Source organism: Benincasa hispida, chromosome 6 (genome assembly GCF_027475165.1).
Source record: "Benincasa hispida cultivar pf3 chromosome 6, pf3_genome.v1.1, whole genome shotgun sequence".
In the NCBI taxonomy this organism is placed as follows: Eukaryota; Viridiplantae; Streptophyta; class Magnoliopsida; order Cucurbitales; family Cucurbitaceae; genus Benincasa; species Benincasa hispida.
This window is the reverse complement of record NC_143483.1, coordinates 5793023-5865111: the sequence shown is the minus strand read 5'-3', so window position 1 is coordinate 5865111 and position 72089 is coordinate 5793023. Positions and strand designations below refer to the sequence as shown.

General features: G+C 33.8%; 1 protein-coding gene and 1 non-coding gene across 6 annotated transcripts; both read right to left on the bottom strand.

The window, feature by feature from the left end:
• Positions 1 to 21581: 21581 nt before the first annotated feature.
• LOC120080667 (small nucleolar RNA R71) lies at positions 21582 to 21688 on the bottom strand. Its single transcript, XR_005482617.1, has one exon. It is a non-coding gene; the product is annotated as a small nucleolar RNA R71 (small nucleolar RNA).
• Positions 21689 to 40617: 18929 nt separating this feature from the next.
• Positions 40618 to 53328, bottom strand: STK (K-box region and MADS-box transcription factor family protein). 5 transcript variants are annotated; one of them, XM_090315073.1, is made up of 9 exons: positions 53206 to 53328; positions 52401 to 52607; positions 46209 to 46290; positions 44887 to 44948; positions 44590 to 44701; positions 43591 to 43632; positions 43416 to 43457; positions 41498 to 41658; positions 40618 to 40980 (listed from the first exon to the last, which is right to left on the bottom strand). In XM_090315073.1, exons 1-9 carry the CDS (start codon positions 53316 to 53318, stop codon positions 40977 to 40979), a joined length of 825 nt encoding a protein of 274 aa, XP_090171199.1. In that variant the 5' UTR covers positions 53319 to 53328; the 3' UTR covers positions 40618 to 40976. The 5 variants fall into 5 exon arrangements, with proteins under 5 accessions (XP_090171199.1, XP_038889601.1, XP_038889600.1 ...); XM_039033673.2 differs by lacking the exon at positions 53206 to 53328 and adding an exon at positions 53013 to 53116; XM_039033672.2 differs by lacking the exon at positions 53206 to 53328 and adding an exon at positions 53013 to 53108 and having other exon boundaries at positions 44590 to 44689.
• Positions 53329 to 72089: the final 18761 nt, after the last annotated feature.

Below are 72089 nucleotides of genomic sequence, written 5' to 3'. Positions count from 1 at the left end.
GAAAATCATGTGGTAAGCATCATTGGGGGCATTGTTTGATTGGTACAAGAACTTGCTTCAGGTGTAAGCAAGTGAGGCATACGATCGACTAATCCCTAGTGTTAGTATTGGAGGTGGTAAGGATCAACCCCCGAGCTCACAGTAGGGGAGTTCAAATAGACAACAACATTAGGGACAAGTTTATGCTACAACTCGACAAGAGACAGATACGTCAGACTTGGTGGTGACAGGTATATTTCCTATTTTGGGACATTATGCTCTTGTATTGTGAAGCATGCTAGTATAGAATTAGAGCTATTGCAATATATATTGTTAATTTCTACTCCATTTGGAGATGTTATTCGTGTGACTGAGAGGGTAAAAGCATGTCAGCTTGTAATAGTAGAACATATGTTAGATATGACCTTGTTAGTCCTAGATATGTTGGATTTCAATGTTATATTAGGCATGGATTGGTTGGCTGCCAACCATGCCATCATAAATTGTTTTCATAAAGATGTTATCTTTAACCACCTTTCAGAAGCTAGTTTTAAGTTCAGAGGAGCCAAGACTGAAGCTTTGCCTAGGGTAGTCTAAACTTTAAATGTAATGAAGATGGTTAGCCAGGGTGCTTCGGGCCTTTCAGCCAGTGTAATTGATACCAGAGACCCTAAAGTCACCTTGTCTTCTGAGCCAATCGTAAGGGAGTATCTAGCTATTTTTCTAGAGGATCTTCCCAGTCAGCCACCATACAGAGAGATAGACTTCACTATTGAGTTAGAACCAGGCATCGCTCCTATCTCTAAAGCTCCGTATAGAATGGATTTAGCATAACTGAAAGAGCTTAAGACCCAATTGCAAGAGTTTCTTAACAAGGGTTTCATACGTCCGAGTGTGTTACTATGGGGTGCGTCAATGTTGTTCGTGAAGAAAAAGGATGGTTCATTACGCCTATGCATAGACTACAGAGAGTTGAACAAGGTAACCATCAAGAACAAGTATCCTTTCCCCAGATTTGATGACTTGTTTGATCAGTTACAGGGAGCTATAGTTTTCTCCAAGATTGACCTCCATTCAGGTTACCACCAACTGAGGATAAAGGACAACGATATCCCTAAGACTGCATTCCGTTCTAGATATGGACATTACAATTGTAATTTCATTTGGGTTGACCAATGCTCCAATAGTGTTTATGGACTTGATGAATAGAGTGTTCAAGGATTTCCTTGACACTTTTGTGATAGTTTTCATCGACGATATCTTGGTTTATTCTAATACAGATATAAGGGATGAAGAGTATCTTTAAAATGTTTTAGAAACTCTTAGGGAGAATAATTCGTATACTAAGTTCTCTAAGTATGAATTCTGGCTTTGTCAAGTGTATTTTCTGGGGTATGTGGTGTCAAAAGATGAAGTTTCCATGGAACCAACAAAGATTAAGGTGGTTACCAATTGGCCTCGTCTCATGACAGTAAGTGAAGTGCGTAGTTTTCTGGGGTTAACTAGTCATTATCATTGGTTCATAAAGGATTTCTCTCGCATAGCCACTTCTTTGACTCAGGTGGCCAAAAAGGGAGCTTCTTTTACTTAGAGTAAAGCTTATGATGACAGTTTTCAGAATCTCAAGCAGAAGCTTGTAACTACCCCGATTCTTACAGTACCATATGGTTCGGGAAGTTTTGTGATTTACAGTGATACTTCTAAGAAAGGGTTGGGATGTGTGCTTATACAACATGATATGGTGGTTACTTCTGCCTCATACCAGTTAAAGAACCATAAAAGAAACTATCATACTTATGACTTAAGGCTAATGGTATGTAATAGATGGATAAGGCTGGGTACCTTATCCTGGTGACACTACGAATATGACCTGCTTTGTAGTTATTACAAATGTTGTAAAGTGCTACAAATGACATGTAAGCAGAGGTATCCTGTATAAAGAGTTTTTATAAGATCGGACCCCAAAATGGTTGATCTTTCTTTATAACACCATTACTAGAAGAGACTTATATTTCACCAAGATGACCATAGGTGACTTGACTTGAATCCTGATTGAGTTATGAACTTCTACCTATGAAAGCGGTCTTTTGATCTGTATGGGGTGAGAGTGACAAAACTTGCTGACTCAATAAGCCTACCATTTTAGAGATTCATTTGATTGGGGAGTTGGGAATGCAGCTACACAAGAAGGAATTCATTGTTTTTCTATTGTTAAGATAAATAGAGAAATTGCACCTTTAAGGGTTGATTTCGGGGTTTGAATAATGTGGCGTCACATTCATTCCTAGGTCGAGAGGGGTTCGGTTATAGTTGGACTATAACTAATTGTTCATTAAATGAATCAATGGCACTTAAAGAGTTAGATGTAAATATAGGAGTAAAACAGTAATTTTGACCCAGATATACTTACGAGCTATTTGTGAAGGGTCAACGTACCGTTGATTGGTTATATCCAATGGATACAAAAATATATTTATAGTACGAAGAGTGTAGCTATTGGTCTTTAGTGGAGTGACCAGTAGTTTTTGAAGATTGATTAATTTAATTAAAGAGTTTAATTAATTAAAATATCATTGGAACTTCAATCTATAGGTTCATAAAGTCCATTTGTTAGCTCAATTAGGCTTAATGAGAATCCAATTAATTTTGGATTAATTTGAGTTATTCAAATTAATTATATAAGATATAATTAATATAATGTATATGATACATTATAATATAAAGTTTTAATGAGACAAATAAGCATGTGCATATGATTCAAATATTAATTATATGAATATGATTCATATTAATACTATAGGTTATATGAGAGATCAACAAACTATAGGTTATATTAATGTGATATAATATAAACTGTAGGTTATATATTATAAATATTATAAGTGATATAACATATAATTTTATACATACATAATACACACACACACACATATTATTGTTAGTTAAAAATTCAAAATTCAAAATTTTGAATTTGATTTTTGAATTTTAAATAATTGGTAGGGAGTTAATAACCACCCTTCCCCCTCAATCTCTCATTTCTTTTTTTACAAGAGAAAGTCTCATGCTTTGAGAGCTTGATCTTCAACCTCCTGTAGTTCTCTCTGTAATTCTCCCATCAAAATCACTTCTCATTTTTTCCCAAAATTAATCTCACCGAAGTCCACAAACTCTCAGTCGATTCTCATCCTAGAGAATATCAACGATTCCTTGTGGTGGTGTTTCTTTGGGTTTGCTGCATTTTTGTGATTGTGAAACCAGGACAAAAAAAAGACAATTTGAGTTCGTGCAGTAGATCGAAGGATGAAGCGAGAAGACTGATTCTTCAAGGGTGAGTTCTTGAAATTCCCTCTTTCCTTTCTCTAATCATTGTGTATAGCATGCTTAATTGATCTTGTTTAATCCATTTTTCCATCATCTTCTTTATATTGTTCTGTAAAATGAAAAATGGGACACGATCTTTTTCGCTGCCGGTATTCACATATCCTTCAGATACATCCTGGCAGCACTAAGATGTATAAGAACTTGAAACAGTACTACTGATGGTTTGATATGAAAAGAGAGATAGCTGAGTCTGTCAGTAAATGTTTGGTGTGCCAACAGGTGAAAGCCTCAAGACAGAAGCCAGTAGGCTTGTTGCAGCCTTTGAGCGTACCAGAATGGAAGTGAGAGAATGTGTCTATAGTTTCATTGTGGGTTTGCCAAGAATAACAAAAGATTATTGAGTGATATGGGTTATATTGGATATGCTCACTAAGGTAGTGCATTTCATTCAGAGGAAATCCACATATTCGGTGAATAAATGGGCTCAATTGTACATGAAAGAGGTAGTGAGATTGCATGGGGTGCCAAGGTCGATTTTATTTGACAGAGACCCTCGTTTTACCTCTAATTTTTGGAATAGTCTCCAGGTAGCATGGGGGACTTGATTGGATTTTAGTAAGCTTCCACCCTCAGACTGATGGGAAAATGGAGCATTTAAACCAAACGTTGGAAGATATATTATACATTTGTGCATTGGAGTTTTCAGGGAGTTGGGATTCTCACTTGCATTTGATGAATTTTGCTTATAATAATAGTTATTAGGCCACTGTTGATATGTCACCATTTGAAGCATTGTGTGGGAAGAGTTGCAGGTCTCTCGTTTGCTAGAATGAAGTCGGTGAACGAATGTTAATAGGAATTGAGTTGGTGCAGGTTACTTATGAGGCAATATAGAAAATTAGAGCTCGGATGCAAACAACTCAGAGAAGATAGAAAATTTATGCCGATGTTAGGCATAAAGACTTGGAGTTTGAAGCAGGTGATAAGGTATTCCTGAAAGTGGCACCTATACAAGGTGTTCTAAGGTTTGGGAGAAAGGGGAAGCTAAGTCCACGTTTCGTTAGGACATTTGAGATCATGGAGCAAATAGACTCAGTTGCTTATCGGTTAGCCTTGCCACCTTCTCTTTCTATAGTTAACAATGTCTTTCATGTCTTGATGTTAAGGAAATATGTGAAGATCCATCTCATGTGGTAGACTTTGAGTCCATACAGTTGAATGAGAACCTATGTTATGAAGAGAGGCTAATTCGAATCCTTACAAGGGAAGTGAATGTTTTGCACGGTAGGGAGATAGCGATAACGAAAGGCTTATGGCAGAATCATCACATCATGGAAATGTGAGGATGAGATGACGACGCAATACCTAGAGTTCTTTCAGGATTAGAACTTTTGAAGACGAAAATTTCTAAAGGAGGGAAGAATGTGACGTCCCAAAATTTTAAGCTAATTTTACAATTTGATTATCTTGAGGTAATTGAGGCTTTTTTTTTTGAATTTTTTTAAGTTGGAATTTAATTTTTTTGGAGGAAGAAAAATACCATTTAAATTTAATTGGTAAAGGATTTTGGACACTTGAATTTAAGTTAATTTTTTTAGAATTAGTTGGTTGAGAGATTTAGGGAGATTTTGAAGGAAAAGGAAAAGGAGAATAAATATTATATATATTTATTGGGAGTTAGGGTTAAAGAAAATAATATATCTATTATTTAAGGCTCATCGAGAAGCATGCCATAGAAAAAAAGGAATTTCATCTTCTTCTTCCCCTTCCACTGCACGACACCCCATGGTTTTTCTTTAGTCGTCGCTTGCTTACTCAGACTGTCAATGCTACCACTCGCCTACTCAGCGCGCCACTGCCGGATTTGAAATCGTCGCTCGAGCCAGCGTCTGTGCCTGCCTAGCCATCGGTTTTGTTCGTCTATCGTGACTTGCCATCGTCGGCCATCATACAGTTTTATTTTGCTAGAACTTGGAATTTTGGGTAAGGTTTAAGGTTTTGATTGGATTTTCTTGAATGTGTTTCAATGCCCATTGGGTATTGGTCTAATTTAAGTCACTCCCATGATGTTTTGAACCTTAGATCGAGATTTCAAGGCATTTAGTGACACTATCCAGTAGCTTCAACAGTGCTTTTGGATGATTTCGACATACTTTGTGGGTAAGTGTTGTGGATTAGATGTGGGTTCATTTAATCTTGAATACCCACTAATGGTTGCATAATGGCTTAGGAGGTTGATCTTGGCGATTTTTGACACTTTTTGGTTTGGGCACCTTAATTTAAGGTTGGATTTGGGTTTGGACTAAACCTCATGTTGGGTAAGTGTTGTGGTCTGAGGGTTTTCTGTATGATTATAAGTTTTGAGATTTTTTCATAATTAGGAATTTATTTTGATTATAGTTTTTTTTTTATAGGGATTTAATTCAAAATCCAAGCTAAAGTAAAAGCAAGATTACTTCGCTTCTTATTTGGGCATAAAACTTGAGGTAAGTGATTTACTACCGGTTCGCCTTCGAGCCCCAAGTTGGTGTTAAGCTTATGAGTAGCTGAATGCATGTTTATTTTTAATGGAATGATTTGCTATGATTTTGAATGATGGATGAATTGTTGATGGTGATCTAAAAATGTATGGTTATGTTATTGAGTTTAGGATAACATGTTTATGGTTGGTGCGAAATCTAAATGTTGAATGTTGCACGATTGGACTGATGGTGACTGTTAGTGTTTTTATTAGGATGTGTACATCGCATGTTTGTGAACTTTTTGAAGGTTTGTGAAAACTATGCGGAAGCGTGATTGGATCCCAATTTTTAGTTTTTCACATAAACATAAAATTACAGAGGACGAAAACAATATGCATTTAAAAATTTACAGCATGCTTAAAGAAAGAAAAAAAAAAAAAAGGAATTGAGGGTTTAGAAAATACTAACCCTTGAAGTCATAAAATTTTTCATGTAACCCTCTCCGATCACGATCTCACAAATCTCCTTCAAACACGAATACCAAAATGCAGCAATGCCAAATCTCAATTTGGTTAGACACCACCACAATGAAAACTTATGTATTCTTTTTAGGGTTGAGAATCTACAATAGGAGTGGACTTCGTAATAATTTTGGGAGAGGGAGAGAATTATGAGAGGAAGAGAAATTACACAATGATTACTTGGAAGAGTAAAGATTGTTCTATGTAAAAATGAAGGGAAAAGAAGAAGAACATCTTTCAACCACCCTTATCCCACGATCAATTGAGAGAATTAAGGGGGAAGTTATTATAACACCTTCCCTTAAAATTCAAATTCAAATTCAAATTTAAAAACTAATTTTAATTTAATTAATATAATATAATTTTATACTAACTAACTTATCATATAATCAATATAACTCCCTCTCTCGTTCTCCAAAGATACTTGAGGATGGTTTTAACGGCAATTTAGTGATCTAATACTGGATTTGACTGATATCTAATGATTATCCACACTATATAGTAGATGTCAAGTCTAGTACACAACATCACATACATCAAGCTATCAATAGTTGATGCATAGGGATCTATCTCATATCCTTAACTTCTTGAGCTGTCTTTGGATACCATTCCTCAGACAAAGACACTCTATATCTGAAAGGTAGCAAGCCTCTCTTGAAGTTTTGCATCGAATATTTGACAAACATTTTATCGATGTATGATGCCTAAGTTTAGGCCAACTTTTTGTTCTTTTGATCCCTAAAGATCTAAATGCCTAGAACAAACCGCGCCTCTCCCAAATCTTTCATTTGTAATTGGGTCGTCAGCTAATGTTTAATTTCAGTCAACAGACCTATATCATTCCCAATGAATAGGATATCGTCTACGTATAACACTCGAAAAGTTATTGAATCGTTGATGATTTTCTTGTATACACAAGGTGTTGGTTGTATATCCTAAAACTCGTAGTTTGTAAGAATAAATATATTCTATTTTCAATAAAGATGTTATTGAGGTTTTGTTCAATAAAACTGTTATTGAATATGTAAATTGCACTAAATTCAATAAACTAAGATCCATGGTTATTACATGAGTACTTGGACTTTATGTGGAGACATAAGAGTGGATCAAGTTCGATTAGATAGCCAAAACGATCTATAAATATATGGATAAGGCTGGGTATCTTATTTTGGAAATACTATTGCATGTGGCCCACTTTGTATTTTGTAAAAATGATATGATCCTGAATCATAAATGTGGAGACATGCAAGTGAGGGTGTCTTATGCAAAGAGTTTGTATAAGACCGAACCAAGAAATACGTCACTTTTACTTTATAATGTTGTTTACTGTTTAAGACTTACTATTTCAAAGTGATTATCTAGATAACTTGACCTTAATCTTGAGCTAACTATAAACTTCTATTTATTTAGGATTATCCTTAGATTTGCATAGGTGGAGGTTGCCTCAACAACGCCGGCTCAATATTCTCCCCATTTCAGGGGTAACACCAGATGGATAGCTGAGGACATAGGGTACAAGACAGAATTCACTCCTACCCGCTTTTAGGGATAATAGAGAGGTTGTTCCCTTAAATGCTGACTTCGGGTCTTGAACAAGGGTCTCACCCTCTCATTGGCTCAAGAGGGACTCGGTTTGGTGATTAGATCACAAACCAATTATTCATTAGAGGATTGGTGGGACTTAAGGAACAAGAGGTAATCTCGGGGGTAAAATAGCTTTTGATCCAGTTGTTATTACGAACAACCTGTGAAGGGTTAACTCACTGATTATGGTTAAATCAAGTGGACAGAAATATATTTACAGTGAGTGGAGAGCAACTACTGGACTTTAATGGAGTGACCCAGTAGTTAACAAATGTTGATCGATTTGATTTATAGAGTTTACTTAATTAATCTCGGATTGTTAGAGCCCATGATTTGTAGGTCTATTAGATCCCCTTACTAGCTCACAAATGGACTAAACCTTATAATAACGTGATGAGAGAATTTGAAGAGTTTAAATTCGAATTAAGGGAATTGGTAATTATATATAATATAGTTATACGATATAATTAAACGTCTAATTAATGAATTAAATAAAATTGGAAAGTTGGAAAATATTTAAATATGATTTAAATATTAAATACATGAATAGGAATTCATGTTTTGGAATAGGTGTTATTTATTAATTTAATATTTAATATTAAATAATTGATTGATTAAATTGTTTAATTAAGTATTTAGAATTAATTTTATTTAAAATTAATACATTTTATTTAAATATTAATTAATGAATTAATATTTATAAATTGAAATTCTATTTAAATTTGAAAGTTGAAATTTCAAATTAATATGGTTTTTATAAAAAAAAATCATAATCTAGGGTTAAGTGGGTTTTCCCACTTCAATCACTATCTAATACACCTTCAATTCCACTAACTAGTTGAGGTATTTGGGGTAAAAAAGTTAGGCAATCTGATGGATGATGAGGTGAATTAAAAAACAAATTCACTTTGTTGAGATAGGGGTTCATACAATTCACATCTTGATGAAGAAAGAGTTTTTCATCTCCAAGACACCAAAGAACTCTCCAATCTCCAAAAATTCCTTAATGTAACTCTCATTTTGGATCCTACAATCCAAGCTAAGGGCCAAGAGAATAGTAGGGAAGATCAAGTGGTGGTCTATAAGCATTTAGAGTGAAGATTAAAGTTAGATTTGAAGATTGAAGAGTTCTTCAAAGGTATATCTTCAAAACCCTATTTTTAGTTTATGAACATGCTTGCTTAGTTACTAAAATTGATTGAATTAGAGTGCTTGATGATTCTGTTTGCTTCCGCGAATTACATGCTAACTTCATCAATGGCATCAGAGTATGATTTAAGCACTCAATTCGTGTTAATTTTAGTTTGGTGGGTGATTTTCATTGGTTGTGAAAATGAGAGCTGATATGGATAATTTCAATTTTGACATTTAAATTCTCTTCAATTAAGTGTTACTTGTTGTAATTGGCTCTTTATTTATGGACCTTAATTTGTGATTAAGTATCCATAATTTTTTTAGAGTCAATAGAGTTACAATTAGGTTGTAATAGAAGAAAGAAGCAAGGTAGGTCAATTGCAAAATTTCAAAATTGAAGCTTCTGTCAAACAACGTTGCAACGCTACCCTCACGGCATTGCAATGCTGTTCTTCAGCCAGCCCAGAAATGAAAGATATTTCCTGTGGCGTTGCAACGCTGGGATGAAGAGTTACGTTGTTGTTCATCCCAACCTAGTTCGCATGTGTGCCAAACATCCAGTCGTTCAACTAAATCGGTTTGATTGGTTAAAGTCTTGGAGGTTTGGTTCAGCATGATTTTGATCGCTTTAGCCCATTTTAAAGACTTGAGAGTCTAGTTCAAGTGGTTTGGGTCCAATTTAGGTCGATTCAAGCAGTCCATAGGCTTTTGGAAGCTGTTGTACAATTATTATTGTAATAATTTAGGTCGATTGCTTGCTTAAGATGCCAAAACTGATCCATATCAGTGTGTGCTTATTTATTTATGTATTACAAATGTATGTTAATTAAATAAATCTTGTATGTGCATATGGTATGCCATGTAGATTTAAAATCCCACCATAGGAAGCATGTAACATGCATTGAAAGTATGTTATAAAAAGTTATAATATATAATATGCATATTTAGGGTTTCAAGTGTTTGATATAAAGTGTTATATTAAATCCCAAAATGCTTGATGTATGTTATGGATGAAAAACATGTTTAGTTTTATAAGTTGTTATAATAATGGATTAGACATTTAAAATCCATAACAAAGATAAGATACATGTTCACCTAGGGTTAACAAATAACAACTTGTTTTAATACTTATAATAAGTCGTTATCTAATAAAATTATGGTTACAAACTCAACTGGTCGATAATCCTATCTAAGGCTGGAGGTACTTAAGTTGACGATTTATGGACACCTCCTACCTGGGGATTATAGCTAAATAATTGAATGTTGTTAACCTAATTTTATGAGCATGCGTGAGTGATGTGAGGTTTTAAGACTAGTTTATCACCTAGACATTGTAGGTTAAATCCAAATATAAACGTTATACTTGGATAATCACCTAAACTTAGGATGTTTATTAGCCGGAATATACCTAAGTAAACATTTACCCAAAACATGTAGAACACTTTAGTGGGAGATTAATAACATATATGATATGTTGTTCTTAGCTCTCACGTCCCTAAGAGTTCACACCATGAGATTCATGCTCGGCTTCATGTCACCCTGGGAGTGACCTCCATTCGGAAAGTGTTTGCATGGGTCAATAGCAAGGTGAACAGGGGAAGTAGTTCATAGTAAGTGAGTGAAGAACGTGTGTCAACGTGTCCTACGGTCTTTTCCATTAGTTTGGACCATGAAATTCCTATGTTGCGCTTGCTTATTATTTTTAGGCAACATAAGCTAGTCATTTTTCGGTGGATGTCCCCTCGGAGGATTGTAACATGGGATTCAGAACAACTCAAATTCCAGAAATGGATAGAATTTCTTAGGTCCATTCTCAACCTTGACTTTCCAATTTGGTAGCATCGTTGGGGCCGACCTCTGAGGTCTGAAAATGGAGGGTTACAGTTACGAGAATTACTAAAGTGTTAGTAAGTTCTTGATCAAAAGCAGTAACTAAATGACTATAGGAATATCTTAATTTTATTTTTTAAAAAATGAAATAAATATTAAATAAAACTAATTCTAATAATTAATTTTAAATAAAATTAATTCAAAATAATTAATTAAACAATTTAATTAATTAATTAATATAATATCAATATTAAATTAATCTAACACCTATTCCAAACATGAACCCCTATTCATGTAATTAATATTTAAATCAGATTTAAATATTATCAAGTTCTCCAATTTCAATTAATTTGATAACTAAACGTTCAATTATATCACATCAATTCTCGTAATTCGAATTTGAACATTTCAAATTCCCTCATCACACTATTCTAAGGTTTAGTCCGTTTATGAGCAAGTAGGGGGACCTAATGGACCTACAGATCATGGGCTCCAACGATCTGAGATTAACTGGCTAAACTCTTTAACCTAATAAACCAACATTCGTTAACTACCAGGTCACTTCACTAAAGCCCAGTAGTTGCATTCTCCTCATTGTATATATATTTCTGTTCACTCGATATAACCATAATTAGTAAGTCAACCTTTCATAGGACGTTTTTAATAATGATTAGGTCAAAAACTATTTTACCCCCGAGATTACATCTTGCTCCTTAAGTTCCACTAATCCTCTAATGAACAATTGGTTTGTGATCCAATCGTCAAACCGATTCCCTCTCGAGCCAACGAGAGGGTGGGGCCTCTTTGTTCAAGACTCGAAGGCAGCACTTACGGGAACAACCTCTCTACTATTCCTAAAAGTGGGTAGGAGTGAGATCCGTCTTGCACCCTATGTCCACAGCTATCTACCCAATGTTACCTTGAAATGGGTGGCTTATTGAGCCGATACTTTTGAGCCAACCTTCACCCATGCAAATCTAAGGATAATCCCAAATAAATAGGGATTCATAGTTAGCTCAGGATTAAGGTCAAGTTATCTAGGTTATCGCTTTGAAATAGTCTGTCTTAAATAGTAAACAACGTTATAAAGTAAGAGTGACTAATTTCGTGGTCCGGTCTTATATAAACTCTTTGCAGAGGATGTCCTCACTTACATGTCTCCACATGAACGATTCAAGATCACATTGTTTGTACTAAATACAAAGTGGGCCGCATCCGATAGTGTCTCTAGAATAAGATATCTAGCCTTATCCGTATACTATAGACCATTTTGGTTATCTACTCAAACTTGATCTACTCTTATGTCTCCACATAAAATCCAAGTACTCATGAAATAGCTATGGATCTTAGTTTATTGGATTTAGGTTCTTTCTAAAATGAAATGAGCAATTCCTACATTCATTAACAACTTTATTGAATAAACCTTAATAACATCTTTATTGATAACAGAATAAGTTTATTGTTTATGAACCATGGATTTTAGAACATAAAACCTAACAAACTCCCACTTAGACTAAAACTCTAGTGGTAACACATATATTCACATTATGTTGAGTTTTCGAATTTTTAGAGAGAAATATAATAAACTAGGGCATAACATACCCATGATTTGTCTTCACTAGGTATCAGATAGCCATGGGTTTTCCTCTCAATTGCCCTAGATTATACAACCCATAGTTCTAGACTCATTAGGTGATCATCAAACACTTTAGCCATGAGGACCTTTGTAAAAGAATCAACATATAGTAGACTTCTAACTATCAACATATAGGGAATGCATCTTATAAATTCAACTTCTTAAGATGTGTTAGGACGTTATTCCTTTGAACATTTATTACCTAATTTTAGGTTAATGGACTCTCGACGCCATCATCAAGTATTGATGACTTGAGTTTCTACTAAACCCATGTTATGGTTAGGTTGTCACAAATCTCCCACTATGTCGAGGCACTCTCAACTCTTTGAGAAAGATACATCTGACCAGTTTTAACAACTCTTGTTGTAGGGTCAACTTAATCAACAACTCTTGTTGATTTTCTATAATTTATATTGAAGCTTGACACATATGATGAAACAAACACATGTGTCGGTCGTTCCCAAATTATGAAATAACGTAAAAAACCTTTACATATTGTAAACAACTTTTACGACCTCTCCACAACTCATATGGAGTTTTAGAAACACTCTTAATGCAACTATGTTAAAAAAGAATATAACAGCCTCTACTGCATATCCCCAAAACAATATAGGCAACTAAGCATAGCTCATCTTTCAAACGAACCATGTCTAACAGGGTTCTATTTTTCCTCTTCCCAATACAGTGTTCTGCTAAGGCGCCAGGTGCAGAAAGTTATGATTGGATTCCATGTTCTATTAAATAGTTCTGGAAATCTCAGGTTTATGTACTCTCTACCTCGATTTGATCGAAGTGTCTTAATTGTTTTACCTAACAAGTTCTCAACTTCAGTCTTATACACCTTGAACTTTTCAAGTGTTTCATACTTATGATGAATTTAGGTAAACATAACTATACCTTGAATAGTCATCAATAAAACTAATGAAATATTTATACCCTCCTCGTACCTTGAAATTCATAGAACCACAGAGGTCTGAATGCACGAGCTCTAAGGGTTCTTTGGCTCTAAGACCTTTTCTCACAAAAGATCTTTTGGTCATCTTACCTTCAAGATAAGACTCACATAGTGGTAAAGAGTTGTCTTCTAACTGATTTAGATGACTACTTTTAACCAATCTCTCAATCCCTGAAGATTAATGTCACCAAGTCTTAAGTGCTAAAGATATGTACTTGAAGAAACCTTTTGCCTTTTGTTTTTCCATTTCAGCCAAAATGGTCTTTGTTTTGGTTGGTTTTAACATATAAGTTGTTTTTTATTAGAACAAATAAAAATACTTCTTTTGCTAATGAATACTTCATTTATGTGAAAGAAGACTTTGTACAATTGTTCTTACAAGAGATAGATATAAGATTTCTTTTCATTTCATAAATAAGAAGTACATTATCTAATATACTGAATCTATCTCCAGATAATAACTTCAGAAACTCCCACTGATTTTGCTGAGACAACTTCTCATGTTCACAACCCTGAGAGTTATCTCGCCTTCCACAAGCATTCTTCATAAACTAATTTCTTTGTTTTTCTTTTTCTGTTTTCTTTTCTGCAAGGTACTACGGGTAGTTTCATTTCCAGTGCCCATCTTTGTTGTAGTAGAAACATTTTATTTTGTTTGCAACTTTAGCCTTGCCTTTTCGTTCTGAGGAGTCTTCCTTCCCCCCTAACCCTTTTTCATCGGAACACTTTTGTTCTTAGAAGAAAAAGGGCCAGACTTTGTTTTAGAGAATAATCTTCTTTTATCCGTGGATTTACCTTTACTTCTTATCCCTTAGTTTTCAAGAGGGACTGGTAAGTCTGAAGCTCATTGAGAAGAGTAGTCAAGTTATATTCTATCTTGTTCATCATCGTTTTTTTGTGGAACTGTTAGAAGCTCTTCAGAAGAGACTCCAGAATAAAACTGACTTGACTTTTCTAATCCATGACAACTTTGTTTACTTCTACTACATTGAAATGGACCATCATGTCCAGGACATGTTCTCTAACAGAGGTCCCTTCTTTCATACGACAGTTATAAACGTACTTGATGACATCATATATAAGGGAGGAAGACGGCTGTCTAAACATCCCTAGATTCCATAATCTCTTTAGCGGTATGCATGCCATCGTGTTTCTTAGCCAAGACATCAAATATGCTGGCAAGAATGTAGGCTCTCACCTTTTCATTTGCCTCCTGTGCACTTGTCATATGCATCCTGAACAGTTCAGTTTGTGTTTGAGTCAGGGTTTGGAGGACACTCCTTAGTTAAAACGAACCTCAGATCATTGATTACCAGTATTGTATTGAGATTTGATTTCCATGTAGTGTAATTGTCCCTAATAAGTTTCTCGGAAGCCAGTAACTGTACTAATGAGCTAGTCATGCTAAAAGTATAAAAAAAATTCTAATCAGAAAATTGCTTTTAAATCCAATCAAAATTTAGCAAAGTAATAATGTACCCAAATTTCATTATTTATTTGCAACGGTACTTTAGTGAGTTAGAATAGATGCTACCGAGGTGCAGTCAAATACTCCTTCATTGAAGCAAGGTATTCTTGACTAAATACTAATTCCAGAATAACTCTTATTCCAAATAGTTATCTAGTTACAGTTTTTGGTTAAGAACTTACTAACACTTGGTAACCCTTGTACATGTATCCCTCCATTTTTAGACGTTTCGGTCCCAATGATGCTACAGAATTGGAAAGTCAAGGTTAGGAATAAGAGATCCTATCCATTTCTAGAGTTTGAGTTATTCCGAATCCAATGTTACAACCCACCAAAGAGATAACCGCTATAAAACAACTAGCTTATGTCACCTAAAAACGACAAGCAGATGTAACATAGGAATCTCACAGTCCAATCTAATGGAAGAGACCACAGAATATGTTGACACATTTTCTTAACCCACTTACTATGAACTACTTCCCTTATTCACCTGGCTATTGACCCATGCAAACACTTTTGGAATAGAGATCACTCCCAGGGTGACACGAAACCGAACATGAATCTCACGGTGTGAACTCTTAGGGATGTGAGAGCTAAGAACAATATATCATATATATAATTAATCTCCCGTTGAAGTGTTCTATTTGTTTTGGGTAAATATTTACTTGGGTATATTCTGACTAATAAACAACCTAAGTCTAGGTGATTATCTAAGTATAACGTTTATATTTAGATTTAACCGATAATGTCTAGATGATAAACCATTTTATTACCTTACATCACTCATGCATGCTCATAAAACTAAGTTAACAACGCTCAAGAACTTGCTGAAACCCTCAGGTAGCAGATTTTCCGTAACCCGTTAACTTATGTACCTCCAGCCCTAGATATGATTATAGTCTGGCTGAGTTTGTAACCATAGTTTTACAAGATAAAGACCTATTTTAACTACTTAAAACAAGTTGTTATTTGTTAATCCTAGGTGAGCATACATCTTATTTTTGTTATGGATTTTAAATGTCGAATTCATTTTATAATACTTTATAAAATATAGACATGCTTTCAATCCATAATATTCATCAAGCATTTAACAATTTAATATAACACTTTATATTAAAATATGAAACCTTAATACATGCATACTATATATTATAACCATTTGTAACATACTTTAAATGCATATTTCATGCTTTCTATAGTAGGATTTTAAATCTACATGGCATACAATAGGCATATACAAGATTTATTTAATTATATCATATATTCATAATGCATAAATAATTCAACACACACTGATATGGACCAGTTTTGGCACCCTAAGAAAGTAAACAACCTAAATTATTACAATAACAATTAAAAACAAAACTTTAGACTACCATTGAAAAGTTCAAACGAGATCGAACCGCTTGAAAAACCCTTGAACCGGCTAAAAAAAACTCCAAAATTGGTTAAAATTGGTCAAACCAGTCAAAGTGAATCGGTTCAGACTATCTAGACCGACTAAGCCAACTTCAGCCAAGCGGGTAATTCGGACGGAGCAACTGGCACACGTGAGCTGACAGGTCATGAGACAGCTGGAGCTCCACGAGAAGGTTGGAGCTTCACGGGACGACTGAAGCGCAACTTCACGAGACGGCTAGAGCTTTAAGGGACGATTGAAGCACAACTTTATAAGACGGCTAGAATTTCACGAGACGGTTGGAGCTTTACGAGATAATTGAATCGCAACTTCACAATACAGATATAGCACAACTTCACGAGACAACTGAAGCACAGCGTTGCAACGCTTCAAGAAGTTACATCCTTCTGCTGGGTTGTTGGTAGCTCTAAAAAAAGCTATTATTTCTAGCTTAATTTGGGCTCATTGTTGGCTTTTATGTGTTTATTGTCTTATTTTGTGGGCATCGAATAATCATGAGGTAGAATTGGCCATTTAGAGCTGAACGAGATTAATTTGAAGCAAATTGGAGTTGATTTGAGCATCTAGGCTTCAAAGAACTAAAAATGACCAAAAGCCCTTGAGAGCGTCGCAACGCTTTTGACATACATAAGCCCAATGCTCGTCTGATGCCATAAGGTAGTAGCTGTTTTCGCAAGGTAATGTTGCAATACTGCCGTAAGTGTTGCAATGTTGTGGATATTTTGACGCTAATCAACCGCACGCATGCATTTCTTTTTCAGCCTAAATACAGAGCAGCATTGTTATACCCATTTCTAGCGTTGCAATAATTATATAAATGCTCTCTTTGATCTTAGGTCAAAGGCAAGCTATAATTCATGGAGGCCGAGGAGAGGCCGAATTTTCTTTTCCCTTAATTTTTTCAGTACCATTAGGTTAAATTTTAGTTTGTAACCATGGATTAGATTGTATCTCTCAGATTTGTCTATGAATTTTTTAGGTAAACTTTATCTAGTTTCTTGGATCAAGGATTCATTGTTATTTATTGAGTTTTCTGCCCTAATTGATGTTTGCAATTCATAATTATGTTTTCTTTGAATCTATATGTGTACATACTTTATAGATTATGTTTATAGATATTAGTAGGTTCTTTGTTTCTTCTATCTTTATTTTCTTCTTGTTGGGGTTGATGCCCTAAATCTTGTGGGTCCAGTAGTTTGTAATTGTAATGTACAAACAATTTTATTTATTTAACAAAATATAAGATATTTATTCGACATTTAGTAGCATTAGCCCACACACCAATAAACTAACACCCACGGTTATCTTCTGTAGCTTAAACATGAATATAGAGACATACAGGTGGATCATGTTTAAGTGATAACCTAAATGGTATGTAGTAGATGGACAAGGCTGGGTACCTTATCCTAGTGACACTATGAATACGACCTGCTTTGTAGATGTTATAATTATTATAAAGTGTTATAAATGATATGATCTTGATAATTTATATAGAACATGTGAGCGAAGGTATTCTATACAAAGAAGTTTTTATAAGACCAGACCACAAAATAAATAGTCTCATTATATAACACCGTTAATAATAGAGACTTACATTTCACTAGGATGATCATAGGTGACATGCCCTGAATGCTGAGTGAGTTGTGAACTCCTACCTATGAAGGTGATTCTTTGATTTGTATGGGTGAGAGCGGTCACATCGCCGATTCAATAAGCCTACCATTTTGAGAATTCTTCTGATTGGGGAGCTGGAAACACAGTTACATGATAACTGGTAGAAATACAAGTTATTAAAGCTCAAATTATTAAAATAATGAAAGAAAACGATGGTAAAATAGGTAATATTATGATTTAATGCAACAAACTAAAAGAAAATTAGAATCGCTAACGCTCATCGCATAAAAACAGTTGAATTGCGTTATTCTGTGCAGGTACAATGTGATGGCGTGCTTGAGTTTGCATTCCAAGAGCACAATGCGTTGACACGTTTGAGTTTGCAATCCAAGGGTACCTCAAAGATGATCGCGTAAAGACCTTACATAAAGGCGACAACATAATAAAACATGATGGGATGTAAAGCTGATAACGATCAATTTGGAAATACAATTGACGGCCGTTGAAAGACCATACCGTTGCAAATACATTGAACTTCATGACTATCAGATGGTGCATCAGGGTATGGAAATTAATGTTGCCCATCCACGCAATCATCAGTGAGAAGAACTGCTTTGCCTAAGAAGTCTATAAATACCCAATGCTACGAAACTAAAAAAGAGGAGCGCGCGAGGAAGCAAGGCGAAGCCGAGGGAAGTGGATTCTTGAAAAGAAATTAATTTTCGGAGAGGTCGAGAGGCTACCAGAAATAGCACGAAGAAGAGACACCCAACCCTTGCGAGAGCAAGATTCTACAATTCGGGAGAGAGTTGAAGTGATAAGAGTAGTGTAAAAAGCCAGAGGATGCAAGACATTGCTTACCTGGTTTGACTTCCACCATTTGTTGTTTTGTATTCAAACACTTTATTTGCAAGAAGGCTTATACTTGGGCTTTGTTAGGAAAACTTGCATGATCATCACATCCACACATCCTTACATCGCATGGTACACCAACACATCAAGTTTTTGGCACCGTTGTCAGGGATTATGGTATAGATTGCGCTTGTTGGATTTTATGTCCTAAAACTCTTAGTTTATAATATCATATTCTTGTTCGATAAAGCTGTTATTGAAAAACTTTAGTAAAATTAAATTCTATATTCATGAATCCAATAAACTAAGGATCCGAGGCTATTAAGTTTAAGTTTGAACTTTATGTAGTGACATAAATGTGGATCGAATTCAAATATATAGCCAAAATGGTCTATAATATATGAATAAGGTTGGACGCCTTATTCTGGGGACACTATGGATGCGGCCCATTTTGTAGTTAGTACAAACGACGTGATCCTAAACCGTTCATGTGGAGACATGAAAGTGGGGGCATCCTATGTAAAGAGTTTACATAAGACTGAACCATGAAATAGTTACTTTTTACGTTCTACATGTCTTTTTATGTATAAAGCTGATTATTTCGTTAATTGATGACCTAAGTAACTTAGTCTTAATCCTGAGCTAACTATGAACTTCTGTTCACTCGGAATTATCCTTAGATCTGCATAGGTGAGGGCAACTCATTATCGTTGGCTCAATAAGCCTCTCATTTCAAGGGTAAGATCAGGTGGATAGTTGGGAACATAGGTGCAAGGCGAAATTCACTCCTACCCGTTATAGGGATAGTAAATTGGTTGTTCCCTTTAGTACTGAATCCAGGTCTTGAACATAGGGCCCCACCCTCAGCTTCGCCCGAGAGGGGTTCGGTTTATAGGTTGGACCTTAAACTAATTGTCCATTAGAGGATCAGTGGAACTTAAGGAATAAGATGTAGTCTTGAAGTAAAACGGTTTCTATGACCCAGCCGAGATTACGAACAACCTGTGAAGGATTAGCTTACTAATCATGATTATATCACATGGACACAAATATATCTATAGTGAGGGGAGTGCACCTACAGGACTATAGTGGAATGACCCATTAGTTAACGAATGTTGATTAGCTTCGTCTAAAAGAGTTTAGCCAGCTAATCTCGGATCGTTGGAGCCCATGATCTATAGGTTCATTAGGTTCCCCTACTAGCTCATGTGGAATAAACTTAGAACAGTATGATAGAAGATTTGAATTGTTCGAATTAGGTGAAGAGAGAGAAACCGACAAGTATATGTGATATAATGGTCGATTTTCAGTTTAGAGATATAAATTTAATGATAAAATGTGATTTAAATATCAAGAATATGAATACGTTCATATTCGGAAAGAATAGAAATGGTCAAAGATGTAAAAAATCAAAGAATTGACTTTTGAGTTTGAAAAGTCAAACTTTGACTGGCCTTATATTCAAATATGATTTGAATTTCGAGAAAATGAATGCAGATTCATGCTCGGGAGGTCAAAATTAGTCACCACGGAAAAAATCATAAAAAGTCAAAATGTTGATTTTTCGGTCAAAATTTGACTTTGACAAAATGACCATTTTGCCCTTTGACTAAAGTTAGTGGAAAAATCCAAACTTTTTATTAGATAATTCCACTAAAAGGATAGTGGGCTAGATGTTGGCTTATAGTGGAAACATCAAGCCCACTTAGATAGTGGATTTTGAGGTGTTGGGTTTTTATGAATTTGTTTCATGCAATTTTTGCATGGTTTTTTCTATAAATTTGGGCTTTCAATTTGGATAGAGAACTTTTGACAATTTTGCCAAAATTAGTTTCTAAATTGGGCTGTAAAAAATCACCATTTTTGAGAAATATCAAAACCCAAACCCAACTAAAAAAAAAATCCATCTCCTATTTCCATCTCTTTCTCTCTCTCTCGATTTCTTCATCCATCGGGTCCCACAACCCGGTTCTGAGTCCAGAGGATAGTAGGTCAGTTCTAGTGGTTGTCCGGTTTGTGTTCGAGCGGAGATAGAAGCATTTCAGGAGCTTCAAACGTACTATTTAAAAAAAAACCCTAATTAATTAATTTAGGGTTGTATGTTATTTTTGTGCAATTAACATAAAATTGGTCCTCAATTCCGCTACACATGCCTATTTTTCTATCAACGCTAACATCAAACCTCTTTGATCTTTGCAGCTTTCAACCTTTGTTGTATTGTCGTTCCACTTGTGAAGGAAAAAGCAAGTGTCGTATGAGCGAAGGACATACTCCTGAGCTCAAGTACGACCCAGAGATCGAAAGAACTTTTCACAAAAGGCAAAGAAACAGACGTAAACGGCAAGGAAGAGTTCATAGAATGGCTGAACAACCTGAGGAACAAGTAGCAAATGAAAACAACATATTGGCAAATCCTATCCTACTGGCAAATGATCACAATAGATCCATCCGGGACTATGCGTCACCAAACTTGTATAATTTCTCCCCAGGAATCATAAGACCAGCATTGGATGGATCAAGGTTCGAGATGAAGCCAGTAATGTTACAAATGATACAAACTGAGGGCAATTTATAGAACGGCATGATGAAGACCTGCATACCCATCTAAGAAGCTTCATTGAAATTTGCAACACTTTTGTGTTCCCTAATATTTCCCCAGAAGAGGTTTGACTCACATTATTTCCATTTTCACTACCCGATAAAGCAAGAAAATGGGCTTGCTCTCTCGAACCGGGAGAGATAACGTCATGAGTGCAAGTTGTGGAAAAGTTTATGAAGAAGTATTTCCCACCCACAGAAAATGCCAGAAGGAGGAAATTGATCACCAATTTTGAACAAGAAGAAGATGAATCGCTCAATGATGCATGGGCGAGGTTTAAGAGGCTAGTACGTGACTGCCCACACAATGGATTGCCGGATTGCCTCCAAATGGAGATTTTTTTTATCATGGACTCCACTCTGCATCGTAGACGACTGCCAATGCGGCAGCAGTAGGAGGTTTGCTGGACAAAACATATGATGAAGCAAAGAATATTCTTGATCGCATCTCGAAAAACCACGAAGATTGGCAAGAAAGCAATCAAAGAATGAAGCCCAAAGAAGGTAATGCGAGTAATAGTGCCATCGCATCATTACAAAATCAGATGAATGCAATGATAAACTTGTTGCAAGACATCGTAATAAACAATTCAGGAACTTAAAATGGGCAAGTCAATGCGATAGAGCAAACCAGCACCAACTGTGTTGTATGTGAAGAATCACATTCTTTTAAGGAATGTCCACGAAATACTCAACCAGTTTACTTTGTCAAAAACAATCCTTTTTCAAGCACTTACAACCCGGGGTGGCGAAATCACCCTAATTTTTTTTGGAAGAACAACCAATAACAAGGCAGTTAGCCTATGACTCAGAGAGAGGGACCGTCAAGATTTTTCCATATAACTAATGGACAATAGCAAGCTAGCAGCTCTCAAACACCATCCTCATCATCCCTAGAAAACTTGTTGAAGTAATACATCGAAAAGAATGAAATAGTCCTTCAAAACGAATCTACATCCATCCGCAATTTGGAAATTCAAATGGGGTAAATTGCAGGAGAGCTAAAGAATAGACCCCAAGGGACATTGCCTAGCTCAACTGAGCTTCCATGCAATCCAGGGAATACAGGGAAAGAACACTGCCAAGCAGTCACCCTAAGGAGTGGAAAGGCGATGATAGAAGTATGGAAGGAACCTCGCAAGACCGAGTCAAAGGAGTAACTTGCGATTGAATCAAAGAAATCTCTATTACAGACTTAATCAAAGGAGTCCGAAACTAGGGAACTAGAAGATGCGATCACCTTTAGCCTCCAAACCATGAAACATTGAAAGTACAGCTACCTCCATTTCCTCAAAGACTGAAAAAGAAACATAATGATGAAGGCCAGTATCAGCGCTTGCTAGAAATATTGAAACAATTGCACATAAATATTCCATTCATAGAAGCGATAGAGCAGATGCCGGTGTATGCAAAATTTTTAAAGGACATTATCTCGAAGAAGAGAAACACGGGAAGATTCGCCACGATGGTGTTGACACAAGAATCCAATACTATGATCCCACCAAAGATGCGCGACCCAGGCAGTTTCACAATACCCTACTCAATAGGAGAAATCTATATTCGTCAAGCATTATGTTATCTTTCAGCAAGCATAAACTTAATGCCCCTTTCAAACTTCAAAAGATTGAATGTAGGACAACTAACACCCATAATGGTGACTCTTCAACTCGTCGATAGATCCTTGGTGCACCCTTAAAGGAAATTAAAGGATGTCTTGGTAACAATAAATAGATTCATTCTACTTGTAGACTTCATTATCTTAGATTATGAGACAGATAAAGATGTTCCAATCATATTGAGACGACCATTCTTGTCTACTGGTCGTGCTCAAATAGATGTGCACAAGGGAGAAATCACAAAGAACATCAACGAAAAGAAGCTCAGGTTCAATATTATTAAGGAAATGAAGTTCCTAGATGGGGAAGGCTTATCAGACTTCGATGATGAACACACTTGTGCTGAAAAATGGGAGTCTGAGGAAGAGAATGAAGAAAGAGAGGATGTAACAACATCCATAGAGACTTGCCATGCGATAACAGAGATATTGAAGAATGAAGAAATGCTGAATTTGGATGAAGAAAGAAAAGCACAAAAGCCCTTTTTAGAGCAACCACCTACACTAGAACTAAAAACTCTAACAACCCATTTGAAGTACGTATTTCTTAGCTAGAATGAAACCTTACCAGTCATCATATCCTCTGCGTTACCTGAAGAAAAAGAAACTGCGCTACTCAGTGTTCTAAAGAAATATATTAAAGCAATCGGATGGACGCTCGCAGACATTAGATGTATTAGCCCGATGTATTGCATGCATCAAATCCGGGTTGAAGAAAATCAAAAGTGCTCAATAGAACCTCAGCGTAAAATGAACCCTGCGATGAAGAAGGTTGTCAAAAAAGAAATCATCAAATGGTTAGATGTCGGCATTATCTACCCTATCGCAGATAACACGTAGGTCAGCCCCGTGCAGTCTATTCCCAAGAAGGGTGGGATGATAGTAGTTCTTAACGCAAACAACAAATTGATCCCCATAAGGACCGTCACAGGTTGGCGAATTTGTATGGACTACAGGAAACTCAACGCGGCGACAAAAAAATATCATTTTCCCTTGCCTTTTATTGATTAAATGCTCGACCGATTATCGGGAATGATTATTTCTGCTTCCTTGATGGTTATGCAAGCTATAACTAAATTATGATTGCACCAGAGGATCAAGAAAAGACCACGTTCACATGTCCATATGGAACGTTCGCCTTTCGTCGCATGCCTTTTGGATTATGCAATGCTCCCAGTACGTTTTAAAGGTGTATGATGGTGATCTTCTCTGAGTACCTTGAAGACTCAGTTGAGATCTTTATGGGTGATTTCTCAGTCTATGGGCAAACATATGAAATCTGTCTACAAAACCTGGAGAGAATACTGAAAAGATGTGAAAAAACAAATCTGGTATTGAACTGGGAAAAGTGTCATTTTATGGTCAAAGAAGGAATTGTGCTCGGGCACAAGGTTTCAAGAAATGGGTTAGAGGTGGACAAAGCAAAAATTGAAGCTATAGAAAAACTTCCACCTCCAGTGAATGTAAAAGCTTTGAGGAGTTTCCTAGGACATGCAGGATTTTACAGAAGGTTTGTAAGGGACTTTTCCAAAATCGCTCGACCCTTGAATGCGTTGTTGGAAGCTGATAGATCCTTTGATTTTGATTCACACTACCTCAATGCATTTAAAACACTAAAGGACGCTTTGACTATAGCGCCAATTTTGATTGCACCTGATTGAGCAAAAATATTTTAACTGATGTGCAATGCCAGTGGATGCGATGGGGGTAGTCTTGGCACAAAAAGTAAAGACAATGTTACACCCCATCGCATATGCTAGCAGAACATTAAACTCCACACAGGTGAATTACACCACCATTAGGAAGGAACTTTTAGCAGTAATTTTTGCGATTGAAAAATTCAGGCCTTACTTGTTGGGTCAAAAGTGATAGTCCACACAAATCACTCTGCGATAAGATATTTGATGACCAAAAAAGATGCGAAGCCTAGACTAATCCAATGGGTTCTCTTACTCCAAGAATTTAATATGGAAATAATTGACCGAAAGGGAATAGAGAACCAGGTCGCTGACCATTTATCGCGATTAGAGAATCCAGAAGCGGATCGCATCTAGTCGGAGGATGCTGTTGGAGTTAATGCCTTAAAGTCTCGTGTCTTGTAGTTTGTAAACATTATGTATGGACGCTTGTATTGTTCATATATGATATTTACATCACATCTTGTATTTTGCTCATTTACTTGTTTTATTTGCTTTACCACAAACCAATAAACATAAAATCTCTGGTTATCTGTATGTGACTTAATCATGTATGTGGTGATACAAACGGATCATGTCTTGAGTGATAACCAAAATGGTCTGTAGTATATGGATAAAGAAGAGAAACCTTATCCTGGTAACGCTACGAACGTGGCCCGCTTTGTGGAATGGTCACAAATGTTGTGACTTGTCACAGATGGTCTAATCCTGATCATTCGTGTTGGGGACATGCGAGCGGGGGCATCCTATACAAAGAGTTTGTATAAGACCTGACGATGAAGTGATAACGTCTCGTTATATAACACCGTTCATGACAGAGACTTCATTTCATTAGGATGACCATAGGTAACATGACCTCAATTCTGAGTGAGTTGGGAACTCCTGCCATTGAGGGTGATTCTTTGATTTGTATGGGTGCGAGTGGCCAGATCGCCGATTCAAACCTACCATTTTGGGGATTCGTCTGATTTGGGAGCTGAAAAACTCAGCTACACAAGATGGAATTCACTCATTCTCCAAGGCAGGGGTAAATAGATTGATAGCTCCTTTAAGGGCTGATTCCGGGGCTTGAACGATTTGGTGCCATACACCTTCTCTTGGCCCGAGAGGTGTTCACACATACTTGGACTATGTTGTATTGTTCATTAAAGGAATCAATGGTAATTAAGGAGTGAGATGTAACTACAGGGGAAAAACGGTAATTTGGCTCAACTGTACTTACGAGCATCTGTGAAGGGTCATCGTACTTATGATTGGTTATATCCAATGGACATAGAAATATATCTGTGGTAAGAAGAGTTCAACTATTGGTCTTTAGTGGAATGCCTGACAGTTAACAGATGGTGGATCTCGTGGCTACAGAGTTTAGTTAGCTATTCACGTACCGTTGCAGCTTCAAGTCACAGATCTATTAGGTCCCTTGGGTAGCTTGGATAAAGTCCATGACCAGTATTTGGGTTAATTTGAAATGTTCAAATTGACAAGAGGAAAATCGATTATATATGATACAATTGGACTGGTTAATTATATATGATATAATTGGCTAAATGTATGAGATACATTATTTTGGAGGAAATTAGATATAAATATGATTTATATCAAGTAGAGGAGAAAATACTATAGTAGATATGTGATATCAAACTATAGGTTATAAATATAATATGATTATATTTATTAATTAATTAATTGATTGATTTTATGATAATTAATCCTTTTTCCACGTTCTGACGTGGGTTATTGGGCAGCGTCGGTTATGGTAACCGATGAGCTAAAATAAAAAAATGTTTTCATTTTGAATCATTCGATCGATCGTTGGTCTCTCGCCCAGAAAGAATTCGGAAGCGCGCGTTGGTGAAAGTAAACGATCGCTTGAGAGCCTATACGATAGCTTCTCCGCCTAAACAATCGTATACCTCGCGCCTAAACGATCGCACACTGTTTCCTATACGATCGGATAGCTTCTATAAACAATCGTATAGTATACTGATTTACCTAAACGATCGTATACCTTTTCCTAAACGATCGTTCAGTAAATCCTACACAATCATGTAGCTCCTCTATGCAATAAGCACTTCAGCTATACGATAGCATTGTTTTCTCTCCCATTTGCTTATCGCCTACACGACTCGTTTTTCTTCCGTCCTCTACCAAATTCACCGAAGCCTACCCTTTGGGTTTTCATTCCGAGAATACTCAGGGCTCATTAGTGGTGGTGTCGGCCCCGTTGCGGCGTTCGTGTTTGCATTGATCGTGTTGTTGCAGTTGACATTCCCGCCGGGCGTTGGTAAATCTCTTGGAGGGTTTCTGCTGCGTTGGAGTTCCGGAGTATGAAGATAGTCTTCAACTGGTGTGGAACTCTTTCCCTGTTATTTATCTTGTTCTGAGCATGCCGTTAATTAGAATTTGATTGCATATGTGTATGTGTTGAATTTATATTGTTACATTTCGGTCACAGTGAGATCGGAGCGATTCGAACGCGCTCATGGAACTCATCGATATTAGATCCTTCAGACGCATAATTTCCTGATGAGTTGTAGCTTAAGATTGAAAAACTACCCTGGTATGCAGATATTCTCAACTTCTTGGTCTGCAAACAATTCCCTGAAAAACTACACACCCCATCAAAAGAAAAGGCTCATTTATGAATGTAAATTTTACTACTGGGACGATCCGAATCTCTACAAAAGGAGACCAAACCAGATATTGAGACTCTGTGTTCTAGAAACTGCTTTCCATCGCATATTGTTTCAATGTCAGGAATCACCCTATGGAGGGCATTTTGGTGGACAGCGCACAGCAGCAAAAGTTTTGCAATGTGGGTATTACTGGCCCACTCTATTTAAGGACGCATGAGAATACTCCATGACATACGATAAGTGGAAATGCACTGAAAGCATTTCAGAAAAAAAATGCGATACCAATGAACATCATATTGGAGGTAGAATTATTCGACGTTTGGGGAATAGATTTCATGGGACCATTTCCATCATCAAATGGTCATAAATACATTCTATTGGCTATCGACCATGTTTCTAAATGGATTGAAACTGTTTCATGTGTTGCAAATGATGCGGCAACAGTCTTTAAGTTCTTGCAGAAAAACATCTTCACTCGTTTTGGCACCTCATATGCCATCATAAGTGATGAAGGAACCCACTTTGTGAATCGCATTGTTAGTAAACTTTTGATCAAATATAATGTCCACCATAAGATTGCCACCGCATATCATCCTCAAAAAAATGGGCAAGCAGAGGTTTCTAACAGAGAAATTAAGTCAATCTTAGAGAAGGTGGTGAACCCATCGCAGAAAGATTGGGCCATGAAACTGGATGATGCCTTGTGGGTATATCAGACTGCTTATAAAACACCCATAGGCATGTCACCATATGCGTTGGTATTTGGAAGGCTTGTCATCTGCTGTTGGAACTGGAACATAAGGCAATGTGGGCAGTTAAGAAACTTAACTTTGATCTTAAGGCTGCAGGAGAAGAGAGAAAACTTCAGCTACTAGAGCTGGGCGAGTGGATATTACAGGCATATGAGAATTCCAAAATTTACAAAGAACGCACTAAGCGATGGCATGATAAGCATCTTTGCGAGAAAAACCTCAAAGTAGGTCATAGGGTATTACTGTTCAACTCTAGGTTGTGTCTCTTTCCTGGAAAACTGAAGTCGCGTTGGTCTGGGCCTTTCATAATCAAGGAATTATTCTCGCATGGAAGGGTGGAATTGACTAATGAAGATGGGACCAACACATTTAAAGTGAATAGACAAAGAGTAAAGATGTATCATGGAGGATATTTCCAACGCGAGAAAACCTCCATTGACTTGGGTAAGCCAAAATAAAGAAGAAACACTTAGTCCCTATGATGATAAGCGACATACATTCATCTGGGACGAAGTATATCCTTTTAAGTATCCTTTTTGTTTTTCTTTCAAGAATCTATTCTACTATTTGCATATTTACTACTCTTTATGATTGCCAACTCTTTTCTTCGTACTTCTAATCTTTTTTATTTCATCATTTTGATCGCAATAAACGAATGTGACGAATAATGCGATGGGCTTAAAACATGCGATCGGTTGAGCTTTCATTGAAAAAAAAAATTATCAGCCCATCACAGGAAAGGATGCGATCACAATGATGCGGGCGAAAATTAAATTTGGGGGTTGTGTCCTTTCTTGCCTCATCTTATTTAAATTTTTGTATTTCTCACTTTAATTTAATATTGCTGAATTCTACTATCACATTCTCGCTCGTTTAGCTCAATTATGAATTTTTTATTACTTAATTTGGTCGCCGCATTCATTCTTTACCCATTATGACTTCAATGATGAAATATATGCTTCTTTTCTTATCACATAAACTAGCACCAGATTAATTTCAGAACAATCGATTCACAAAACATTTCTAAAATTTAGTGGTCTACCAGCTTTACTTCAAAACTATTTTTACAAAATTTTCTGAGTCCATAGCATGAATTATTTTATCTTCAACAATGAGGACATTGCTGCATGATAAATTTTTATTTTTATTTTGGGGGGGAGGGGTGTTATTTTTAGCCTCGTTATTTTTAGGACTTCATTTCATTTCAATTTTTTTTAAAAAAAAAATCGTTGAGATTGGATCACGCTCGTAGTTGGATGTCCGCATGACACCCATTGGGGCAAGCCAAAACGAAGGTGGGAATCATGATCAACGTAGAAGATAAGTGATCACAACTCCGCTGCCAAATAAAGAGATGGGCATGAGTTTTGACTGAAAAGAGCGCCTCGCTCGTAGTTGGATGTCCCCATGACACCCGTGGGGGCAAGCCAAAACGAAGGCTAGGCACTCGGATCAGCGCAGGATCACAAAACAAATATTTGAATCATGTAAAGGCAGAAACCGCTTGAACACCCCGATTTGATAAAATTTGAAATAAATCATGCGATGTCCTGGGAAATGAGAGAAAATTTTTTTTTAAAGATTAAGCTCGCAGTCCCTAAAGGTTAGAAATATTTTAGGAACATATTAGGATAGAAATTAATAAGGCATTGGTTCAACGATTTGAATAAGGCACCATGTGAAGCCTAAGTAGGGTGAAGGCAATTGAAATTTTGAGAAATCTTTAGTTTATGCTTGAGGGCAAGCATTGTTTTAAATTTGAGGTGTGATAACTGGTAGAAATACAAGTTATTAAAGCTCAAATTATTAAAACAATGGGAGAAAATGATGGTAAAATAGGTAATATTATGATTGAATGCGACAAATTAAAAGAAAATTGTGATTGCTAACGCTCATCGCATAAAAACAGTTAAATTGCGTTATTCTGTGCAGGTACAATGTGATGGCGCACTTGAGTTTGCGTTCCAAGGGCACAATGCGATGGTGCATTTGAGTTTGCAATACAAGGGTACCTCGAAGATGATTGCGTAAAGACCTTACATAAAGGCGACAACATAATGAAACATGATGGAACGTAAAGCTGATAACAGTCAATTCGGGAATACAGTTGATGGCCGTTGAAAGACCATACCATTGCAAATACATTGAACTTCCGCTCACTATCAGACGGCACAACAGGGTATGGAAATTAATGTTGCCCATCCACGCAATCATTAGTGAGAAGAACTACTTTGTCTAAGAAGTCTATAAGTACTAATTCCTACGAAACCCAAAAAGAGGAGTGCACGAGGAAGCAAGGCAAAGCCGAGGGAAGGGGATTCTTGAGAAGAAATTAATTATTGGAGAGGTCGAAAGGCTGTCGAAAATAGCACGAAGGAGAGACACCCAACCTTTGCGAGAGAAAGATTCTACAATTCGGGAAAGAGTTGAAGTGATAAGAGAAGTGTAAAAAGCCAGAGGAAGCAAAACGTTTCTTATCTGGCTTGATACTTCTTACACTATTTATAGTTTTGTACTTAAACACTTTATTTGCAAAAATGGAAACTTCATTTCAATTTATGTTCAGTCTCTCCACACCATGCATGAGTAACTAAATTTATGAATGGGTTGAGAAGTACTTAGCTGGCATGACTTAAGCTATGCACTTTATGCGATCATCTTGTCTTATGTATGCTTCATTCATCAATTGGAGTACTTGAGAGAGTAGTCTGAAGACAGAATCTAAGCTTGAGAGAGTCGGATTAGATCGCATAAGCAAAAGTAGAGACTTAGAAATAAGTTCTAACTGCTACATTCCATACACATTGCATGCATCCTAGAAATAGGAAGTGTGGCATTATGCATTAAGAAATGTAGTGCTTTATATTTTTGTATAGCATGATCGCATGACTTGTACAAAATCTTAAGAAATGCTAGCTAAATCTCTTCTCAACCCTTTCATCGCATACTTATTACAACACATCCTTTCATCGCTCTACATTTTATTTCCATCGCATTAGAAAATCTAAGTTAAATCACCATCTACGTCTTTATCACCATTGCAATAGGATCAGAGAGTCCGTCACATATCTATTTAGTAATCCTTGCGTTCGACCCTGGATTTACCAGGACCCTAAGAAGGTTTATACTTGGGCTTTGTTAGGAAAATTTGCATGATCATCGCATCCACAGATCCTTACATTGCATGATAAACCAACGCATCATTACACAAAATAAAATTCACTCCTTCCCTAATGTCAGGGTAAGTAGATAAATTGTTCCCTTTAAGGCTGATTAAGGGGCTTGAATAATGTAGTGTCACACCCTCTCTTAGCCCAAAAGGGATTTGGTCATAGTTGGACTGTGACTTATTGTTCATTAGAGGGATCAATGATACTTAAAGTTAGATGTAACTATAGAGACAAAATGGTAATTTTGGCCCAATTGTACTTATAAGCAATTTTTGAAAGATCATGTACTGTTGACTGGTTATATCCAATGGACACAGAAATATATCTGTAGTGCAAAGAGTGTAGCTGTCGGTCTTTAGTGGAGTGACCAACAGTTAATGGATATTGAATAATTTAATTAAATGAGTTTAATTAATTATTTAAGTACCATTAGAGCTTTAATCTACAGGTCCATAAGGTTCCCTCTGTAGCTCAACTAGGATTATTGAGAATTAATTTTGGATTCGTTTGAATTATTTAAATCAATTTAAGGAATTAATTATATATGGTATAATTAATATAATGTATTTGATACATTATAATATAAATTTTATTTTGAGAGGAATTAAATATTTGAATATGATTCAAATATTAATTATATGGATTGGATTTATATAATTAAATTTAGTACAAATGTGATTGATATTAAATACCACAAATGATTGAGAAAATTAAAAATTATAGGTTATGTTGTATTTGATACAATATAAAAACTATAACTTATGTGTTATATTTGATATATTATATAGATTCATATATGATAAGGTAGTTATCATATATTTATATATAAATTAAATATTTTATTTAATATTCTATTAAATTATTTATTTAATTTATTATTTGAATTTAATATTGGGAGGAATTGTCACTCCCTTCCCTTTAATTCTCTCAGATCGTGGAAGTGGGAAGGGGATTCAGTTTTTACATTCTTCATCTTCTTCACAGAAGGTTGACCGACTCTCTATGTTTTTTAAGAACTCTCCCAACGTGTTCTTCCAGCCCCTGCAAAATCGTCTCAAACTTCTTCTTCTCTCTCCCAAAAGTAGCAAAGCCCATACCTCCTGCTAATTCTCTATCTAAAAGAGAATAAAAAAAGGTTCTTCTTGTGATGTTGTCTTGTGTTTTTCGAGGAATGTTCGTGAAGAAGAAGGATTACATGAATAACGGTTCTTCAAGGGTAAGCACTTTCTAACTCAAATTATTTTCTACTTGCATGCTGTAAAATTATTTATTGAATTGCATAATTTTTGTTCTATAAAGTTTGTATTCTGTGATAAAATTGAAGTTGGGAAGATTTCTGCTTTCGCTGCAAACCTTTGGGTTCTTTCACTTCTATAATTGTAAGACTTAAAAGGAGCTTCAGTGTATAGAGAGAACCTCACCATTTAAGAAGTAACCATAGAATTCCTTAATTTCATAGTTGTAGTTATGCTTGGTGTCTTTTACTTCATGATGCATTGTAATAGAGGCCAAGCTTAGAAATGACACATACATCCAAGATGCAATTGGTAGTACAATTGCATGACCTTCTAATAAAGTTTAATTTATGTGTATATATCTATTTATTATTTTAGTTCTTTATTTCAATAATTTTACTTAATTTGTTTTTATTATTTAACAACTTTTATAGGTTGAGGAAGGACTATCAATGCATGCAATATATAGACTACAAACACAACTAAGTTGGAGTTTTGATATCAGTATTTTTTTTAATTTATAAAGTTTATGTTTTGTTCATCTCCAAGTGTCTGATACTCATTATTATATCTTATTTTTGTTCGCAATATGAATATTGTATGAAGGTTTATGTTGACCTAGTTGGGCCGCCGCTTTCAACCAACGCACACCGTTCGCTGTCGTCGTGGGTAGGCGCCGTTTGTCTAGTCAACGATGTTCGCTTTCATTCTCCGCCATTCGCTTTCAACCACTGATCCGAGGCTGCGGTTCATGCAGTTACGTTCGGTCGCCTCCCGTCGCACTCCAAGGGTTTTAGCAGACGGTGAGTTTAAACTGGATAGTGAGTTTAGACGGTAATGGTTATGTTCTGGTGTTTAGCAGCAGAGGACAGTTGGGGTTTAGATCTGAGGAACGAGCATTGTTAGATCTGAGGTATTGTGGTGTGGGTTTAACCACGGTGAAAGCTAGTGACGATGGTGTGTAAGCGGTTGCCTTTAATATTGAAGGAGAAAAATGGAGGTCGAGTTGCTCAGCAAAACTTTCGTCTTCTTAGACCAGAGATTGAATCAGGATTGGGTGCTCGTTCTTCGAAGGTGAAGGATTTTGGGATGTCTGATAGTCGTTCTGAGGAGGGTGAAGGGTCTGTACGAGGATTGTCGCCGAAACTGAGCTGGGGGGGTTGATGGTGGGTGATTCGATGGCGCTCGAAAGGTTGAAGAAGCTTCTGTCATCTAACCTAGAATCGGAAGAAAACCGGGTTGTGTGGGATGACTGGGTGGGCTGGGTTTTGGGTTAATGGATGGGCAAGAGAGTTTGAGCTTGAGTGGAGTTGGGGCCCAGGATGTAAGGGGTGTGTCTAGGAGCCTTGCGGGTGTTGGGGGCCCAAAAGAAAACTAGGTTGTGAGGGGTATTGGGTTGGGCGTTGAAGAAGTTGGGGTGAGGCTGTTGGGAGGGCTGAAGCTGAATGAAGGGAGTGGACTGGTGCAGGGGGAGCTGGGGGAAGGGTCGAAAGGCATGGGGGCTTTGGTGGGTGGGCCGCGTGGTGTTGGGCCAAAGTTAGGAGCCTCGGAGGAGGGAGGGTAGAAGTTAGGCCATGAGGAGGTTTCACGGGCTGGGCTTATTGGAAGCGAGGGTCGTTGGGTGGATGCGCGGGTTTTTCGTGAGTGGGAGGAACCGATCCTCAAAATCAGTTTAGCTACGAGGTTTGGTCCAAAGTCAAACCGGTCGAAGGAGCGGTGTGGTTCTGTTGGTTTCGGTTCCGGCGTGAAAGGGGGAAATTCGTGGGCGGCCCTTTTTGGGTCTAATTTGAGGGAAAATTTAGAGTTTATTTCTCCATTGGTTGAAAATGATAAAGTTATTGTTGAACCTTGTGAGGAGATTATTGATGCGAGTGTTTGTTTGTGGGAGAAATCTTTGGTCGGGCAGTTTGTGGATGCCAAACTCTCATATTCTATTATTTGTCGACTTATTCATAGAATTTGGGGACACGTAGAGATGCCAACTATTACCTTGTTGGAGAATGATTTGATTATCTTTAAATTTCAGAAGGTAGAGTCACGAGACTGGGTGTTGGAGAATGGTCCGTGGCACTTGGGTGGCAAGCCCATCTTATTACGACAATGGTCACCATGTATTGTTCTTAAAACTTTTGTTTTTATTCTATTCCTATCATGATTAAATTGGAGTGTGTTCCCCTGAAGTTGTGGATAGATAGGGGTTTAGCAGTGTTAACTAGTGTCGTGGGTAAGCCAGTCTCTTTTGATGTTACAACAAGAGAGCAGCGACGGTTATCGTATGCGAGGGTTTGTGTTCAAGTGGATGGTGATTCGTTACTGATCCCTTCAGTCACTGTTAGAATGCAGGGTTAGGAGTTTATTATTCCAGTAGTGTATGAGTGGAAACCTTATAGGTGTGCTTGTTGTGGTTCCTTTGGGCATACTGGGGCTGTGTGTGAGAAACAAGATGTGGCAAAGGGTCAGAAGTTGTGTATTGTGGCGGTTAATGAGGGGTGTTTGGGGGAGAATGGGGGACTTGAGAGTGTGAGGAAGAGGTAAGAATTGGGTAGTGGTGGGAGAGGAGTTAGTCTAGTGGTTGGGAATAGGGGTACGGGGAATGTTGACGAGTTTACTATGGTTAGTCGTCGTCGATGTGATAGAGGAGGTGTAGGGCATAGGGGAGGCAGTGGGTCACCAGGTTCGGCACCCTTGAGAAGCAGAGTAGTTTATGGGTCCCCTGGAATTACGGGATTTGTAAAGCATGTTGATGAAGGTAATCAGTTTGACGTTTTGTGATGGGGGGGGGGGGGGGGGGGGGGAGAGACTTATTGGCACTAGCTTTAGTGCAGGCAGATCCTGATCCGTTGTTTGGTATGGAGGGGACGTTAGGGAGTTCAGGCAAAAACACAGTGGGAGTAGGTAAGTGTGATTTCTTGCAAGGTTCATGATTTGGTGTTCCTGGAATGTTAGGGGGTTGAATGACCCTGTCAAGTATAGGGTTGTGGCAAACTTTCTAGTTTTCTCCTTTATTACTTTCTGGTGTTTTCATGAGACAAGGGTTCGTCGCGAGAACTTTGGTATGGTAGTGGGTAGGTTTGGTGATGCTTGGAGTTGTGTGTGTAGCTATAGTGTGAGGGGAGTTAGGAGGATCTGGGTGTTGTGGCGGAAAAGTGCCTATGATTTTTTTATAGATGTCAGTAGGGATCAATTCATTTCTGGAACCTTGGTGGATATTGTATGAGTGCTCGGGTACATACTGGTGTTGTGTATGCCTCTAATCACGTGAGCGAGAGGAGGAACTTGTGGTCTCAGTTGATTGATGTGTGTGCCTCGTGGCAGATTCTTAGAGTTGTTTTAGGGAATTCTAATGCTATTCATAGTAGTTCGAAGGATTTTGGTGGTTTACCTAGCTTGAGGGAGATGGAGGAGTTTGATGGGGCGTTATTGGAGGTGGATCTGATTGAGTTGGGTATGACAGGTAACTGGTTTACTTGGACTAGTAAAATTCAGGGGAATGGTATCTTGCGTCGATTGGATCGCTTCTTGTCTAATGAGGCGTGGAAGGTAGCTTTTCCATATATGAAAGTTAGGGTTGGTCAGTGGGGGATTTCTGATCATAGCCCTCTTCTAGTTTCTACAGAGGAGACGAGAAGTAGGCTGCCTCTTACGTTTCACTATTTTTCTCATTGGGTGGAGGCTGATGGTTTTATTGATACTATCAGATTATGGAGGCTGCTCAGATTGAAGTGGAGAGGGATCCTCAATCAGAGTTGGTGTGTACGGAGGCTGCTCGGGCCACTGAGGTGTTCTAGTTAGTGGTTAGATTGGATGAAGCGTCGCTCCGGCAGAAGGCCAGGGTGAGGTGGTTGGAATTAGGTGATATGAACATGATATTTTTTCATTGTTGTGTTCGCTTTTGATGCAGTTGCAGTGGTTTATTTACGTCGAGGATTCTGAGGGGGGACTCGTCAGACGGTGTATGACAGGGTGGCGAGGGTGGTGGTAGAGTTCTTTCGAAGTAATTTATGGTCTTATTCTATGGGGTATAGGGATCTTATTGCCCATATTGGGGATATTATGCAATTCAGCTGGTCTGAGGAGGGGGTGGAGACGCTTGGTTGCCTAGTGAGTCGAGATGAGATTCAGAATGCTTTATTCTTGATGAAGTCTGGGAAGGCTCCTGGGCCTGATGGGTTTTCAGTGGATTTTTACAGAGCTGCTTGAAGTGTGGTTGAGGATGATTTATGTGATGCTGTGCTGAACTTTTTTTAGTCATGTTACTTGCCTCGTGGAGTTAATTCTACTTTTATTACTCTTATCCCAAAGAGGCGGGGAGCTGATTGTATGGAGGAGTTTCGTCCTATTTCTTGTTGCAATGTTGTGTATAAGTGTATCTCGAGGATCTTAGATAAGGGATTGCGGTTGTGGTTTCCTTCTTTCATCAGTGGTAACTAGTCTGCGTTTGTTCCTGGTAGGTCGATTTTTTATAACATTTTATTGTGTCAAGAGCTTGTGGAAGGCTATAAGAAGGGCAGAGGGAAGCCGCATTGTATGTTGAAGGTAGACCTTCAGAAGGTGTACGATTCGGTCAATTGGGATTTTCTGTTTGGCATGTTACTGCTATAGGTATGCCCCTTCAATTTGTTAGTTGAATGAGGGCTTGTTTTACTTCACCTACATTCTCTATGATGATTAATGGTTCCCTTGAGGGTTTTTTCCTGATAAGAAGGGGTTAAGATAAGGGGTAAGGGGATCCGTTGTCTCCTTTTTTATTTGTGATGGTGATGGAGGTCTTGTCCAGGTTGTTGAATAAACCTCTTGTGTGGTTTAGGTTCCATGATCGGTGTGAGCGTGTAGGCCTGACTCAGTTGGTTTTTGCAGACGATTTGATGATTTTCTGTACAACTAAGAGAGATTTTTTTGGAGTTTGTAAAGCAGGTTCTTGCGGATTTTGTAGGGCTGTCTGGGTTAGTTACAAATATTGGGAAGAGTTTCATATTTGTTGCGGGTGTGAAGTCTGGTGAGGTAGAAGAAATAGCTGCATTTATGAGATTCTCTCTTAGTTTGCTGCTTGTTAGGTATCTGGGGTTACCTTTATTGGCTGGTCGGTTGAGCGTTGTGGATTGTGCACCTTTGATATAGAGGATTACAGCTCGTATTAGAAGCTGGATGGTGCGGTCCCTCTATTTTACTGGGAGGTTGCAGCTTGTTAGGTCTGTTTTACAGTCCTTTCAAATGTTTTGGTGTAGCATTTTCGTGTTGCCTGCATGTGTAACTCGTGAGGTTGATCATCTATTACGTAGTTATTTGTGGAAAGGCAGTACAATGAGTCGAGATGGTGCACAGGTGGCGTGGGATGAGGTGTGCTTTCTGTTGGGCGAGGAGGGGTTGGGTGTGAAACATGTGTCTTCATGGAATCAGGCTGCTATTATGAAGCTGCTCTGACTTTTCTTAATTAAATCGGGATCATTATAGGTGGCGTGGGTGGAGGCGTATGTTTTACGTGGGCGGTCATTGTGGGTTGTTCGAAGTGAAGTTGGGAAGTCTTGGTGCTTGAGGACTATCTTGCGTTGTAGAGATAGATTCATGCATCTAGTTTGTTTAATGGTCGGTGATGGACGGTCTTGTTTTATTTGGTGGGATCCTTGGCTGCCAGGGGGCGCAATTTTGCATTCATATGGGTCTACAGTGGTTTATGATGCAGGGAGTAGTTTGGAAGCATGGTTGTCAAAGTTCATGGATGGTGAGGGAGGTTGGAGATGGCCTACAGTGTCTTGGGAGTTGCTTGAGATCTGGGGTTTTATTCAGGCAGTGGGACCTAGGGTGAGGGGGAGGATTATTGGGTTTAGGTATCAGGTGCTAGTGGTCGATTTTCTATCTATAGTGTGTGGGAGAGTTTGCATCATCATCGTCCTAGGGTGTCTTGGGCTAGTATTTTGTGTGCGAGGGGTGGTATTCCGCATCACTCCTTCTGTGTGGTTAGATGTGAGGGACAGGTTGGGTACGCGAGATTGGTTGAGGAGTTGAGGTGTGTTTTCAGAGTGAGTTTTCTTCTGTGTGGAGGAGGTGTGGAGTCACAGGATCATTTTTTTTAGTGTAGTTTTGGGAGAGAGGTGCGGTCTGATGTGTTGCGTCAATTGGGTTCATCACATTGGGTGGTGGGTTGAGATATCGAGTTGAGTTGGTTGTGCCAAGTGAGGTTGGATAAGGGGGGTGTGTAGTAAGTTATTCTGTGTATTCTGATGTGCTTCCATCTACTATATCTGACAGAAGCGTAATCGACGGCTGCATGGAGGTCGACCAAGGTCGGTGTCTGCTCTGTTTCACCTTATTGTCTCTAAGGTTCATGCTCGAGCTGCTTCCTGACGGGTTGATCTTCTTGGTCTTATCTAGTGTGTTTACGGATGCTTTTCTTCTTTTTGAAGTTGTTGTTACTCTTTGTTTTGCTGTTGTCCCTAATTTTGGGGTTTTGGTTTCTTTTCTCTGGCTTTCTCCCTAGTGGTTTAGGGGTTTTTGCGTTTATGTTTTAGTTATGTTATGGTCTTATCTTGTTGGCTTTGTTTTTGTATTGTTGTCATGTCTTTACTTGTGCTTTGTTTCTTTGATTCCTTGATCCCGAGCTGTGGGATCCCCCTTGTTGTTGTATAATAATATCATCTATTCTATAAATAAAAAATAAAAAAAGAAAAAAAGAGATATACACATTTTGATTATGTGGCTTATAAATATTTTTGTTTTGACTTTTAATGTGTAGCAAGGTTTAAAATACAATAATTGCAATGTGAACAAATTTGAGAAACTATAAAAGATACAACATTCAATAAAGCTATAAAAAATTATAAAAGCTATGAAAATAAATTTTTTTGAACATTTGAAAGCTTATGATAACTTCCATTAAACAAAGAATTATAGTTGCAAATAAATGCTATAATAGACAAATAATAACATCATATTTTGGTTATAAAAATATTTGTATAACTTTTTCAAAATGCTATCTTACATTTTACAAAGATTAAATGTGCTATTTAAAGTTTACAAAATGTTATTAAAAGTCAAGTATTTCATAGTGTGTAACTAAATTCTATAAAAATATTGGAGTTTTCATAGTGTCTTTAAAACGTTATAAAAAACTCAATACTCTTAATAACATGAGCTATCACGACTTTGCGAAAAACATTATCAAAGATCTATTATACCCTTTTTTTGAAGTTATCATTGATCTTTTTTCCTGCGGTGATATACATATCTTTGTACGTATGTATGTGTAAGTTCTCCTCTCTACTAGAAAATTCCCTAGTTCTTCTCTCTACTAGAAAATTCCCTAAAACTCTCTAATTCATTGTGGATTTTCTTACTCAAATTCTCACCAGTTTTGGTCCTGTGTTTGAGTCATAATGAGAAGACTTTCTACAAATCCAACTCGTCGTAGTTGAAGAAAAACCCTCCCAAAAGTATTCTTCATGCATCTTCAATGTAAATTCTACTTACCCTAAGGGCTGCAAGGGGATAGGACTGATAGTGCGAAAGAAAGCAACTACTTTGTAAGTCTATATTTAACTCTAAATAAATAAAAATTGATTTAGCCAAATACCTTCATTTTGGGTTTAATACAATTATTTTTTTTTCACACAGGACAATTCGTAGAGTGGAAAAGACGAATCACAAGTGGATAGTTTATTCACGGTCGAGACCGAATTAAAAGTGATGATTTGTCACCACATACAAACGCAAAATGCTATTCTTCATTGTTTCTAAATCTGGATAAAATGATATTTTGAGACATAAAATCTGAGTCATTTGTACAAAAATTTTATCTTTGTCGATGAGATCAAGTTCAATCTCCATCTTCCCTCACATATATTATTGTACTAAAGAAAACTATTTAAAATTCAGCAAAAACAAATAATATTTAATTAAAAAAATAAACAATATCCTGTATCAATAAAATAAATCTCCCAAAACAAAATTAATACTAATTATTGTCTCTTGATAAAGTCCATTCAATTTTTTTTCATAATATTATACACACATGATAATATGTATCAAATTACAATTGTTTGAACAACAATTTAATAAGAGAGAAACATTCCACCATTCCACCAAAACTCATGAGTAAAATTGAACTTTTTTGATAAAATGAAAGGAAACATATGAAACTCATATAGAACAATATTTAAGAGAAAAGTAGAACTTAAGAATAGTCAAGTTTCACACTCCTATTGGTCCATGTAGGCACAAAAATAATCTATAGGATTACACATCATCAGCATTAGAGTCATTGTAGTATATATCATATGTATGTAGTATATAATATATATAATGTGAAACACACAGCTGCAAATCACATCACACACTGATCATAATGATCACTAATCATTAAGTAAAATTAATTAAATTTTTTACTTCAGAAAATGATGGCATATTTTATTTTAATTCTTCTGTAATCTCAATGATTTTCTGAATGTTAATTAAAACAAACATTTGTCCCCATCATTTTGGTCTCCAAAACAGCTCCAAATCATCACCTGTGCATCAGAAGAAGAAAAAAAAGTACTCAATGCCAATTCAAATATAAGAGTCTTAGACGTTTAATTTTATCCAATTCAATCTTTAATGTTAACTTGTTTTAAGAAACATAGATTGAAATTGCTTTTGTATCTTTCAAAACTAAACTAGAAGGAAAATTTTTTCAAGGTTAAAAAATATTTTTAATTTATGAACTTTCTTCATTTTTATCAAATTTAATTTGTAATCATTTAGTCACTATGCTTTCAAATCTTTTGTAATTTAATCCCTACCAAGAAAATTTCCATCAAAAGTAAGTTCTAATATTTGTTATGTAACAGCTCAGTTCTTAATCAATTTATTGATCTATGTTGAAAGATATTTTTTTAAATTTTAATAATATTTTTTATGAGAGAAACTAAATTATCATCGGAGAATTTAGAAAATAGGGATTCAAGTTGTTCCATATTAAAGGTTAGGGACTAAATTATGTAAAAAAAGGAAAAAAAGGAACGTAAAGGGAGAGGAAATGAATACCCAAGATGAAGCATCTTCTTGTCTTGATGAGAGAAAGTAACAGCTCCACCACCTTCCATCATATTAGGAGAGAAAAAATTGCGAGAAGCCAATGCCTGAATTGCGTTCAGTTCTTGTCCAGACACCATGTTTGCTTGTTGAACTCTCTCAACTTCTGCTATCTATAAACACACAAAATGTCACTATATATATCAAATTTAGAGTAAACAAATTAAGTGAGATCTTAACTAACTAAAAGTATGTCAAACATGGGATATAATTATTATATAAATACGGGAGTTCATCTCAAAATCAAATGATAATGAGAGGAGTAATACATATATCTTATGTTATGCATCGTCAATTCCAAATCTAGAATGTTATGTCATGGAAACTATCGTCTTAAAGTAAATTTGGCACGACTTCGGTGCAAATCATTTATACCGATTATTTCCTAAGGTTAACACAATACCTACCTCTACATCAGAGGAGGGTTCGAATCAAATAGAGAAGCTGAGAACAATGAGTATGGAAGAAGAAGATGAAGAATACTATGCAAATCTGGAACATGAGCTTCTGGTTTTAAAGAAGAAGACAAAAACGTTTTAGATTTGGAGGGAAAAAATCTCTAGATCTGAAATTACTACCTAGACATCAAAGTTTTCATAATGGTTTAAAAATTAAAAAGCAAAAAAAATATATTTTTTCTTTTTTCATGCGTGCATGTTACTTGAATCCGCCCATCAACCGGATGGCAGTGGCGACACACGTGTAGTGGGAGAGACGACTTAATTGTCACTCTATCCACTTTTGCAAGTCCTTTGAAGAGCTCTTATATTTATACCCATTTTACAATTCTTAGGGGGTGTTTGAGTCGATGAGTTGGTTATTATAATTTGTAAGTTATAATAGTCTATGTTTGAGATTCATACTATTTAAGTCTAGATAGTAATAGTCTCTATTTGGGGTGCTAATTATTTTAGTCTAGGTACGAAATAGTAAACGACATTGAAAGATGGAAAAAAGAGGATGAGTATAAAATATTAAACACTATAACAAGAGGATTTGAAATAATAATACTACAATTAAATTGTAGATTATAATAGTTGGAGCTCGAAATATAGAGTGAGCTATATAATAGCCCATTCTACCCATTGAAGTTGGGGCCCAAACATCCCCTTAATCTTCCAATGTAAAACAAATGATTCTCTCCTATGTGAGTGCTTCAATGGGCCATGTACCTAAGTGGTTTGTGAGTCATTCCTAGCATCTTATAAAACTTGTAATGTCTCTTCATCTTTCTAATGTGAGATCCTCAACAATAGTAATTTAATAGTTAAAGTATTAATTCTATTTCTTTTAAGAGGTAATATGTTCAGTAATTCCTTATTCTATATGTTAACTTGAGCATAGCTGAATTAGTTAATACACATATCATGAACGAATATTCATATATCAACTAAGCATGAGCAAACTTAGCATAGCTTAATATATTGTCACGACATATATTCCATTTTTGAATCTTCAACTATCTCCATAATGAGAATGATATTGTCCATTTTGGACATAAATTCTCATAACTTTGCTTTTAGAACTACAAAAATATCTCATATCAGTAGAGATAATTGTTATTTCTAATAACTATACGGTGTTGAACATTAAAAAGACATCGATAAAACACACTAGATAAAAGATTTTTCTTGTGGCCCAGTTCATTATGAGTTTTAAGATACAAGTCCCTAAAATCAGGATGAAAAAGCAAATATAAATGCATAAAAAATGGTTGATATGTATAAATTTTCTTTTTAATCAACAATTATGACCTCGATTTTTGAAATTGTAATTGTTGTTTTATCTATGTTCAGAATGGATTTTGATACATATATAGTTTTAAGTTGTTTACTAAAGGGACAAGAAATGATCCTTGATGTATACATACCTTGGTTCTAATACACACATTTTCATTCTCCAGCTCAATCTCCTATAAAGTTTATAAAAATTGAAACAAAAAAATTTGTTAACAAAAGAATTAAAGGATTATCAAATGGGTTTTAAAAGGTAAAATTTGTGAAATAATAATGTATTATGATGGTTTCTGTACTGATCTAGATTACCCTTTTCTGAAGGTACTCAATTTCTGCTAGCAACATTTCATGCTGTTCAACAAACAAACACAGAAAAGTATCAGATTTTTTTTTTTTAAATGTAGAGAAATAACAATAATAATAAAAATGTTTATTAATCCCAATCCCTTTTAAGAGATTGGGAGAAAAAATATGACCTACTTTTAACATTATAATAAAAATTGAAGCTTCAATGTGAAGAAGTATAGTGTAACTATAATTAATGATGAGTTTGGGGATTACTTTATCCTCCAAGCTTTCTTAGAAGACAAGACAAATAGGAAAAAATAGGTTTAAATCATTTTTTGGTCCCTAAATTTTGAATTTGGTTCTATTCTCGTCTCTAAATTTTTAAAGATGTCTATTTTAGTCTTTAAACTTTTAAAAAGTGATTATTTTGGTCCCTGCGGTTAAGATTATGTTAATTTTTTAAAGATGAAATTTGTTTAAGGATGACATTGTATCTAGTATAGATTGAGTAAGATAAACATGAAAAATAATATCAACAACTAATGTGCCAAAATAATGAATAGCCAAAATCTTGAACGTAAATGACTTAAGATCTCCTACAGAAAATTACTTTACCACCTAATTCAAAATTGAAACCCTAGAAGTTTTAGTATCATTAACTTATTTGGCAGTCTAGTCACAAAAAAAAATACAATTCATCCCATCATTATGTTTAAGAGTTAACAAAATCTTAACTGTCATTTTTTAGATACTAAAATAGACGTTTTTAAAAATTTAGGAACCAAAATAATTCAAAATTCAAAGATCAAAATAGGATTTTTAATTGTTGAGACGTAACATTCAAACGATACAGCAAACCAAACAGTCAAAATATTTGGAACACAAATACTAAAATATGTAAACTAATACACAAAGTCAAAAAGTAATAATTTTTCATTACTTGTTAAATTAGTGACATTAAAAGAAAAAAAAAATTGAGTAAGAAATATATATGTATAATATAAATATATATAATATAACCTTCTTTGATCTGATTCTAGTGATGCCTCTTTCAAGCCTATTTTCAAGTTGCTTGAGTTCTTTGACAGTAAGAGCACTCAAGGAGTCCCCCATCAAGTGCCTAACAAGATTGCTTCAACAAATGAGAGTAGCTTATTCAACCCACCTTTAATATTTCTTTCTTTTTTGGCTAAATATATAATCTTTTTCTTTTTAATATTTCTATTAAAGATAAAGTTATATATTTAGCCCAATAATATATACATATACATATGAATGAGGGATTAAAGAAAAAAAAAACACACACATAATAATAACCTGTTGGAATTCTGAAGCATTTGTATTTGTTGACGCAGCTTAGCCGATTCTTGCTGATAATACTTCATTTTTTTTTCCCATATCATATCATAATAATATGTTAGGCTTCATGAATATTAAGAAATTTGAGTAAAAATTTATCATAGAGAAAATTCTAGAACTATGAAACTGATTAATTAATTTGTTATTATCTTATGAATAATATTGTACTTTGTTTGTGATACTTTCTTGCATTTCTTATAGATAATACTCACTTGAATGCCTAAAATAACTTTCAAGATTTCAAAAATAATTATACAATACTTTTAAAGTTGTGTAATTTCTAAAAATACCAAAGCTTTTCATTTGAAAATTTTGATTTGATTATAAATTTGGTGTTTTAATTTTGGTTTAAGCATGGTTTCAATATATTTGGCTTTTATAATTCTTTTAAAAAAAATTGGCTTTTACGATTTAAAATCTATATCAATTATGGTTTAGTCAAGAACCTTATACAATCTTCCAATGATAAGTTTTTTTTTTTTTTTTTTTTTTTTTTTGTCATCGAGAAAAGTATCTTTTTGGTATGTAGGTTTTATATCTAGTTTCAATTTGGTTATTAAATTTTAAAATGTTTCAGTTTTACTCATGCATTTTGAGGCTAATTTCTATTTGGTGCCAAGGTTTCACGATGTTACATTTTTCCACTTGAGTTTCAAGTTATTTTGTTTCAATATAATCAAGTTCTCAGAAACTGAAGATTTATACTTTTAACTTTGATTTTTAACATTTTGAAATTTAGAGATTAAATAAATACTAGACTTAAAATTCAAAATAATATGTGAAATAGGGGAATTGAATCTCGATTTACGAAATTGATAGGTTAAATATTATGTTAGTTGAATTATATTCATTTTGGTATAAAAATCAAACTGAAACTTTGAAGTAAATTGAAAATACATTTAGGAAGACAACTTTTAATTTTACCAAAAATATATATATTACACGCCAAAGTAAATTGTATCAAACTATCTACTATTAGTGTCTAAACCTTAAAAAAATCCTAAAATGAATAAAATTTTATTTAAAAAATTTTCCCAAATAGAACAAATGTCAAACTATTTATAAAAATAGCAAAAAGAATATTAATAGATATTGATAGACTTCTATCAGCGTCTATTAATGATAGACTTCTACCAATTCTATAAAAAAAATTACAAAATTACTATTTTATGTAAATAGTTTCCTCTATTTTTTTAATTTTGAAAATCTTCTATTTTATTTTTTATAAGAAGGAAAAAAAATCAGTGTGAAAAATATAAGGGAGGGAGAGAGAAGCTGACTTGAGTATTTAGTTCAGTGACAGAGCTAGTAGCTGAGCTATCAGAACAAGCCTTCTTGTACCTCTCAATTGTAGTTTTGATGCTGCATATATAACAATGTAAACCAATTAGTACTGATCCTTTCACCAAAATTCTCAATTACCACCATTCTTTCACTTTCTTATAATCTAAAGTAATCAACTAGAAGCTAATAATGAAATATAATGTGGAATTACTTATTGAAGTAATAGTTATCATATTAATTGGAAAGAAAATGACATAGAACCAAATAATATTATATTACGGTGCGCTCAAATCAACCACAACTCAACTAGCATATGTATGTATTAACGATCAAGATATTTGTGGTATGAATCTCTCTACTTCTTACTGAACTAAAAAAATATTTTTTAAAAACTTTAATATGTTTGTAAAAAGTACTTAAGAATAATGTCCCACAAACTCTTATAAAATTTATTCATTAACTGCACGTATGAAGTGGAATAGTGAATCCAAAGAGTTATGAAGTCTAGAGAATTGTGAACTTTTGGACTCGTAGTGTAAGAAGTTGATAAAATATAAAATTGATTTTTTTAATAGTAAAATCCACAAACTTTTTGAGCCAAATAAGAAGTAGAGTTCACAACTCCTACTTTTTCAACTCTTTTTTTTTTTTCAACGGCATGGAAGATGGAGATGTGAACCTTCACCCTTTAGTCAATAATAAAATATCTTAATCAATTGAGTTATAATTATTGATTAATATATATATATATATATATGTTCACATACACACATCTTTCAAGGAACTGAGCTTTGTTATGAAAATGATGAGATAACAGGGAATAGATAGTACAATTATTTAATATTGTTCAGTCCAATTTATTTATTCTTAAATACCAAATGACCAGGTTTTTTAATCCTAGAAGGAATAAATAATATTCACCAAAATTATTTGGATCAGCTGTGTTCTATAAAAAGTCTGTAAGGGGTATATATATATATATATATATATATATATATATATATATATATATATATATATATATATATATATTTAAAAAGAAAACATTAAAGCGATTGACTAGAGTTTACATCACGAGCCTCTTCAAAGATAGCGGGAAGAACCAAACCGGTAACACAAAAGAGGGAGAAAGGGGGTATCTGACGTCATGGCCAGTTTAAAATTTCAATTTTGTCTAAGCTAAACCAAAATAGAGTACATTTGATTTTAACTCAGACACTTTTATTTTTTTGTTCTTTTTTTTTTTAAAAAAATGTAGATACTTTCAATTATTTTAACACATTTGGAACGAAACCAAATACAAGAAATGCAAAGGGGTGAAGTTCAATTTTTTTAAAAAATAGGAAATATATAAATTTCCATTTATTGATCTGAACTTGTAATTAACACAAGGGAAAAAAAAAAATAAAGTAACCTCTCAGATCAAATTATAAGGGTAAAAGATTCGACATATAATAGGGTGTGTTTCATTTAATTTTTTAAGTATTTAATTTTGAAAATAAATTATTTTAAAGAAAATTGAGGTATTTGGTAACTGCTTAAAATAGCTTTTGAAACATTTTTAAACTATATCTTAAACCTTTTTTTTTATCAAAAGAGTTTAAATAAAAGTGACTTTTTTAAAAACATTTTTTCCTCTAGTCAATCCAAACATATAGTTAAACTATTCAAATTTCAAGTTTTTCACCTCACATATTGTATATATATATAAAAAAAAAAAAATCAACCTAATTCAACTTACATAATGTTTGTATTATTAACTTCAATATTTCTCTTACTCCACATATTCTTATAAAAATAAGGGCAAATATCAAGTTATACCCCTAAACTTTAAGAATTGTATCAATTTAAACCCTAACTAAGAATCTTATCAATTTAAATCTTAAACTTTGGGAATTCTATCAATTTAAACTCAGAACCTTGGAATTTGTATCAATTTAAACCCTAAATTAATAATTATATCAATTTAAACCCTGAACTTTCATAAATATATCAATTTAAACCCTGAACTTTCATAAATATATCAATTCAAACCCTGAATATTTATAAATATATCAAAATAAAACATAATAGAGAGTTTATGTTGATGCAATATGAAAGTTCAAGGTTTAAATTAATACACTTAATACAAGTTCAGAATTTAAATTGATACAATTATTAATTTGAGATTTAAATTGATACAATCTCAAAGTTCAGGATTTAAATTGATACAATTATTAGTTTAGGGTTTAAATTGATACAACAACCAAAGTTTATAAGTATAACTTGATATTACGATGATAATAAAACTAAAGTTACATCATCTACGAAAATGAAAAGACTCAAGTACCCTATTTAAAAGGAGTTAGGATGGGTAAAACAATTTAACAAAGTAACATTAAAAAAAATTGTTAAAAACAGATAAAAATTCATATATAGTTTAAAAACCCCCAAGTAGGAGGAGAAAACCTAGATTAATCTAGGAAGACAAAAGAAATGGTAAAAAGGATATGAGAATTTTTATGTATAAGATATAATAAATCTCTCCATATTTATACCATGATACTATATTATTTACTCAGAAGTTATGTTTGCATGAATTTACATTTTAAGTGACCAAATATATCAATAACAAAGATTTAGTTTGAAAATGATTTTGGTTTTAGTTTTTTGTTTTTAGAAAATCGAATACTTATCGAATATGATTCGTGTTCAAATCTAGATATTCCTATATACAGTGGCCAGTGTTTGGCATTGGTCATTTAATTTTTGTCTTAACAAACCCTACAAATCTCCATGTCAGGAGCTTAAATTTTTTTGACATGAGAATAGCTAATGGTACCAGTGGTTTCTGTTTTGGAGGGTTTTTCTTTAAATTTGAAAATAAAACCCCATGAAAAGAAAGAATGAAAAAAAAAAGAAAAAAAGAAAAAGGGAAATATGGGGAATTGGAACAAACTGAACAGGTTAAAATAGAAAAAAAAAATGAAGAGAGAGATTTTATTTATTTATTTATTAAAAAAAATAGTGTATGGGCTATAGATTCTCTATAGAGATTCTGTTTTCATATTTACACAAAGAGGGAAAAACATAAAGGGCTGAGGAAAATTAGACATGCAAAAGACAGTTTTTGAATAGTCCTATAATTTAAATGCATTGGAAGTGTGTTTCAAGCTGTTTTCTCAAGCTCTTCATAAACAACTAATACTCCTCTACAGTTTAAAGATTTAATTTAAATCATTATAAGTTTTACTAAATTGATACAATTTATTTATAAGTATGAAGTGATATTTTTCATAATAAAAATGAAAAATAAATTTTTGAACAACTCAAGAAGACAAAGTAATTATATTTAGTAAAAACATTGATGGGGGCAAAGCTCTGAGACAGACAATTATCAGATTCTTAAAAGAAAATAAAAACACACAAAAACAGAAGCCCAAAACCAATCCCAGAAGTGCAGATGATACATAATAAGAGAATAAACATTTAAGAAAAAAAGGTCAAAACAGTGAGAGATAGAGATCAGTTGAAAACATGAACACCTCACTGAGCTGTTTGTATGTATATATATATCCGGGAAAAATATCTTTTTGGTCCTAAGTTTTGGTTTTAGTTTATATTTAGTCTTTAGGTTTCAAATTGTTATACATTTTAGTTCGAAGTTTTGAGTTTGGTTTTAATTTAGTCCATATGTTTCAAAATCCTACAATTTTACCCTTGACATTTGAAATTTGTTTCAATTTGGTCTCTATGTCTCAAAGTTTACACTTTTAACCTCAATTTTTCACTAAATACTCATTTTTCATCTTTTGGAGTTAATTTATGTTAATACATTAAAATTTTTTAAATGAATTATAATTAATTAAGTTTCATTATTTTTATCACTTTTAAAATTAAATTTAAATTTTCACTACTAATTATTTTAAATTAATTAATAGAAATTGACGTCAACAATTGAAAATAAGTATTTAATGAAAAATTGAGGTTAAAAATGTAAAATCTTGAAATCCATGGACCAAATTGAAACAAAACTCAAATCTCAAGGGTAAAATTGTAACATTTTGAAACTTAAGGACTAAATTGAAACAAAACTCAAAACTTTAAGGACCAAATGTGTAATATTTAAAATCTAGGGATCAAATAGAAACTAAAACCAAAATCTAAGAACCAAAAAGATATTATTCCCCTTGTGTATAATCTTTATAAAATATTCAAGGTTTAAATACTATTTTGGTCTCTAAATATTTAAATACATTTGTTTTAGTTTCTAAACCTTTGAACAGTGTTTATTTTGATCTCTACGGTTAAGAATCTATTAACTTTTAAGGACGAAATCTATGTAAGGATAAAATTGCATCGAACATAGGTTAAGCAAGATGAAGATGAAGTAAAATATTAATGACCAATAGTGAACGACCAAAATCTTGAACCTAAAATGAAATTTGAGATCACCTATAAAAATCATTTTATCACCTAATTCAAAATTGAAACACGAGATTTTTTAACATGGCTAATTTATCTGGCAACCTAATCAACCAAAAATACAAGTCACCTCACTATTCTATTTAAGAGTTAATATAATTTTAATTGTAAGGATCAAAGTATGCAATTTTTAATACTTTAAGGACTAAAATAGACGTTTTTAGAAGTTTAGAGACTAAAATAGAATAAGATTCAAAATTAAGGAATAAAAAATATATGATGATAACTCATAGCTGATTTAAAATATGTGAAATTCTTAGGGATTAATTTAAATATTTGTATACTTTTCATGATTATTCTAAGAATATCTATTTTCTATCAATATTTTCATGAAATTTTAAATTTGAATAAAGGGTTCTTTATTTATTTAAAAAAAAAAATAAATAACTATTTTTTTTTAGTTTCTAAAATTAGGTTTGTAAAACTGCTTCCAAAATTAGATTACATTACATAATCAACGAAATTGCAGGTATGATTTGGAAAATAAGAACACAGAACTGAAAATAAAAATTTTACCCAATGGCTCAAAATTCTTTAAAAATAAAAAAATAAAACAAAGAATAATAAAGTTTTGTTAATAATCTTATTTTGAAGGTTGGTCTGAGTCGTAAGTTTGAAACCCTAGAAACGAAGGGAACATTGAGTTTGAAAAGGGAAGAAGTGTTTTGTTGTTTTTCCTTTTTAATGTACCATGAACAGTTCTTTCACTGTTGGAAAAAAGATGACATATTTATACTAGAATTTTCATAAACACAGCACATGCCTCATAAGTCTAACTATAGAAGGAAGCCACACTTTTTTAATATTTATCCAACAATTGAAAATGGGATTTTGGTTGTGATATGCCCAATATTTTCATACTTTTAGCATTTTTTTTCTTCCCCCACTCTTTTGTTCATCTTTCCTTGGGAATAACCATTAAAAATAAATTATAACTTTACTCAAACAACTTCGAGTGTCCATGCTGTCATTGACGTTCCAAACAACCTCTTTTGACAATAAATCGAAAGTGTTAGCGAGTCTATTAAGTTTATAGTTTTAAATATCACGGTGCACTTCTTAATCTCACTCTTCTCTAATAACTTGTTTAAAAAATAAATAAATAAATCAAGTTTGCATTTTCAAACTTTAAAATTTGTCAAAACATATCCATTTGACCTTTCAATTTTTCTTTTTTTTTTTTGTCTAATCAGTTTTCTTAAAGATTCATGGACTGTAAAAAGTTCAATATTTATTTAATAAATCAATTAACTTCTAAACCTTTTTGAAAATATATTAAATCATATTAGACCTAATTAGAAAGTTTTAAATTCAAAGGTCTTTTAAACTCTCTCTTAAAAAATTTTTTTTGACGAAATCCTAAGTCCATAAACCTTTTATCGACACAAATTTAAAAGTTGAAGACCGATTATTTTATTCCCATCTCGAAGGAGAGATAAAATAGAGGTGACCACGACGACAATGCGACTTTCGGAAAGGTTAAACATAATATATTGTTGTTAAGAAAAAAAAATCAAACAGAAGTAAATAATCTTGATCGAATAAATACTAAGAAGTTGGGAAAAGAAAGATTAGTTCAAAGTATATACAGCCAAACAATATTTCATGCAATAATTAACATCCCCTTTAAACAAAACGACGATCTAAAAGGTCAGAAATTTGAATCTTAGAACTGGAGAAAGCAATGTATTTAAGAGAAAGGGAAAAGGAAAAAAGAAAAAAACCTGTTATTGGAGTACTCATAGAGACGGCCACGGCTGGAGAAGACAATGAGGGCAACTTCAGCATCACAAAGAACAGAGAGTTCATAAGCTTTTTTCAAAAGTCCATTTCTTCTCTTACAGAATGTCACTTGTCTATTTGTTGTGTTTTCTATTCTCTTTATCTCTATCTTTCCTCTTCCCATCTTTAATTCTTCTTTTCTTTTCTTCCTGAAAATATTAAAAAAAAAAAAAAACATGATCTCTTTTAATATATTAATCAATTATTACATCAACATAAAAAAGATAAACACCCACAAAATTTATTTTATTGTTGAAACTCCTCGAATAATTTCTAAAGAAACCCAACGTGCTGTAGATGGAGAGAATGAAGATGGAAAATATATAGAAAAATAATTTCAAAATATATATATATATATATATGATGAAAAAAGATGAAAACATGAGAATGAGTACCACAAAGAAGAAGATGATGATGATTTAGTTGTATGGTTGAACAGATCTAAATGATAAGGAAAAAAATAAAAATAAAGTGCAAAAAAACTTTTTTCTTAAAAAAAAAAAAAAAAAAAAAAGGGTTAGGGGTTTGAAAAAGGAAGAAGAAAGAAAACAAACCTTAGAGAAAGGGTTTGAGGTGGTGAGGAGGAATGGGAAAAGAATTTCCAATAAAAAGAAAGGTAGAGAAATGAAGCTTCTTTACTAAGCAACTCTCTGTGAATAAATAAATTTTTTTTTTAAAAAATAAAAAATGTGAATGAAATTTTGAAAGAAAAGAGAAAGAAAAGGAAATGGGAAGTGGGAGTTTTGCCTGAAATTGAAACAAGACATTGGAGTTAATAGCTGAATTAAAGCTTCTCTGCATCTCCAAAATTCCAACCAAAACCAGCAATTCTTTCCTTTACTTTTTTCTTTCCCTTTCATATTATATTTCTCTCCTTCTTTTATTTTACCTCTTTGCCCCTTCCTCATCTTCACATTATCTTTTCTTTTATTCTCTCTCTTTTAATTATTTATAACCTTAATCCACAATCTCATCATTGTTTTCATTTTTACTCTTTTTTTTTTTTTCCATGAACCCTCTTTTCCTTTTTGTAGGGTTTTTAATTTTAATTGTATAAGTTACATTCCATAAGAAACCTAGACTTATATTATGTTGATTGTTTTGGGACAAATCAACACTTGCCACGTGGCCCAGTCGCCACGGATATGATTGTTGTATAAATAATATAGGAGAGGATGTTTTTGTTGAGTTAGAATTAGTAATTTATTTTTATTCTAACATCATCAACCTTACACTATCTACACATATTATACTCTATCGCGAATCTAATTTGTTCTCTAGAATGACAATGCACAATGTTTTCCGTTTGAATCGACCATCGTTCTATTCGTTGTCAACATTAGTCATAGCTAGCTCAACAATACATAAGCACCTCTACTCTCTTTTCTTTGAGGTCAAAAGTGAAAATATTTATACATACTAACATTTCTTTGTAATAAAAAATTATCGTTCTCGGGTGCGATCATACCAAAACTAATGTATTGGATCCCTTCAGAACTCTTCAGTTAATTAAGTGTGCTTGGGTGAGAGTGATGCTAAGTTGGGTGACTATCTAGGAAGTCTTTGTGGTGCATTCGGATATCTCAACTAGATTGACACCTCATTAGCACCTTTATCATACCCCGATCAGATGAAATCCATGGAAAGTCCTTGTGTTGAATCCCTTTTAACCAAAATGATCGTTCTCGTATTTTATGTAAACCCTCAATGTGTCACAAGACCTACATATAAAGAGACTATAGAGATGTTTAAGAGACACATATATATATTTAGAGACAAACTACTGAAAGATATAGATTTTTGTTTTCTTTTTTTGGCTTTCTATAATTAGCTTTTTGGGTCGGTTGCTAAGTCAACGTACATAAAATTTTTCATTTTACTATACAACCAAACATTTTTAACATATAATTTAAATATTTTTAATTAATATATATGTTATTCGATATACATTTATGCATACATTCCTAAACCTTAGTTAAAAGTTGAGTTCTTGATGTAGGGAAAAAAAAAAAAAAAAACTTTGTTTTGAACAGAGAAAAACTGGTATTTTATCGTTTCAAGAACACAGTAAATAAATGAAAACATTAAAGGTAAAATCAAAAAATATATTTTCGATTAATTTTAAGATGAAAAAAATTAATTTGAGTTAGTTTTATCTTGTTTTATATATTTTTGGAATATTTAGAAAAAATAATAAAAATAAATCCAAAATAACCCAAATAGAAATATAATGATGTTTCGATGCAATTATTAACTTTTTATTTCAAAAGGTGAGTAACTAAAGCAAAGAGTGGAGAACAAAGATTAAAAAAATCGTCGAGAAAAAAGAGAACAAAGATAAAAAGTACTCCGAGACTTCAAAACATTTTCTTTCTTTCTTTCTTTCTTTTATTTTTTGAAAATGAAAAAAATGAATATACTATATAGAAAATCTATATAAATTAAAAAAGAATATAGGTTTGATGACTACTTGGAAAAACGCATTCGAATAGATAATTTCAACTTAAACCAGGTTTACCCTAATGAAAAGATAATAAATTAATAGTAATGTGAAAAGTGGGCTCCATTTGATTATTTTTACTGATGTTTACTTGAGATTTAGATTCGTACTTATACACGGGGCTCACTTCTAAATTTGTAATAAAAAAATGCAAACCGGTTGACGAACGAAGCGTGCTCAATCTATTTACATTTGCAGTTCAGACTCATTATAAGTGTTTCAGATCACACCAATTTTCATTACAGTTTGGTAAATGTGATCTTAACTCGATTGAAACATATATTTTTAGTCAAATGATCAAACATTAAAAACTCCATCTCCTAGTTTGAACTCGAGGAAAAAAAAAGTTCAAGTAAACAACCTTGTCGTTCTCTATTATCAACTCATAGACATTTCATGTAAATGATAAAACTTGTTTGAGTCATTACATACGTTTTAGCGCACTATTTTTCTAATTAGTTTAGTCCCAATTGGTAAACATTTAGTTTTTGTTTTTGGTCTTTAATTTTGAAAATTAAATCTATAAATGCTCATTTCACTTTTAAATTTCTTGCTTTATTATCTACTTTTACCAATATTTTTAAAAACTAACTAGGTTTTGAAAAAAATAAAAAAAAATTCTGTATTTTGGAAATTAGCTAAGAATTCAACATTTTTAACAAAGATGCAAACAATTGTAAAAAAAAAGAGAGAGAAAGTATGCTTAATTTTAAAAAACTGAAAACAAAAAACAAAGGCTATATTTGGTAATTGTTTTTGTTTTTGAAAATTAAATCTGTAGACACTACTTCTACCTCCAAACTTCTTCCTTTCTACTTTTTACCCTAAAAAAAAGTAGTTTTATTTTTGGAATTTGGTTAAGAATTCAATCATTTTAATTAAGAAAGATGCAAACTATTATAAGAAATGTGGATGAAATAGACTTAATTTTCAAAAAGAAAAAGAAAAAAAAAAACAAATAACAAAATGGTTATCAAACGGATCAAAATAATTACCAAAGTTTAGTAACGAAATCAAAAGTTAAAAGAAAAAAAAAACATAGATACAATATAATAATTTTTAAACTAATGCAACCAAACACACATATATGTCAATCTTGTGTTGCATGTATAGGTAGAGTCTATGATGAGAGGACTATTATTATTGCTCCAATAAATTGAAGCATATGTAGTAAGTCTCAAGACTCTCCATATCCCTATATTTAAATGTAATTTCTTTAGATTAGCTGACTCTATTTATATGTCTACAATTTTTATTATTATTATTCAAAGGTCACAAATGCATGTATCACATGCATGGGGATGATTTTTTCCACCTTTGAATCTATGAAATTCTCCTTTCCCACCTAAAGTAAATATAGATAGCTATAAAACAAAATCATAATAATGTTCATAATATTGTGATCGATCTCATTACCTTTATATATTGGAAATATAAAATATTGTTGTTAGAATGTATCCGCTATTTGAATCGACATAATCTAAAAAACAATTTTTACACATGGTTGAGGGTTGCTTATGGCAAGACCCAAAGTTCATGGATCAAGCCCATAAAGTACTAGAAGGAGGCATAAGGAAACACATGCACGAGTAAAAAGAAAATTTTCAATGCCTTGAGATTTCAGCCAACCAACTGAGGCAGTGAATATAACAATTGAGAAATAATCGAGTCGAACCAGATTGACACCCTGTAACTTCGAGTACTAGAAATGTCCCTGACAGCCGCCAACATTACACGTAACTAGAGTTGTATGTTAGAGGAATGTCTTATATAAATAGCCATTTCAAACATCCCAAAGGGGAGGGTAAGTAATCTTCAAAGGAAAAACCTGACCTTACCTCTTTTGTACTTAACTGAATTATACACTCCCTGTACTAATTTAAGCATCATAGTGTAGAAGACTCGACACCTCACTGGTGCGAGCATCTCTTACATAAATCAGCTCGGAGTATTTCGAGACTAGAGCAAAAAGAAGCGGCTCAGGCCCTGTAACACCCTATGGCCAAGATTCGGAATCCAAATACGACACTTGATGACCTCGACATTCCTTTGCATCCCTGCGACCTGATAATGTTATGCTTGCTTATCTTGAACTGCTACTAAGACTGAAGACTATCCCCATATGCCAACACATGTCCTTTCAACATATTTTTTCCTCACTCACATGCTTCACAGGAAATTTCTAGGAGGTCACCCACTCTAAGTTAAGCATACTTAACTTTGGAGCTCCTATGATTGAGCCGCTGAAAAAGAAGGTACACATTGTTCATATAGGAAGTAACTTTTTAAATCTTTTAAGTCTTTCTTAATCATACTTTTTCATATCATCAGAATCCCTATTATTCGAATGTGGTATTGGTTCATTCATATATGCATCTTCAATTCGAGCATTATAGGCCCACAATAAAGTCCAATGTAAACAAGATTCGAGCACCAACACATATCAAGCGAAGTTTTACACAATTTTTAAATTGTGTTAACGAAGTAAAATTTTAAAAGCAGGTAACTATCCAATCAGACTATGGTTTTTGTTTTTCATATATGATATAATGCTTGATGATTATGAATATATCTAGTTTTTTTTTTTTTTTTCTGATTTGGTAGATGCACTCGAATATCTCAACTAGATTGACACATTTTTAACATCCCGATCTATCCAAAGTAATTTTATTACCACAAAAAAGATTAGTAAAGAAAAGAGCTGGAGAAAAGTTCACAGAGAGACATATGTTGCCTAGGCTTAGAGAGAAGCTAGAGAAATACTATGGCAGATATGTAGCAAAAACAACCAAAAAAAAAAAAAACATAAAAACAGTTAAATTGAGCTTACATTAATATTTGTTTGTTTAATTAAAGTTTGCAATTCTGATTTCAATTTTAGTTTGTGGTGTAAGTAAGGTTAAGATGTCGAGATCTAAATTTATATCGATAAAATGTTGATGATGATGAATATTTCAACAAATTATTAAAAAGTATGTAAATTATAAATAAATATTTTACCATTTTAAATATAAATTAAAATGATCATCCTTTATATTATAATCACATTAGTGATTTTTGTTGATGCTTTTTAACATTTCATTGATTTTTTTTACTATAGTAGAAATGTCGATTCATCTTTTATATATCGATGTAAGTTCATGGACATGTAAATACAATAAATTAAAAGAAAATGAGATAATACTAAAAGTACACACTACTATTTAAGTGTAATATAAAAATCGAAAAAAATTCAAACCATACAATAAACTGATAAATTAAGTGGTATACCTTTTAATTTTTCATTTCAATAAATTTGTTAGTAGGATAAAGTGAATACATGTCAAGTGGTACTAAGTTGTGGTCACTCTAATATTACACTAACTCCTAAAATTCACTAACTCAATCACGAACCTAAAGAATCATTAGTTATATATTTCGTGAAACGTCGTTTTCAAATCTACCATCCATTTCACAATTATCAATTTTTTTTAAGCTAAACTAAGTATAGTTCAATTGACATATGATTATATTAGTGATCATAAGATTTGTGGTTTGAATTTCATACCTCTATTGTACTAAAAAAACATTATTATGCAATTTTTTTTTAAAAAAAAAACTATTTTGTTACCATTGTCCAAGTCTATGTTTCAATTTGAAAAAATAATGATAAGAATAGCTTGATTCCCCTTATGAAGCTCAAGTAAGTTAAAATTGAAAATTCTTTCATTGGTTTAATAACTATTTGGTTTTTGTTTCATGTTTTTCAAATTAAATTTATAAATATTCATATCACCTATTTGTTTTACAGATTTTGTTTTGGAATACCTTTAATCTATATTTGGCACTTCAGACGATCAAGTACGGGAAACCAAAGTAGAATTGTTCTTTAATCGTCGATTTCGTAACAAATTTTACCCTGAAATTTCAGACAAACGTTTCATATTCTTGTTTATTTTACAGGATTTCACATTTTACTACTTGTGATATTAATTTTCAGAAAACTTTAAAACCTATCTAACATGCCTAAGTTTTCTAATATCCTTCATATTGGTGGAATTTTTATACCTAGAGAACACCAGTAGAAATATAATCTGATTAATTAATAAATCAATTAATCATTACTATTACTTTTAATTAATTACTAAATATTAATATATTATTTAGACTTGATTAATTTTAACTAATACATTTACATCATTGATGTTTTATGTTAGCTTAACTTTTTAATATAAAATATTATTATTAACTATTAATATTCTAACGAATTTATATTTATTTAATTATTTTTATTAATTAAATATTTTAATATTGATATTTTTAGTGATTAAATAATTACTTAATATAAAAATATATCAAATAATACATTACTTGTTCTCTTACATTTAATTAAATAATTATTTAGTTTTAATTTCTATATACAAAATCGATAAATTAAATACATATATTTAACTTTAGATATTAATTATCCTACATGTCCAAATACAGATATTAATTATCTCAAATATTTAATATCATACCCATGAAACAATAACAATGATCTAAACGTGGGGCCAAGTAATTATTTAGTTTTAGTTTCTATATACAAAATCAATAAATTAAACACATATATTTAACATCAGACATTACATTATCCTGCATATCCAAATACAAACATTAATTATATGAAACATTTAATATCATATCCATAAAACAATATCAGTGATCTAAATGCAGGCTCTAAGTGATTTGTTGTTATCTATTTTCGACTAAGGTTTAAAAAACTAAGCCAAATTCTGAAAACCAAGAAAAATTGTCCTTAAAATCGTTGTTTGAAAACCGTTGTAAGAAATTTAGAAAAAGGAAGCTTAATTTTAAAAAATAAAAACTAGATAGTAATGGAAGGAGAGTTAAAATTTTCAAACAATTTTAATTTTAAATATTTTTTTTTCTAAAACATAGGTCACAAATGAAAACTTTGTAATGAAGAAGTTGAATATTAGGAGAAAATAATAGAAAAATAGGAAAAGAAAAAAGAAAGAAAGCGGTGCATTGTGAGGTATAAAAAGGTAGGAAGGAGAGATATATTGAGGACCACTTGGTTCCTGTTTTTGCTAACAAACTGAAATTCTTCAAATTTAATACTTTTATCTAAATTAGGGTTTGGTGGGGGGTTTTGATTCCTCACCAAAAATGGTGCCTTTCTTTGGCCATTGTTACCCCCAAGATTTTCTCCCTGTTTTAGAATCCCCATTTTTGGTGGTCCAAAAAACAATCAATGCTTACTCATCATGATTTCATTTTTTTCTCTTATTTCAAAATACTTTTATTAACAATAATTCAAGAATCCAATCTTTTATTAGATTACCTTTTGAATTTCACATTCACCATTGCAATTGCAATTTGAGCATAGCCCAATTATTATTTTAATGTTGGATAATTTTCAAGTCCTACTACATAATTGTTGAACTAAAAAAAGAATATTTATAAGATTTTATGTGAGGAGCCTACTTTCTCTTACTCTTATGTTTCTAAATAATGACATTATTGCACTTTTAATTGCTAAAAATGACACTTTTTTTTTTTTTAACTTAACAACAAATAAAGTTAGGAGATTCAAATCTTTGACCCATTAAATCAAGAGCGATTTGATATTTGCAAATATAGTGACAAATCGAAAGTTGTCAAGGTTTTCAATTCCGTCAAATAATTGTTCTGTTTTCTACTCTAATTTAGTAGTATTAGGACAATAGCGGATCGAACATAGGGAACCTATGAATTTCTCAATTGAATTGTAAACAATCCAAGGTAATCGAAGGGGGGTTTTGAAATTGGTTGATGCAAGTAAAGTAAATTGCATGAAAATTAAACAAAATTCAAATTCAATAATCAAATAGTCTAGCTTAGGCTTTCGAGTTGTTCCTCGAATTATAACTTGATCATAGATTCATCAAATTGATTCTCTTTTTATCTAAACTTAACCAATCCATTAGAAAAGCTAGGTGAGAGTCATTTAATCAATTAGCCATTTGATTAGATGAAAAATATCATAATTAATTAAGATTAACCGCATTACAAAAAGGGATTACGCTAAGGTGAATATCAACTAGGAACAACCTAAATCAATATTTATCATAATTCTTCCCGGGTTGATTAGAACAATGCAATTGTTATATGCTAATCTAACCTTTTGCTACTTAAGATCAAATCACAATTATATGTTACCTATTGCAATTTGATACCTAGCTAATGATCATAAAACCTCAAGCAAATATAATCATAAACATGCAATACAAAAAAAAGAACCCAAAGACAAAATCAAGGAATCAAAATTGATTGATCTAAATCTCACAAGTTACAATATTGGGAAACGAACTATATGCCTAAGCTATAATGAGTACCTTAGCTCCTCACCGATATCATAATCAATGAGGTAAAGGTTTGATACATGGAAGATAAAAAAAAAAAAAAAAACAGGGGAAAAAGTAGAGAGAAAACTGATAGAAATCAATTGGTTACATACGGACTAAATGATGCAATTAAGCTCCATTTTAGTGCGTTTTAACTCCATTCTGTCAACAATTCCCCGTTCTACATTCTAGATATTTGGAACCCATAAAATAATCAAATAAATGCATAAAATATAGGAACAATTAATCTTGAATTAATTGAAATATGATAGCACATTTTAAACGCTATCATATACTCTTATATTTGTGCATTTTGCAAATTATATAACATGAGGTACTTGTATGATCACCTTTATGGAACATAAACAATCTTATAAATAAGGTAAGAAAAAAAATAAAAGAAATATGGATTTCTTAGAGTGCTCAATGAGAAGATTTGAGTCAACAAAAAAAATGCACCGCCCTAATTCAACGAAAATTCAAAATACGAATTCGGCACCTAATGAATACTCTAACATTCTTCTGCATTTTTTGCGATTTAGCCATAAACTACCTGCTTATCTTGAATTACTTCTACAAGTAAAAGTTATCCCATTGACCAACAAGGATCCTTTTGGCTTGCTTCGTTTTACTCACATGATTCTTAAGAGAATTCATAGGAGATCACCCAACATATAATTCAATCTCACTTAAATGGAAAATGCACCTTATTGGTAAAGATAGTATTATCAATAAACTTTTAAGTATTTCTTAATCATATTTTAATATCTTCTACCTATAGATACAATACTACGATAGTACTTAATATCAACATGCCTTCTTCGCTGAATGATTACGTTGGTCTATATATCTTTCTCTGACTGAAAGTAAGACTTGCCATGTGCTAAAGAGTAATATCATGGGTGCTATATTGTGGTCTGTCTGGCTTGGGAGGAACAACCGAGTCTTTAGAGGTCCTGCAAAGGGCCATTTGATATTATGAGAAGATATAATCATCCTAGCAACTAACTGGAGTGCAAATTCTAAACTTTTTCAGCAACTACACTGCATCATCTTTATCTCTAAACTGGATGACTTTCCTCCGGCCTATCTTACTTTGTTTCATCTCAGCCGCTTCTTTTCACCTGATGCTTTTTTTTTATGTTGTCGTCTGGATCTTTGCTTTCTCTGTCTTTAATCTGATTTGTCTTTATTTTGGTCGTATGTAACTCTTTTGTGTGTGCTTCAAGCTTCTTGTACTTTCACTTACATGGTAATGATGATATTACCATTGAAATGAGGATATGACGAGGATACTAAATTCATTCAACTTAATTGAAATATTTTGGTGCAGCTAGTAACTTTTAACATATTTTCTTAAACGATAGTTCATAATAGTTTATATTAAATAATCGACATTAGAAATAGCCGAGCATCAAACACAATAATACACATTAAATGATTGAATATTTTCTGATCATGTTTAACGGTATTTCTTTTTCCTTCTTTATGACAAATAGTAATTGCTATTTTGTCTTCATATTTTTAAATATGAAAAACTAACTTTGTACTATGAATTATATATATTTTGTTTTAGTTAAGAAGTTGTGGACATGGATAAAATTAAAGGCACTCATGATACACATGCGCTTTAGTATTTCATAATGATTAGATTAAAATGTTATTTTCGTCCTGAGATTTGTTCTCTTTAATCGTGGTAACTTTTAAATATTTATTTTAATTTTTATACTATCAATAAATTTTAAATTTAATTTATATTACTAATTTATTAATGATTTTTCAAAAACTTTTTATTGTTTATTAACACTTTTATTACAAATTTTGAAAAACATATTCACATAAGTTGTTCTCGTTATTTAACTAATTTCCATAAATCTAATTAACTTCAAGGGACTAAATTTGAGATTTATTAAAAGTATAAGAATAAAAATTGAACATTTGAAAGTACAAGGATTAAAATTGAACAAACTCCAAAATATGAAAAAGGTTATGATAGTTTAACCTAATAATTATTGAATGTGAATTAAAAAAATATACATGCATACACCTTAATGTAGCTACTAGATATAAAATTTGATGTAATTCTTTCATACAAATAGTCAGTAATAAAACTGTCAACTATATTGTGTTTAGTTCATGTCTAATTACTTTTATTCCTAAACTTTAAAATTAGTACAACCTAGTAAATTTAGCATAAGAGTTTTGTTTGTTTATTTGTTTTTTTTTTCTCTAAGTACAATAATTATGAAAATGGAGATTAAACCTCCAATCTCTAAGATAAAAGGTCATGTTAATTTAAACTCAATTTGACGCTATGTTTGTTTATATATTGACAAATTAATTAATTTGCCTAATAATTTTGCATCTAACTTTTGACATGTATTATTGATAATACAACACACACAGTAACCGTTTATTATTATTATTATTATTTAGTTTCCTGTTTTTTGGTTTTTTTTTTTTAAATATTAAACCATAGAAATCAAATACAATATGTTATCCAGATAATTGTATCATTGCTAAAATCAAATGTTACATATATTTAAGTAATTTCGTTATAATAAACTGTTTAATAACTGGTTTTTCTCAAGATTATATATATATATATAGTGGTGGAGCAAAAAAATTTTTATATAGGGGCACTATATGTACAAGTCTAACAAAAAAATTTTTATAAATGTATAAAAACTAGTAACTAATTTATTACATTACAATTGTCCTCTAAAAATTTTCATGTTTTGAAATTGATTGTGACTCTTACAGCATCCTTTAAAATGTTATATTCTAACTAATTAAAATATTCACTCAAGCAAGCTATATTAAATCGTTTTGACTTTATACCAAAATTCTTAAGTAGAAAAATATGATTTCGAGATAAACAAGGATTTTTTCGTAAATATGCTATATGAACTTGATCTCGAATATTACAATTATAATCACAAATTTTGGTTCTTAGATCATGATGTGCAAGTAGTTCTAATGATAAGAATATTACATTCCATTATATAGATTTAAAGACATATAAACTTAAAGTCTAAGAAGATTTTAAAATCTACTTGTCAAGTTTATATATTTAAACAATAGACAGCAAACAACCCTCTTGCTTAAACTCTAAAAACCTATATGAGTAAATGTGAATGTAAAAATAACATGAAAACAAATAGAAATATAGAAAGTATAATGTGAATGTAAAAATTGTGTACAAAAAATGAACAATATCTTTTTTATCGAATATTCTTGAGATTGAAAAGTGAATTTCGAAAAGAAGAAAAAAAGTTTATAAACAGTCCAGTCTTGTTGTTGATAAAAAAAATATTGTTAAAAATATCGTTTGATTATTTATTAGAAAACGACACATTATAATATTCTAAATGTCACATTGTTTATTAAAAAAGAATACATTATTATATTCTAAATTTCACATTATTTGACCTACTTTCCTTTATTATTCTTTACATGAGTTAGTCTGAAATAAAATGTTGCAAGTAATAAGAGTCAAACTCATGTTTGCTGCCAACCAAACAACATTACACGTCAACAAGTGCCAACACTATTTTTGTTACTCAACTTAAACTGTTTTATATATATTAATATATTTTACTTTATAATTGATATTGAAAATACAAAAGATGGATAAATTGAGAGGAGACATATGTCTCTATATGACTCCTTCCATATATAAAAAATAAGCTTAAATTTTAAAGGAGAAAAAAATGAAGAAAGAAAATAAGTTTGTTATCAAATGGAACTTAATTATTTTAATTAATTGCTATTAAATCTTCCGTAGTTCTTGTTAAATTAATTGTAAAAAGTAGAAAACATAAAAAAAAATAGTTTTTTTTAATGTAAAAAACAAAGAGTATGTTATACACCATTTTTTAAAAAAATTTTTTGTAAAATTTTATTTTATTTTATTTTGGTTTTTCACTTTTCAAAAAATACTTTTAATATTAATCAATTTTGTTTTTCAAAATTAAGTTAGAAACTTAATTTTAGATTTTAAAAAAATGGACTAGTACTTTAAAGAAGTTTCCAAACATTAATATTAGAGCCGAACGGAAGATAGGTACATGTACTATCACCCCACTTAATCTATTGAATAAAAAAACATATATATTAAAAAATAAATATATAATTAATTTGGTGATTTTTTTTTTTTTTTTGAAAAAAAGTAAAGATACTTATAAAGGAAACAAAACTAAAATTAAATGGAAATGTAATCCAAAAGTTGAGATAAATTACATCATTCTAAATATTTAATGAATTTAAAAACACATTTTTTCTAAAATAAATTAATCTAATTTTTCCTTAAATTGAATTAAAATTTCAATTCTTTACAAGTATTTTTAAATTAAGTATCTTACCTTCCAAATTACATTTTTAATCCCAATTTATCAAAATAATATCTAAATATTTCAAGATAATTTAAATTATCTGAAAAATTCGAGAGGTTACCTTTATAGTTCTAGAGAGATGAGAAATTGGTTGTTTCCGATTACATGGCCACCGACAGGCTTTCTTCTTCCCTTCAGGCTCTGTTTCAAGCATTTTTGTTTATTATTTTCAAATCGCACTGAGTCTTTCAAGGAATAGGGTTTTATAAAATTAATAGTGCGTGTTTATACTATCAATTTTGAGGTTTGAGGTTCAATTCTTCCACCCACACTTTAATTAAAATATATATTTTTTTTAAAAAAAATGTTACACTCGAAGATCAAGGCAATGTAGATGATAAATTCAGAAAAACCATTAAATAAAATTATAGACAACTTTGAGCTTATTATCTGATGCTTGGAAGTCATGTATAAATTGCACCCAGTGGCCTTCATTTGACAAGTTTACTTAGAATTGCAAACTAGTTTCCTTTTGTTAGTGCTTGTTGTAAGGTAAACATTGTAACATTAAATGTTCTCTGTGTTTAGGAAATCATTCTTGTGGAAGGCCTAAAACTGGATGACATGGAGACAGGATTATATTCGGTTCATTACTTGCCTCTAAGGTTGTTAGGAGCTGAGGGGCGCCAATACGATGCATTCATCGTATTAATCAATGCAATCATCCATTATCACTTGCATCTTTTCATGCTTATCATCTACACATTCCATAGGCATTGATCAGTAGTCAGACAAAGAAACCTGTTTCCAATGTCTTGTTATTGCTGGATAGAGGCGAAAATGAAATTTGGCTGATGAACGTGTTTCCGATCTATTTTCTGGCCTTATCTCTCCATTTATTCATTCATGGTTGCTTATCCTAATATTTGTCAAGGAAGAACAAATTGCCTCGTCAGCAAATGATAAAGAGCCATGTAGAAGCTGATATGAATGCTCTCGCTGGTGTGTATGCTCTCGTTGGTATCGCTGGTGTGTATGCTCTCGTTGGTGTCGCTGGTGCGTATGCTCTCACTGGTGTCGATGGTGTGTATACTCTCGCTGATACTGATGTGTATGCTCTCCTAACAACCTCTGCCATATAATTATTCTCTACCAGCTGTACAGAAGATTCGTTAGTTATTTTTTGTCCTTATTCTACAACCTAAGTGTATATATCTATACATCACCACCCTGTATTATACGTGGGGAAAAGATTTAATATACGAAATCTAATATACAGAAAAGTGAAGAGAAATTACTCTCTAAGATCTTCATCTTCTGCTGCAACTTTTTCTTCTTCAAGCTTAGCTTATACAACTATTCGACTTGGTATCAGAGCCCATAAAACCCAAACGGGTGATGTCGATCCAATAAGAAGAAATTGTGATCCGATTAAGATTGGTGAACCTAAAAGAGACATCATCTTGAGGGAGCATGTTGAGAATCCCATATTGGAAAAACCAAGGGGACTCACACTCTTTATAGGATAGATGAATTACTCCTCTCATTGCCAATTGATTTTGAGATAGAACCCCATACTCTCTAACAAGCTTATACAAACTTTTTCTCACCTATTTTTTCTGGAGCTACCAGCAGTAGAACCATCACAGGTCCTCCCCGAAGTTACAGATCATTTTATTCAAGTTCTAACCAGTGGTCGACCCAACGAAAGCTCTAGTGCAGATCGAACCATTGTCTCAGTCCCTGATGTCGAAATGCAATCAAGTTCAGCTTATGATGCCTAGATAGTAGTGGATCAGCTCCTTTTGGGCTGGCTTTATAACTCAATGAACCAGGAGATAGCAACACAAGTGATGGGTTTTCAAACTTCTAAAGATCTCTGGGAAGCAATCCAAGAGTTGGTTGGAGTCCAATCCAGAGTTGAAACAGATTACCTCAAAATAATGTTTTAGCAAACTTGCAAAGGCGTATTGAAAATGAGTGAGTGCCTTGCTATGATGAAACGTTTTGCTGATGGTATTGCCTTTGCAGGTTCCCCCGTCTCCTCCTCTGATTTAACTTTACAAGTGCTAGCTGGTCTTGATGAAGAGTATAACCCAGTTGTAGTAGCAATCCAAAGCAAAGGAACAACACGTTGGTCTGATCTGCAATCTGACCTGCTGTCATATGAGAAAAGGCTTGAGTATCAACTTACTGTCAAGACAGGAATTACTGGAATAGCTAATGTCTCACTCTCACCCAACCCACCCTCAGCCAACATGTGCATAATCAGTCCAATCCTTCAGCACACACCCCTCGAAACTCTTCTGGATATACACAACAAAAAAAAATTTAGGGGTGAAGGAGGTCACAATAGAGGTCGTGGTCGTTGGAATAATGCATCCAAAACTAGACCAACCTACCAAACTTGTGGAAAACTTGGGCATATAGCTGATGTTTGCTACTTCAGATACAACAAGGAGTTCAATAACCCCAGACAAACTCACAACCGTATTAAATCTACTCAACTCCCACCAAATTGAAGTCAAGAACAGAACACCTCTGTTCTTCTTACTCATTCAGCTATAGCTTCACCTGAGTCAGTTGCTGACCCCAACTGGTTTGTCGACAATGGGGTGTCCTTACACATCACCAGCAATCCAAGCTTCCTCTAATCCTCATCTGCCTACACAGGTAATGACAAAGTAGTGGTTGAAAATGGTAAATCCCTTTCTATATCTCGCTATGGTCATACAAATATACCTACTAGTTCTGGTGTTCTATCATTATTAAATATTCTTTATGTGCCTGCCATAGCTAAGAACCTAGTAAGTGTATCCAAACTTGCTAAAGACAACAATATAGTGGTTGAATTTCATGCTGACTTTTGTGTGGTCAAGGACAAGGATTCGGGAGTACCAATCTTGAAAGGCTGGCTTAAAGATGGGCTATACCAGCTGGAGGATGTCAACCAGTCTATAAATAATGCACCACTTTCTTCAAGATCGTCAGATGCTCGCTTGATTGCTCCATCCAAAGAGTTCTCACATCAGTCTGCTTTTCAAACCAGCAAGACAGTAACCACAATGCTTCTCCATAGGCGACTTGGCCATCCATCCCCTAAATTTTTGTCAAAAGTAATTAGTGGATGTAACTTACAAACAACTGATAATAAGAAGTCATTTTGTGAAGCTTGTCAGTTTGGAAAGTTTCAGGCCTTACCCTTTTCTGACTCTCTTTCCCATATAAGCACACCTTTTGAACTAGTGCATACTGATCTATGAGAGCCAACCCCAATGCTTTCTGCGGATGGATATAGATACTATGTGTTATTTGTTGATGACTGTAGTCGATTTACTTAGCTATACTCGTTAAAACAGAAAAGTGACACTGCAATTGCCTTTAGATACTTTCAAGCCTTTGTTCTTAATCAATTCAACAAATCCATTCACATGTTGCAAATGGATGGTGGAGGTGAGTACAAAGCAGTGGCACATTTATGTGATCAGCTTGGAATTCAAATAAGGGTCTCCTGCCCCTACACTTCAGCACAAAATGGTCGAGCTGAAACCGGTCTTACTCTTTTAGCATAGGCTAAGATGCCACTGCACCTATGGTGCTATGCCTTTCAAACTATGTTTATCTTATCAATTCTCTTCCCTCTCCTATCCTTCAGGGTCACAATCCCATGGAAGTGTTACTTGGAAGAAAATTGGACCTGTTATATCTAAGAGTCTTTGGGTGTGCGTGCTATCCACACCTTCGTCCATACCAGCACCATAAGTTTGCCTTTCACAGCAGCAAATGTGTCTATCTTGGCCCTTCCCCAATACACAAAGGTCACAGATGTCTTATTGAGGATGGGAAGGTCATCATCTCTCGCCATGTCATATTTAATGAAGACGAATTTCCATTCCAAACAGGCTTTGTTAACCTTCAAAACTCTACTCCCATAAATATAGCTCCATCAATCTCCACATGGTTCTCTTCACCTTCTGTCCATCCATCCTCTCCACAACCCTCACCTGAAACAAATTCCTTTATCCAACCTCAATCTCCCCACACTTTTCCTACACCAACCACAAGTTCACCTTCCCCACATCCTAGCCCATTACTGTCTCCCTCAAATACTTCTCAATCCCCTACAGTGTCACCTTTAACAAGACCTTTACCCTCCCCTCTACAGAAATCCCTACAACCTACCACTCAACCCCTCATTGGCACTAATCCAATGATCACCAGAGGGAAGGCTGGTATTTTCAAACCCAAGGCTTGGGTTGCTAAACATATTGAAGAACTTACTCAGAGTGAACCAACTTCAGTCTCTCAGGCTCTTACAGCTCCACAGTGGCAAGAAGCTATGAATGAAGAACTTGCTGCACTGCAACGTACAAATACCTGGTCACTGGTACCTTCTTCATTTGATCAAACTGTAGTTGGTTGCAAATGGGTCTATGTATTAAACGTGATGCTCAAGGCTTTGTTCAACGGTATAAGGCACGTCTTGTTGCCAAAGGGTTTCATCAACACCCTGGCTTTGACTATTTTGATACATTCAGTCCTGTTGTCAAGATGTCTACTGTTAGGATTGTGCTTACTTTGGCAGTATCTCATCACTGCCCACTTCGCCAAATTGACTTCAATAATGCCTTTCTCAACGGCAAACTGAAGGAGACTGTTTACATGTCTTAACCCCCGGGTTTTGAAAGCAAAACTCACCCACATTACATTTTCCAGCTCAATAGAGCTCTCTGTGGTCTCAAGCAGGCTTCTCGTGCATGGAATGATGAGCTCAAAGCATCTCTTTGTCAACTCGGCTTCAAAGTAAGCTCCCTAGACACTTTTCAATATTATATGCGTACCTCATCCTCCATCACTCTGCTGCTAGTCTATGTAGATGATTTGATACTCACCGGCAGTGATCCAACTCACATCGATCATTTTGTTACCTGACTGCATACACAGTTCTCTCTCAAAGATCTAGAACAGCTCAACAAATTTCTTGGTGTCCAAATCTCTTATACACCCTCCGGCCTACATCTGCATCAAGCTCAATACATAATTGAGCTTCTCTTTAAACTAAACCTCAACCATATGAAACCTTGTCCAACTCCTGCAGTACCTGGCACCTCATTAATACAAGACCAGACATTTCTATAATACAACCCCTGTCCTTGAGCATTGAAACACCTCTCCATGACCCATTTCTATATCGCAGCACGGTTGGTGCTCTCCAATACCTCACTAATACAAGACCAGACATTGCCTTCATTGTTAATAAGCTTAGCCAATTCCTCAAAGCTCCTATTGATATTCACTAGTTAGCTGTCAAACGTGTGCTTAGATATATTGTAGGGACTCTCCACTTTGAACCATCAACTGTGATACTTACCTCAATTTAACAGCCTATTTTGATGCAGATTGGGCCTCAAGTATTGATGATCGAAAATCTACAGCTGCTTATTGCCTCTATCTTGGATTGACTCTCATTTCTTGGTCATCTAAGAAACAAATGATAGTGGCTCACTCCAGTACTGAGTTCGAGTATCGAGCTATTGCCCATGCTGCAACCGAGATCATTTAGGTGAAAAATCTATTAACCGAGATTGGTTTCTCTCCAAAGGGTATACCTATTCTCTGGTGTGACAACATGGGTGCAGGTGCCTTAGCTGCCAACCCTGTCTCTCACGCACGAACTAAGCATATTGAAATAGATGTGCACTTCATCCGTGACCTTGTCCTTCAAGATCAACTTCATGTTAGATATGTACCCTCTGCAGAATAATTGGCGGATTGTCTAACTAAGCCTTTACCCCTTGATGCATTTGTCTACCTTTGAAACAAGCTCGGACTAAAGGACCTACCCTTTCGCTTGAGGGGGGATGTCAAGGAAGAACAAATTGCCTCGTCAGCAGATGATAAAGAGCCATGTAGAAGCTGATATGAATGCTCTCGCTAGTGTATATGCTCTCGCTGGTGTGTATGCTCTCGTTGGTGTGTATGCTCTCGCTGGTATCACTAGTGTGTATGCTATCGCTGGTGTCGCTGGTGTGTATGCTCTTGCTGGTTTCGCTGGTGTGTATGCTCTCGCCGGTGTCGCTGCTGTGTATGCTCTCGCTGGTGTCGCTGGTGTATATACTCTCGCTAATGCTGATGTGTATGCTCTCTAACAACCTCTGCCATATAATTATTCTCTATCAGCTGTACAGAAGATTCGTTAGTTATTTTTTGTCCTTATTCTAAAACCTAAGTGTATATATCTATACATCATCACTCTGTATTACATGTGGGGAAAAGATTTAATATACGAAATCTAATATACAGAAAAGTGAAGAGAAATTGCTCTCCCAGATCTTCATCTTCTGCTGCAACTTTTTCTTCTTCAAGCTTAGCTTATACAGCTGTTTGACTTGGTATCAGAGCCCATAAAACCCAAACGGGTGATGTCGA

What these genes read in the sequence shown, in the direction of transcription:
- STK (XM_090315073.1), bottom strand. Translation starts at nt 53,318, where the DNA reads ATGAAAGGGAAAGAAAAAAGTAAAGGAAAGAATTGCTGGTTTTGGTTG. An exon ending in TCACTGAACTAAATACTCAA is followed by an intron (nt 44,949 to 46,208) that starts GTCAGCTTCTCT and finishes AAAAAAATGAAG; the next exon opens with TATTATCAGCAAGAATCGGC. An exon ending in TTGAGTACCTTCAGAAAAGG is followed by an intron (nt 43,458 to 43,590) that starts GTAATCTAGATC and finishes TAAACTTTATAG; the next exon opens with GAGATTGAGCTGGAGAATGA.